At 38.9% G+C, this 72,089-nt stretch overlaps 1 protein-coding gene across 6 annotated transcripts; it reads left to right on the top strand.

Moving 5' to 3' along the window:
* Nucleotides 1-19,009: 19,009 nt before the first annotated feature.
* On the top strand, nucleotides 19,010-38,238 carry MACIR (macrophage immunometabolism regulator). 6 transcript variants are annotated; one of them, XM_032628452.1, is made up of 4 exons: nucleotides 19,010-19,234; nucleotides 26,434-26,523; nucleotides 32,493-32,542; nucleotides 35,759-38,238. In XM_032628452.1, the coding sequence occupies exon 4, from the start codon at nucleotides 35,782-35,784 to the stop codon at nucleotides 36,403-36,405; it is 624 nt and encodes a 207-aa protein (XP_032484343.1). In that variant the 5' UTR covers nucleotides 19,010-19,234; nucleotides 26,434-26,523; nucleotides 32,493-32,542; nucleotides 35,759-35,781; the 3' UTR covers nucleotides 36,406-38,238. The 6 variants fall into 6 exon arrangements, with proteins under 6 accessions (XP_032484343.1, XP_032484347.1, XP_032484348.1 ...); XM_032628453.1 differs by lacking the exon at nucleotides 19,010-19,234 and adding an exon at nucleotides 19,606-19,843; XM_032628454.1 differs by lacking the exon at nucleotides 19,010-19,234 and adding an exon at nucleotides 19,619-19,647.
* The last annotated feature ends 33,851 nt before the right edge of the window (nucleotides 38,239-72,089 follow it).

The following is a 72,089-nucleotide window of genomic DNA, read 5'->3' as shown; positions in this document are numbered from 1 at the left end:
TGATATCCTCTGTTATAAAGTGAGGCACATTAAAATTTTCAAGGGTTTAGATGAGCAAACAGTTGGAATCAGGCAGTGCCAAACTGGAAATTGTAAAAAGTTAATAAACAGAAACCTCAATTAAATAGAGCTGGGAGACCAGAAAGGGGAGCTCTCATGCCCTGTGATAGTAACAGAGCCCAACAGGAAGAAGAAAGCTCCTCTTCTTTCCTGACAAGGACACAGCCAATGAAAAGCCATGGACTCTATGTTTACTATAGCCCTCTCATCTTCCCTTTCCCCTCTATAGAAGAGTTCTTCCCTTGCCAGGTGGGGACTTGCATGTGGCTTGTCATGGTTGTAGACCCCAATTGCAGTTCTCTGCTGATCCCCAATGAACTCATCTTTGCTGGAGAAATATTTGGCAGTAAATTTGTTTCAGGTCAACAAAGTGGTGAGGAGCCTCTTCTAACAGGAGCCAGGGGAAAGGCTTTTATAGAGCAGACATGGAAGGAAGCAAAGCAAGGAAATTATTTTATTGGCTATAGCTTAAGTGGTTGCCTTATTTGGGAGAAACTAGTTGGTTGTTTGTGATTGGTTATTCTTAAATTTTGTTTTCTCCACACAAGTGCATTTACAGAATTGACTCTGGCTTAGGTTTCGGTTTGTAGACTACCAAGTCATTGGAGCCACCTGGTGTAATGGCGTCCTTATTTAATTAACACCACAAAGGAGCTGGACTGCCAGGTAGCTGCCCAGGGCATGAGGGAGGAATCATGTTGACCAGCTGGGGCCAGACATTGTCAGCATCACAGTGTGAAGGCCCCAGTAGTAGTGCCTTTGAGGAGCTCCACTAGGGAAAGAATCAGCCCTGGGGATCCACAAACACAGAAGAGCCCCAGAGGTTATGTCTGTGACAGCTAAGTAGAGCTTTTCCATCCCTTACTTCTTCCATCCTCATTCCAACTCTGAAGTGAGGGCGTGAGGAGTTGCCCCCACTAGGACAGGGAAGAAACACTACCTCAGAAGAAAGTTTAGTTGCACTGAACATTTTAATTATTAAAATGAGAACATTCTTGTGCCTAGAAGGGATTAGAGGATTCATGTTATTGTTAAAATTCTAAAAGTTATTATGGCACCTGCCTGAGGTTTCAGCCAGGTACAAGAAAATACTTAGCCCTCCAAGTAGAGTAAAAATAGATTTAACATATATGAAGGGCTTAATATGGTAAATATTTTCTATTTTCAACATTGTTCTTATGATCAGCCCTTGTAGCTTGTTGGACTCCCAGTTGTACAGCTCTTATACTAAAGATTAAAAGAAGGTTGCCAAGGATGCCAAAATAGCACACAGTGAAGAGTGGAGCAAGCAGAACTCACACTACTCCTTAGTTCCCTCAACATCCATCCACACCCAGAGGCTGGCTCTGCTCTTTAGGGTCCCAAAGGAGGGGGCAAGTCTGATTTATATTTTCCAATCTTCAGCACGTAGTCCTTGTGAGCTGTTGGGTAAGATGTGTAGTCATGAGCAAGGAAACAAAGGCAGGAGTGCTCATCCAGAACAGCTCCTGGTGTGAGTGGGCCCTCCCCAAGCATTTGTAGATTGAGTACTTGCATGACGGCCTGGGGCAGGATGAGGAGGATTGAATTACTTCTGGGATTTTGGGGATGAAGCAATTCTGGCCACAAAAGTAAAATGGTGTCATTTGAATGGTGCCTTCAGAAACATTTCTCTCCCACAAGATGGGTGTTTTCACACAGAGCATCCCTCCTTTCAGCAAAGGCAGCATTTTTCCGTGGTGTTCTGCCAACTCTGCCAGGGATACAGAGAGAAAGTAAAAGTTTCTATCAGGACAAATGTTTGGGAAATTCTGCACACATTGTCCTCACTACTAGGACATACATATTAGCATATTATAGAGTCTTCAAAATTGCATAGGTTAATTTTGCTAAACTTGGTGTGTTTACTGACCTTATAAGAAGCTCAGAACACTTTATCTCTCAGCACACTTGCTAACATCCCTCTGACCGGTGTTCTGTGTCACACCATTCTGGTTACATAGGACTAAGGCATCGTCTCCAGAAAGGCCCTGAGCAAAGGAACAACATGTAAATAAGTTAGCGTGGAGAGTCTCCCCAGCCTAGATTCTGGAAAGTAGAGAGCAGGGCTGCCAGGAAGCAGGATCCATCGGGAGTGGTAGTTTTTGATGAGATGATGGAGGATCAAGAAAGGATTGGAGATTACTGTATCTGGAAGATTAAGAGGTCAAAGGGAGCAGCAGCCCAATGGTGAAATGCAGTGTGTTTCACAATTCTATATGTGACAAGGTTCAGAAATATTATTTCATGTTGCTGTAGGGAACAAAAGGCTGGAAGAAGATCAAAGTGCCACAGCCTATAATTTAGTTACGGTAAATGTTATCTATTTAATTAAGACTCCTATAGCACACACTATGTACCAGGCACTGTTCAGAGCAGATTACAAATATTACTTCATTAAATTCTCAACATAACTGTAAGGTAGGTACTATTACTTTCATCCCCATTTCAAAGATGAGGGAACTAGGGCACAAAGATATTTAACTTGTTCAAGGGCCAGGACTGAAGTCCAGATCATGTCTCCATGATCCATGCTCTTAATCTGAGCTTTTGCGGCCTTTGTGAATACATGAAGTAGAACGGGATGCTGCTGGAGGTGATCCCAAGCCATTTAATAGTACAAACAACAACTGCAAATACTAAGGAAAAACTCCCTCTCTTCTAGGTTCTCTGAAATGGGAGAAAGTTCTCCACTTTAATCAAAACTGACTGACATTAATGTTTATTCCTATAACGTCTTGATATGACCTTTTATATACCCAAGATGAAACTAAAACTGATATGAGGGATAGCGTTCCAGGTAAAACAACTTAAGTGATAAAACTTGTTACCTCAGCAATGTTGCCCGAGGGGCAGTCTTACATTTTTCATGAAAAATGTTAGGCAGAAGGTCTTGATGTCATTTCATGCACCATTTAATCAGATTTAGCTCAAGAGACAGGGGGATTTGCAAAGCTATATTTTTCTTTTTAAAAAATACAACACATATTTTGGTATAAAAGTAATTCATGCTCACTACAGACAATTTTGGAAAAACATAAATTATAATTAAGAAAATAAAAATTATGCATAATTCTACCACCCCAAAACAATTACTTTGATGTGTTTCCTTCTATTCCTTTTTTTTCCTCTATTGAATATATGTGTGTGTGTTTAACACGAAGTCTGAATACATTTTACATCTTACACATTTTACTTAACATTATATTGTGGATATTTTCCCATGTCTCAAGAAAATCTTTGTATAACTGTAGTGTTGTTCTGTCTGTTATCTTGTTTTGTTTATTTTTGTTTTGGTGCCATGTTCTGTGTTCTTCGTCTTTTAATATAAGGAATATGGTTCTATGGCTTTTGTCTTCTACAGTGATTTCTATGGTTTTCACTTCTTGTTTGTACTTGCATTGAACAAATAGGACTCTAATTATGCAAGTCAAGATTGAAATTGCACTTTTTTTTTTTTTTTTTTTTTTTTTTTTTGCGGTACACAGGCCTCTCACCGCTGTGGCTTCGCCCGTTGCGGAGCACAGGCTCCGGACGCGCAGGCTCAGCGGCCATGGCTCACGGGCCCAGCCACTCCGCGGCATGTGGGATCTTCCCGTACCGGGGCACGAACCCGTGTCCCCTGCATCGGCAGGCGGACTCTCAACCACTGCGCCACCAGGGAAGCCCGAAATTGCACTTTTTTGACTCAGCCCACTTATATGGATGAGAAGTTTTCTGTGTTTCTATTTCTTCATACATCATTTTGGGTTTTAAAGTATTATTTAATATTTTACATATATACATATATATAAAGATGATTTGTTAACATTTGTAATAATTGTGACCATATTTATAATTTTTTTCTTTTTTACCTTTGTATTCAGACATAATTTCAGACTTTTAAAATACTGCAAAACAAAAAGTAGTATAAAGAACACTCCTTTAATCTCCACCAAGATTTGCAAAATATTTCAATATATTTAATATATACTTCACCAAAGAGATATATAGATATTAAATAAGCATGTAAAAATGTATAACATCATTAATCATTAGGGAATTGTAAATTAAACCCACAATGAGATACCACTACACCTTTGTTAGAATGAGTAAAATTAAAAATACTGATTATACTAAGTGTTGTCAAGGAAGCAAAACAACTGGAACCCTCATACACTGCTGGTGGAAATGTAAAATGGTATGACCACTTTGGGAAAAGAGTTTGACAACTTCCTTAAAAATTAAACATATGTCTATCATATGACCTGGTCATTTCACTCCTAGATATCCACTCAAGATAAATGAAAGCATATGCAACAAACACTTGAACATGAGTGTTCATAGCTTTATTTGTAAAGTCTATAAATAGGTGAATAGATAAACAAATTATGATATATCCATACCACAGAATACAATTCGGCATTAAAGTACAACCAACTGGGGATACATGCAGCTGTATGAATGAATCTCCACATGATTATGATAATTACGAGGGTAAGAAAGCAAGCCCCCCCCCCCAAAAGCATACTTTCATTTCATGTGCATAGCATTATAGGATATAAAAACAGATCTAATGACAAGAAGCAGATCACTGGTTGCCTGGATGGGGGGTCGGATGGTAGTGCAGAGAGGTGTGGGAGAAAAGGATGACAGAGGCACAAGGCAACTTTTGAAGTTGATGGATATCTTCATTATCCTGATTCTTGGGATGGCTTCACAAGTGTGTACACGTAGTAATACTTATCAAATTGTACTTTTTAAATAAGTGCAGTTTGTATATTAATTATACTTGAGTAAATCTGTAAAAATGTATAATAGCAGACCAAGTATTTGTTGTATATCAGGTACTGTTTTCTGGCTCTTTATAAAACATAAAAGATATAAAAGCATTTAGCACTATAGTAGGCACTTACAGTAAGCACTCAATATATGTTACTTGAAAATGAATCTGAGTTATGTAAATTTTTTCTATGAAAATGTTTGGCATAGAGTAAAAATGTTATCTCTAATTTCATATAGAATCAGTTTCCCTTTGATACATATTTAGACTAAACAAAAAACAAACATAAAGGCAAGAGTAAAAATTTTCTGGCCAGTGAAACCCAATGACAAAACAGCAAGAAGAGAGCCACGATCATCTGCCTTAGTCTCTAAAAATATATAGAGACACATATGCACATATGTATACATACATGTATGTATATATATTCACACAGACATATAACATACAGAGATGTAAAAATTTACATCCATCTAGGGATTAAATAGATTCTTTGGAAACTATTCATTGGTATCTGGATGTCAGAGATCACAAAGTCAATTTATTAATAAGATATCTAATGCACAGTTGGTGTTCAATAAAGATTTTTAAAAAATAAATCAATGAAAACAAATGAGCAATCTTGTTTCTCAAATTACTTTCATATTCATGTAGAAGACTTTTAGTGAAAATGTCTTCCAATATTTAAAAAGTAACTTTGTTTTGGTCCTATAGCCCTAAAAGTTGCTACTATTTATGAAAAACACCAGTCTTAAATAGCTCCTAGTTCAAGATGCTAAATAAAATAAATGCTATTTCCAAAATTTTTTGGCATTGAAGTTAGCATTATTTGTGCAACACTAATTGGAACAACTAAAAATGAAAATAGTCATTCAGTGGTTTAATATCAGGAAATAAAAAGTAATACTATATAGAAAGCCCAGAGATAAACCCATGCACATATGGTCACCTTATTTTTGATAAAGGAGGCAAGGATATACAATGGAGAGAAGACAGCCTCTTCAATAAGTGGTGCTGGGAAAACTGGACAGCTACATGTAAAAGAATGAAATTAGAGCACTCCCTAACACCATATACAAAAATAAACTCAAAATGGATTAAAGACCTAAATGTAAGGCCAGACACTCTAAAACTCTAAGAGGAAAACATAGGCAGAATACCCTATGACATAAATCACAGCAAGATCCTTTTTGACCCACCTCCTAGAGAAATGGAAATAAAAGCAAAAATAAACAAATGGGACCTAATGAAACTGAAAAGCTTTTGCACAGCAAAGGAAACAATACAATACGAAAAGACAACCCTCAGAATGGGAGAAAATATTTGCAAACGAAGCAACTGACAAAGGATTAATCTCCAAAATTTATAAGCAGCTCATGCAGCTCAATATCAAAAAACCAAACAACCCAATCCAAAAATGGGCAGAAGACCTAAATAGACATTTCTCCAAAGAAGATATACAGATTGCCAACAAACACATGAAAGAATGCTCAACATCATTAATCATTAGAGAAATGCAAATCAAAACTACAATGAGGTATCACCTCACACTGGTCAGAATGGCCATCATCAAAAAACTACAAACAATAAATGCTGCAGACGGTGTGGAGAAAAGGGAAGCCTCTTGCACTGTTGGTGGGAATATAAATTGATACAGCCACTATGGAGAACAGTATGGAGTTTCCTTAAAAAACTAAAAATAGAACTACCATACAACACAGCCACCCCACTACTGGGCATATACCCTGAGAAAACCATAATTCAAAAAGTGTCATGTACCACAATGTTCACTGCAGCACTATTTACAGTAGCCAGGACATGGAAGCAACCTAAGTATCCATCAACAGATGAATGGATAAAGAAGATGTGGCACATATATACAATGGAATATCACTCAGCCATAAAAAGAAACGAAATTGAGTTATTTGTAGTGAGGTGAATGGACCTAGAGTCTGTCATACAGAGTGAAGTAAGTCAGAAAGAGAAAATCAAATACCGTATGCTAACACATATATATGGAATCAAAAAAAGAAAATGGTTCTGAAGAACCTAGGGGCAGGACAGGAATAAAGATGCAGACATAGAGAATGGACCTGAGGACACCGGGAGGGGGAAGGGTAAGCTGGGACGAAGTGAGAGAGTGGCATGGACATATATACACTACCAAATGTAAAATTGACATCTAGTGGGAAGCAGTCACATAGCACAGGGAGATCAGCTCGGTGCTTTGTGACCACCTAGAGGGGTGGGATAGGGAGAGTGAGAGGGAGACACAAGAGGGAGGAGATATGGGGATATATGTATATGTATGGCTGATTCACTTTGTTATAAAGCAGAAATGAACACACCATTGTACAGCAATTATACTCCAATAAAGACATTTTTTAAAAAAAGTAATACTATCTTTTCTTACCTAGTTTTTCATAATTTGAATATCCTCATGCTGTTATTACTTACAAACTCTGGTTTATCAAAGGACAGAGCTCATTGTAGAGTTAATACTTTTTTAAAAACTATTAAAGTTAAGGTGTTAAGGTGAAAACAGTTGGAGAGGGAAGAAATATGAGAAAGAGGAGGTGGAAGGCTGAAGATTTCTACTATTCGGTGTGAAAGTTTACTAAACATGCATGCCAAATATGTAACTTCTAAAATCACTGTTTAGCCTTGAGCTGATGTTTCATTTAGTTCATTGATCATTCAAAAATTTATTAAAATTCTACAGTTAAGGAACTATGAGAGACACCATGATGCATGATTCTTAAATCTACAAGAAAGATAGCACATATAAGAGAGGTAGCCGAACCCTGGTAAACACATTTATAAGGGATGTAGAAGAAGTAAATCCAGTGGAAAAAGAGAGAATAAGATAAGAGGAGAATCTGAGCAGCATGTCATCTTGGAAATCGAGCTTATATTATTAATATAATTGACATGGCATTTAGGACATGTGAGAGACATTACTGGTGGTCACTTGTATCCCGTTCTGCTCTCCTTCCAGGAATGTAGAAAATATTTTCCAGTCCCCCTGTAGGCAGACATGGAAATTCGATTACATGTAGCCAATGAGCTTTGAGCAGCGGTGGCTGGTGTCCGTGCCAAGGCACGGGAAGAGCAGATAGAAGATGTCCTTTCGCTCTCTTTCTCTGCCAAGTGTTGGGGTGGTGAAATGTCCATCCCATTGGTGGTGATGACTTACAAACAGGTATGATGCTATCTTTTTTTTTTTTTTTTTTTTTTTTTTTTGCGGTACTCGGGTCTGTCACTTTTGTGGCCTCTCCCGTTGCGGAGCACAGGCTCCGGACGTGCAGGCTCAGCGGCCATGGCTCACGGGCCTAGCCGCTCCGCGGCATGTGGGATCCTCCCGGACCGGGGCACGAACCCGCGTTCCCTGCATCGGCAGGCGGAGTCTCAACCACTGCGCCATCAGGGAAGCCCTATGATGCTATCTTAAAGTGTTTTCTTACAAACAGGTATGATGCTATCTTAAAGTGTTTTCTCCATGTAAATTGGAAAAACAACATAATCACGTGGCTCAGATAGAAGAGATCAAACAAACACATAGCAACATTTTTTGGTGGTATGGGTTGATTTACCATGTCCAATCTCACATCCTTAATATATTTAATCATGGAACACAATTTACATACCTAAAAGTTCCACATTGCAATTATCAGCACGTTGCAGTAGGCATCTTACCACTGTGGGCTATACAAAATTTTAACAATTTCCATGAAGTACCTGGAGCACTAAAAAATGATTTTCTACAGAGTTTGAGTAAGGCAGGTTTTAATCACCTCTTCCAGTCAAGACATTATATTATTAAGTACCACAAAGTCACTCCCCCAAGATCAACTCCAGCCGAAATAGAAACATCAAGAGAGACATGAAACTCTCAGAAATTCCTGGGAAAATGGAGGGCTGTCGTGTGAGTGGATGATGGTCCTAGTCTAGGGCATTTTGCTCTGGATATCATTTTTCTCTACTTTGCCTTGGGGCTATCAATGGTGCCAGAATCCACTTAAATGCAACTGCCCTCAGGCATAAAATCTTGGCAGCACAAATTCTGATTAAGAGCATCAAAAACTTGCGATGATTGATAAGCCTTGGATAGTCATGTCTCTTCCCCGCCCCCTCACCCAAACTTCCAGGATGGGTGATACACACTAGGATGGTTTTCTGGTACCCAAGCTGCTCCACCTTCAGGCTCACACCTCCATTCTACCCCACAAACATCAGGTCTGAGACAGATTGAAGTCTGACTTTCAGCTTTCCCCCATATATATTGCTGGACAGAGCAATGAATACCCCAAGAGGAATATTAACTGACAAGTTAAAATAAGAGGATAGCTGGGGAGCACAGCTCTTTCAAAAGAAAACAGCAAGGGCTTCCCTGGTGGCGCAGTGGTTGAGAGTCCGCCTGCCGATGCAGGGGACATGGGTTCGTGCCCCGGTCCGGGAAGATCCCACATGCCGCAGAGCGGCTGGGCCCGTGAGCCATGGCCGCTGAGCCTGCGTGTCCGGGGCCTGTGCTCCGCAACGGGAGAGGCCACAACAGTGAGAGGCCCGCATGCCACAAAAAAAAAAAAAAAAAAAAAAAAAAAAAGAAAACAGCAAAGTAGATGGCAGAGTCCATCAAAAAAATACGTTTTATAACTGATGGGACAAAGACTCAAAATAAGCATTTAAAATATAGCAAAACAGATAAGGAAAGACATGAGCAATATGAAACATAAGGAAATGTAAAAAAAAAAAGAACAGTGGAAATATTATGTGTAAAAAATGCAGTAGTTGAAATACAGAACACAATAGATAAGGTAAAATGTAGAATTGATACAGCTGAGGAATTGATTAATAGATTGGAAAATTTGATTGAGGCACTCTCCCAGAAGGAAACAGGAAAAGATAATGATATAGAAAATAGAAAAGAAAAGTTAAGCAATATGAAGGTGATATATTGTTCATAAGAAATTGTTATTTTTCTAAGCTATCAATTTGCCTGTTAATTGAAACAAAATAGCCTTCTTTACCAAGGCTGATTATAAAGATAGTCCAACCTGGTTTGAGGACATGAATAATTAATATGAGAGTGAAACAACTTATTCAACAAGACCAGGGAAAATATATTTTTCCTTGGATAGATGCCATATTTTTTGATTATTTTAAAGTCATAAGCATATAACATTCTGAATGAACGTATCGTTATGCTGTGTGATAACTATGAAGAAGTATATATAGAATAATATTCTAATGGGAGAAAATTATAATAAAAGTAATCATATCCATTTAATAGTGTTTATCATCATTATCATATTGCAAAGTAACCTGGCTTAGATAGGTAGCAGTTCCTGTAAATGATTGTAAGCAACATTTTATAGCCAATCGAAATTTTTGTTCTCTTCTCATTTTTTGGTCCCCCAGCTAAAAATCAGTGTTTTAAGTAAGAATTATCATCATTGTCGTCATCATCTTCACCATCATCTTTATCATCACCACCCTCATGGGTGTTAGTATTCCCAGCCCTCTCCTTGTCCACAAACGTATAAAATGGCAAAGGCTTGTTTCTGATTGTGTAAGTATTGGGATTTCCTTGCCACCAACCTCCTTATACCATGCCTTAAAGCATAAGTGCCCAGTTTTTTGTTTGTTTTTTACCAAATCATTTTCAAAATGTTCCGTCCTTCCTTCTTTCCTTTCCTCAACATTTACTGAGCACCCACTATGTACCAGCACGGAATGATGTTGGTGATAAAAGAGAAAAAAAAAACCTATGGCCCCTGACTTTTACAAGACCTCAAGGATTGGTGAGCAACTGTTCCACGTTCAGCTGTCCTATGCTGAATGTCCTGGGAGCTAGGGGATTTGAGGAAGCAGAAATTCCGGGCCACAAAGATACTGATTATATGTCACAGGTATGTTCCCAGGATGTGGGAACAAAGAATGTTGCTAGTCCAGGATATGCAGCAATAGAAAAACAAGGGGAAAAATGTGACTACAGAGATATGATAAAGGTAAGCTAGGTTTTAGGGAAGAAAAGATGATCAGCAACTCCTCCAGGAATGTAGGAATGTACTCTCTCTCTCTCATTCTCTCACAGATATCACACACATACACAAACACACCCGAAGTTTGACTCAAGGACTAACCTTAAGCACATATACTGTGATTTTAAGAACCAACTCTTTCTGACTCTAATGATTTAGCACTGAGAAACAAAGGCCTTCATTTGCCTGGTAACTATGATCTGGTTAAAAATGTAGTGTCTCAGGTGGCTGTTACTGAGGAACATAGGAACCAAAGTGCAGATTTATGGTTTCTAGCTGATGAGTCACTAGGAATGGGTTTCAGTTTCAAAAATAATCAATAGGGCTTCCCTGGTGGCGCAGTGGTGGAGAGTCTGCCTGCCGATGCAGGGGACACGGGTTCGTGCCCCGGTCCAGGAAGATCCCACATACCGCGGAGAGGCTGGGCCCGTGAGCCATGGCTGCTGAGCCTGCACGTCCGGAGCCTGTGCTCCGCAACGGGAGAGGCCCCAACAGTGAGAGGCCCGCGTACCGCAAAAAAAAAAAAAAAAGTCAATAAAGTGATAGTACAAAAATCACAGCACCTCATAAGGAAGTCACAGTCATCCAACCGTTTGCTAATGGTACTTAACATGATAATACATTGATTAAACTCACTAAGTTGATGGAGGTGTATGTACCACTTCCTTAAAAGACCAGAAACTGTCATATGTAAAAGAGGTTAATACAGAGAGGATCTCTCTGGAAGACAGCCAGGGGTCTTTTTCAAGTAAGTAGTTAGATATTCAAAGAACAGAAAGTGTAGCTTGAAGAAATGGAATCTAGGCTTGGGAACAATTTAGGGCTCTTGTCTTCAGGGTTCCCCAGGACAGAGGTTCAAATGGGCCAACAAGGGGACCTTGATAATCTGCCCAAACCTATTATGGTATGTGCAGTTCTCACCCAAGTCCTAAATAAGTAGGCTTCTAATGTCAAATTGGTTTTCTCTACCAGGAAGAAATATTTCCCTTCAGAAGTGATTAGGTGGACTTTCTACTCCAAATTCATCTTGTATGACTTCGGGTAGTGAATTTTTCCAGGAAGTGGGTGAGTTGATCTTGATAGTTGGAAAATCACAAACAGTAGCATAGTCTGAGAGAAAAGAAACTGCACAATACTTTTAGAGCACCCGTTTATCCTTCAAAACTACATACCTCGCAACAACATTTCAAAGCCTTTGTCATGTACAACAGAGGAGAGTCCAGTCTTGGAATAAGACAATCTCTTTCACAAATAATAGAGTGACACTGGGATTAGTGAACATTGAGATCTATACGATCCTGTCTCTGGGAATTTTCTGTTCACGAATTCTGCTGAATACTGAGGCAGAATGATTACTTCAATATAAAAATCTCTTAGAGTTAAAAGAAGTCTAAGAAATGGTTAATCACCTGTGTGGCACACATTAACAACATTAATGTTTGTACTATTATTGAAATGGGTATATGAAAGTTCTGTGATTTGACTGTCCTTTTGACTAAATTATAGTTTGACCTAAGAATTTAACACACGCCAGTTATCAACCAGGGCGGAATACTTTGGGTAGTAAATGTTAAGAGTTATGTGTTATTGTGGAAACTTCTAAATGGCAACTGCAAACTTACGGTAAAAGGTGCATCTTAAAAATGTATTCTTTACCTTCAGCATTTCAGAAACACATCTAACACATGTGCCTATTGAAGCAATATGAAAATACAGAAATATCAAGGAAATATCACTTATATATTCATAAGTTTGATTTGATGTACACCAGCTTAATGTCTTATGGAACTGCTCTGTCGGTGCCATCCTCAAGTAAGGTGGATGCTCATGTAGATCAACATATTACCAGTGTTGCTCTACCGATTTAATAGGAATTAACCTGTTAAAATGGGCTCAGATTGATTTGTTGTCTTATTTGGTTAGATGGCTCCACATCTGACAATTCTCTGACATTGGAAGTTTACTTGTAATGAAAGAAAGCACCTAAGATAAGAAGGGGGAATGCAAATGTGGGAATCAGTTTGCTTTTATTAAGGCTGATTTTTTTTTGGCCGTGCCGTGCCACATGCAGGCTCTTCCTTCCTCCGACCAGGGACTGAACCCGAGCCCCCTGCAGTGGAAGGGCCAAGTCTTAACCACTGGACCACCAGGGAAGTCACAATGGTGATTTTCATGCTGTGAGTAGGGGTATTTTGTGTCTACCCAGTGTGATCTATGTGGAAATCTCCCATTTTATAGACTCTGCTTTCTCTTTATGAGATTTGCAAAGGAGAAGGTTCAATTTACATCCACCCCTGGGGCCTCAATTTGGCAACCACTCCTCCACACTACATCCTCTTCACTGCTCCCAGTTTCACTTTTGGCTACTGCTGTCTAGAGCTCCCTGCTCCATGCTAGGGTACTGGGCTGCACTACATGTTGCTGTGATGTGAAAATCCCACACCTTGTTTTATTACTGTATAGTCTAATTCCCCCAGAGCACCAGCAGTCAAGGCTGTATGGGTGAAACAGTTTTCCCTGAAGATTTGGGAGTAATTAAAGAAAATTAATTACAACAGAAATAATATTTTGAAAACCTTTTAATATTATATCCCAAATATGTCTGTTTCCCTAGTCCAAGAGAAGAAAAAAAGACAAATTCAGCCCCTCACAAAGGGCCATTTAAGGGCACACACCATGTCTGTCTTTTTTTTTTTTTACCTTGTAAGTAATCTTTTATTTTTAATTGCAATATTATTTATGGGTTTTTGCTCACTAGGAATTCTGTGTCGCTTTCAAAGAGATGGTATGAAACACACTACATCAGGAGAAAGACATGTGCTGATGAATTATGGTCCTGAATGTCATCATTCTGGTGATGTATATTAGAATAGGGATGGAGGAGTGAAGTTGAGGGATGAGTCTGTGTGCTGTGCATTCTTTTTTTTTTTTTTTGCGGTACGCGGGCCCCTCACTGTTGTGGCCTCTCCCGTTGCGGAGCACAGGCTCCGGACGCGCAGGCTCAGCGGCCATGGCTCACGGGCCCAGCCGCTCCGCGGCATGTGGGATCTTCCCGGACCGGGGCACGAATCCGTGTCCCCTGCATCGGCAGGCGGACTCTCAACCACTGCGCCACCAGGGAAGCCCTGCTGTGCATTCTTGAATGATCCCCAAGTAAACTGTGATACAATTAATATACATGTTTAGCATCATATAATCACAAAGTATTTGCCTGCAGAGGGAACCATTTTCTAGGTAACTAGGCATATACACCACCGACACCCTGGGTGACATCCATTTACCATGTCTGTCTTGCTCTCCTGCCTTCTTTTTCTTTACCTTCAAGGTGCACCCCTCTCCTTTTAGTAAAACTCTATTGCCACTCCTCACAGGGATTTGTTTTGCCCTAGTTTCCATCCCCCTCCTCCAAAGAGTATAATCCAGAAAATAAAATCATCTTCAATCATATATTTTCAATGACATATTTGATCTAGAACAATATCAAGAGAACTTCATCAGAAAGTCCTGGCAGAGCTCACCAGGCAAAGCAGAAATGTCTGCAGAGGCCAGGCATCGCAGAGCAGAGTGAAGAAGCCTGGGTTTGGAGTTGAGCCTCAAAGACCTAATAACTGCACAGTCATTAAATTGGAAAAAAGTATAATTGGTAGTCCAAAGATGTAGAAGTGGTTTTTCATTGGATAGCCTGAGTTAACAAATAAATTAAATGAAAAAAAGTTGAAGACTTCAGAGGAACACCTCTGAAAGGAAATTTGAGAATTAAATCTAGAATTAACGTAATACATTATAAGATCTCTGAAAGACTAAGATATAAATATCTAAACAACAATGAGGAGGTCTCTTTATGATGAATGAGAAATGGAGGAATTCTTTTTTTCCACTCAACAAATATTTACCAGGTGCTTAATCTGTACCAGGAACATTTAAGGGGCTAGGAAATATAGCAGTAAATAAAAGGAATAAAAATATCTACCTTCACAGAGCTTACATTTTAGAGGTGGAAACAGATGCTAAAGAAGATCAGTTAAATGAATGGGTTATGCCATAAATCCTTTCAAGGCAAGCAGAACAAGAAAGGTGGATATGCACTTGCTGGAGATGTCAGAGAACCATGGTTTTAAATATTGTGCTCAAGGAAACCATATGTTTATAGGTACCAGTGAAAAAATTTCTATGAAAGAGCCAGCAATGACTATAAATAGAAGCATGAGGATTTACAGAAAACAATATGTATCTGCCACATTATAACAGAAAAATGTGACATTACCTCGTCTCAGATATTCTAAAGATGTCCTTTCTCTATAAGATGAATATCATCATGGTGTTACTTAAAAAATGGCTTCATCAAGGTGAGATTAGGTGCCCCTTCCACAGACTTCCATAGCACCCAGTACTTCCTTGTTGTAGGAGCTTCTATTCCCCAATATTGTTCTTGGAGGAGAAGCTGAATATAACAGAGACACAGACCATGAAGCCTCTGATAGAGAGAAAAGACTTCTAAGGTCCTGCTAACTTTCAAGTTTCCACAAGGTTGGCTGTACTTTGTTTCCTGCCCTTGTTTTCTGAGATATGTGTCCATAAAATATTCCCACCCTTATTTTGGTGGACCTCTGTTTTTTGCATCTAAGCTTTTTGCTTTCAATAATTTTAGCTCTGAGTCACTACCATGTCTTAGGTACTGTATATAGGTGATATTAATACTCAGAGCAATCTGGAAAAATGGGTATTATTATGTTTGTTTTCTAGATGAGGAAGCAAATATGGTTTGGTAGGTTAAATAATTTGAACAAGGTCACGTAGCTAGAAATCCTGGACTGCATGATTTCAAAGTCCAGGCTATCTTGATTTTATCACATCGTATCTTGTAAAGTAATTCGATGACAAAGTAGGTATGGGTCAGTTGACCCATAAATGTGCAGATAGTTCACAGCAATAGTAACAAATAGGAAAAAAGATTTTTCCATAAACTCTTTTTATTCTGGAAAGGATTGAGTATACAGAAGTGAATCTTCTTAATTAAAAAAGATAAGGATTTTGGCTAAGTGTTCAGGAGTAACAAGAAATTGCAATACTGTAGTAGGTTAATGATTAGAAAGGTAAAAAAGCCACTTTATATAATTTCTGAATAGAAAGTAATAGTGTAATCAAGACTGTTAACGATTGGAAAGCATCAAGCTTTGATTGGTTGAGGAATTTAAAAACTGGTATTTAAAATTTTATTTTTTGACTAGGCATTAATTTTGCATGGTTGAAAATTCAAAATATACAAAGGAATATATAGTAAAAGGTTGACCTCTTACCTCTGTTCCCCAGCCATCAACTTTTCCTCCCTAGGAGCAACTAATATTGTTCTCTTCCTGGCTATGCTTCTAAATATGTTCTAGATATGTTCTAAATATGCAGATGTGTTGCTTTTAAACTCCTTCAGTTTTTAAGAACATGTTATTGTATGTTCACATGCTGTTATAGGAAGTAATACAGAGAGATCCATATACCCTTTACCCAGATTTCCCCATTGGTAATTTACAGTAGAATACTATATAGTATTCTATACTATACAACTATAGTTCAATATAGTATACTATATTCAATACTATGCTATAGTTCAATAGCACAACCAGGATACAGAGCATTTACATAACCAAGGCTTCCTTGGCAGTAGCTGTCTCTTCCTCTGTGGCTACAGCTTCCATCAGGGTGACCCCTGGGCTCCAGTAACCCTGCCTCTTCCCTTTGTTTCTCCAGTTAGGAGCTGCACTTGCTAATTTCTGGATTACCTTGTCAACCCCTGCTTAGCTTCTGAGTTCTTCCGTGGCCTGTGTTATCAATTCCTTGCATCAATTGTCTTTGTAAAAATTTGAAATGATCTCTATTTTCCCTGTTAGCCCCTGCCTGAAACAAGTGGATTTAAAGAAAAGTGGTGATGTGGATTTCTTGCACACCTGGCTTTGTAGTTTCTGTTTTATACCCACTATGTTGTTATCAAATCTACCTATCCTGTTCTCTCAAACTGACTATTTGCTAGGTGATGCTCTTTAAACCAATGTATAATCTTTCCCAGACAACCATCATTTTTTGTTTGTTTGTTTTTTTTGGCTGCGCCCTGCGCTTTGTGGGATCTTAGTTCCCCGACTAGGGATCGAATCCGTGGAGTCCTGACCACTGGACCGGTAGGGAATTCCAGACAGCCATCATTTTAAAGTGATTTTTCTGGGAAGGAGGCTTGAGGCAAAGATGTAACTTACAAAAGGGGCATTTGAGATGGAGTGTCTTGACTCCCCAGGTTCAGAAGGCCTTTCAGACCACAAGGTCTATCTATGGTACATTTGCACCTAATTCTTTATAAGCATGCCATTTTTCTTTGTAGACTGAAAGATCTTCACAGAACATGGAAGAGCTCTGTTCTGGGCTTCTGCATTACCCCCACCCCGATTCCGCTCTTCAGCCACGTCCTTGCAAGCCACAACTGATCTGAATTAAGACAGTACCCAGGCAGAGTCTTTAGGTGGCATAGACACATCAGGAGGGGCCACACATAAAGCTATTATCAGCCATTAACTACCTGGTGAATTGGTTTATTGGGTGTTTGTGACACTCAAGAACTGACTGAAGTTTTGATTGGGTGATGAGTCAGGGGTAGGATGGGAGAACAAAGCACCACCCAGGGAGGGAGGCAATTTGGACACAATGCCCCTCAAGAGAGCTAGCCTTGAGCCTCATAAATTTAAAGGCAAATCAGAACTTTACTGCTTTTGGCTAAAGAACATTGACAACCTTTCAGAGCAAAGGGCAAGTACAAGGCATTCTTCTGAAAAGGTTACAAGATTTCAGACAGAACAGAATGAAAGTAAGTTTCTGAATATAAAATATACCACGTTTTGGAGGTGGTTTTATGAGAACTGATCATCAGAACAATATACTACTGTGTCAAACAGATTATAGTCTGAAATAACTTTCAGTGTTCTCCTAAAGTACTGACGAAAAAAAAGCCCATTCATTTATTCATTTAACACATACTACATCGTGCCAGGTTCTATATTTGAGAAGTTACACATATCTGTTAGAAATAATTTATGTTTTCCTAAAATTGTTTTATAATCTTCCCATACGTATTTTAGGGCACATAAAGTAGTATAAAATGTCTTCTAGCTGAGGAGCCTCCAGACATCGCTGTATAGATTTTGGAACAAGTGTGAATCAATATTTGTTTACCTTTGTATTAATTTACACCAAGATTATGCCTTTTATGTTCAGATAAAGCATTTTCTTAAAAAAAAAAAGGAAGAACAACAAACTCTCTTGGATTGAGACTGGAACACAAATTATCATCATTTATAAACAATTCTGGGGTTCCTCTGGCTGCGTTCAAACCCACCTCAGCCACTAACTCCGTGTGTGTGACCTCGAGGAAATTACTTAAATTTTCTGCATCCTTAAAACGCGAATCATAATTGGTCACTCTCTTACAGAATTGTTGAGGAGTGTAAATTAGAAAATGCATGTAAAAAGGCCTGGCACACAGTGAGGGCTAAATAAATGTCCGTAATTATTCTTATCTCTGAGTTTGATAACCGGTTTGGCAGAGATGTACATAAATCGAGAATAGGAAAGAATGATCAAAGGAAAGAATTTCTTACAAGAATGGAAAAGATCAAGTCTGAGGATTCAAAAAGGGGCTAATCAAATCAGATTCTGAATTTTACCCTCCTCCCCACATTCACTAGATATTTAGCATTTTTCTAAGATTGACCCTATAATTTGTAATTTCATGGGCTTCTAGTCTTCTCTACTTCAGCTCAGTGCTGCGTCCTTAAAGCGGAGACTCACCAATGACAAACATCGCCACAACACATAACTGGGGCAACTTGAGTGTTGCCAGGCCTGGAGTGGGAGCACTTGAATTGTTGGGCGCGGGTTTGGACTGGGCAGGGGGGGGTTACGACTCCTCCTCCCCCTCCTCCCCCTCCCCCTCAACCACCGCAGCCGGCAGCTCCACTCCCCTCTCCCCAGCCCCCTTCTTCCAGCTCCCGAGCGCCTTTCTCTCTCGGGTCCGCCCTTCCTCGGGGTGTGTGAGCTGGGCGCAGGAGGCGGGCTCAGCGCTGACGGGCTGCGCCTCTGCAGCCAGAGGGAGGAGGGCGGGAAGGCGTGCGGCGGCGGCGGCGGAGGAGGAGAAGGAGGCGGGGACAACGCCAGGCCGTAGCTGGCGCCGAGCGCGGTGGGAGCGGAGAGGGTACCCGGCTGGCTCGGCTGGCGGCCTCAGCCCGGACCTCGACGCCGCAGCCCTGCGCCTCCCGAGCCCTTGTCTCAGTCTCCGCGACCCCAAGCACGGCGGAGGCGGCCGAGCTGTGGGCCACTGGTAGGTTGACGGGGACGGCGGTTCCTTCTGCAACCTTTTGTGCTGCAGAAAAGGTGGTGGTGGTGGTGGTGGTGGTGATGATGATGATGGGTGGGTGGGTGCGTGGGTTAGGGGGGTTGCCCCAGTCATCGATCCTCGGTGCCAGCCCCAGTCGTGGCGCCGCCCCTTCCTCCCTGCCTCGTCTCGGGGCCGGGCGCGCGGTGCCCGCGCGGTGCTGAGGAACCCTGACCGGGCAGGCCTCCGGGATGGACGGCGGGCGGCCTCAGCGGCCCTTGGCCTCGGCGGTCTGGTCCGCCGGCGCCCGAGCAGGGGGGTAGAGTCTGGTGGACTGGGTGGGGCCCTGGCGGGGTGCCGGGAGCCCGCAGTTTCTTGGTCCAGGGTGGGGTCGGAGACGCCGTGAGTGTGCAGCGCGTGTGAGTGAGGGTGCAGGGGCGTGCGCCCCCGTGTGCGCGCGGCGTGCGCTCGCCGGGGAGGTGCGGGACTCGACGACCCATTACGCGTCTCCCGCGGTGCGGCGGTGCGGAAGTCGGCGCGCGTTGGCGCGCACGCTGGATCATCCGCCGCCGTGGCCTCATCGCGGGGCAGCGGGCCTGGGGGCCCCATTAAGAAGTAGGTCCTTCCCGGGCCTGCTGCGCCTCTGGCTGCCTGCCCGGGCCGAGCGCCGGGTGCGACTGCCCGGGCCAGATAGCACCTCGGGGCAATCCGTGGCAGCCTTATCTCGCCTGCCCTCCTCGTCCGCGCAGCAGTCTGGGGGGCGAGGCCGTCCGGGAACCCGCAGCCAGCGCCCGCTGCGTGTCTGCCGGTTTGGCGGGGGCGGGCAGACCGGCCGTGGCCGGGGGCGCGCGTGTGGATTCGGGCCGGGTGCTGGCCAGAAGCGAAAGCGGCAGATGTCCTTGGGCATCGCCGCCCTCGCCCCACCTGTCGCGGGTGAACTTTGGGCCAGGTGGAAAGCGGAGGAAAGGGGTTTCCGGGCGGGCGGCAGTCAGACCTTGAGAAGGCGGCCCCATTGTGAAGCTGCCAAACTCTAGTGGTGGAATCTGCAAATCTCTGCCAGAAAGGAGATGGGAACACGAAGGGAATGATGGCCCTGTCCCTTTCTCCTTGTAAATGTTCCACATCCTTAGGGTGTCTCTGCTTCTCCAGCCACGCCAGTTTGCACTCGGGTTGGTTACTGATTTGTGTCGAGCCAAGATGCTGAGTGTGTATGTGTATGGCTGTGGCGCACAGGTTAACACTGGGACTGGGAACTTTTTAATCATTTGAGGAAAGAGGAAGAATGGAGGCAGTAGCATTTTATAGCGTGCTCGCTACTCCTAGCCAAAAGAACAGCTCTTGCACAACATTTCCGACGTTTCTAGACTCTTCATTTTACATTGTTTTTCTCAGATAAGCCACACTACAGTTCACTTATAAGTTGCTTTATTTATTTTTTTTAACCCTGCAGAGCAGATTAGACACTAAGGAGATAGAAATGACCTCTTCCCAAAGTTTATTTTCCCAGTCATTTCAAAATACAGTATTGGTTATTATTGTGAAGCTTTTGGTACTTTCTTAATTCAAGACCATGATTTACGCTTACACAATTATACTTAATGAATGTTTCACAGATTTCTCAGTGTTTTAATTATGTAACTGTGTATGCATTATAAACTTAATAAAATGACCAGCATGAAATACAAGGATTAATGATCCCGGAAACCTCTTGATTTGATAAGAACTGGTGTTTAGAATATGCTTCTGCCAACATTTTAGGTTATTTAATTGTAAATTAGACTGTTTAGTAGTATCTCTTCCAGGGTATAAGACAGAGGGTATTTATTGACCTTACATAATGGTCAGTGACTTTGTTTACTTTCTCTGTATAATTTTGTATACTTTGGAGAGCTAGTGGGCACATTAACCCTTAAAAGTATTTAGTGTGGTGGGAGTAATAAAACCTTATATACAGGATTAAATCTTTTTTTTTTTTTTTTTTTTTTTGCTGATTTATATCCTCTGGGGGAAAATCAGCTCGTTTCCTCCAGAGAGAGCTCTGATTTCGTCACCAGCGTATCAAAATAAGTTCTTGGTTTTAAGCTTTCATCTGGAACGTTAGCCGATTCCACTGTGTACACCTGTCCCATTTCAGTTATGTTTCCTAAAGGGCAAATTTCTTGTAAAGACTGCATGTAGACGTGCAGTTCCAGTTACTGTCAGTCATATTTGTAGTGAAACTGAATTTTTTTCTAAAAGTAGAAGGATGATTTCACATAATGATAAGCCACTGGTAATTTCTTTAATTTCTACTAGTAGAAGTAGAAAGAAAATGAATGCTGCCCTTTAAGGAATTTACTATTAAAAGAACTGATATTAGAAAGAGAAACACATTTTTTTCTTCTGAACCAATCATGGGTTGTCTTTCCAGGTTGGTGTGGTTAATGATTTGTTTGTAAGGTCAAGGATGGTTTCAGAAAAGTCACACCCTACTTAACTCTTCTTAAAAATTATTGATGATTTAGTTTTTATGAGTTGCAAGTGGAAAAGTAAGATGATTTTAAAGTAGCCTTTAATACGAGCACATAAGTATAGCTAAGCATTTTACTTTCATTGTGAATGTTGTACTTTGGCAGTTAAGCCATTTTATTTCTGCTCAGTGTTCTCTTACTTGAGAGATTTTTTTTGTTTTTTTGGGTTTTTTTTTTGCGGTACGCGGGCCTCTCACTGTTGTGGCCTCTCCCGTTGCAAGGCACAGGCTCCGGACGCGCAGGCTCAGCGGCCATGGCCCACGGGCCCAGCCACTCCGCGGCATGTGGGATCTTCCCAGACCGGGGCACGAACCCGTGTCCCCAGCCTCGGCAGGTGGACTCTCAAACACTGCGCCACCAGGGAAGCCCTTGAGAGGTGTTTTAGTCCTCTTTTTTTTTTATTATTATTAGAGTAATCTCTGAAACTGTTCGTAGCAAAATATTTTCACTAGTCTGAACGGAACTTTTAAAAATTGCTATTTTTTGCCAAGTCCTTTTCCACTATGTGTCTCTCCTCAAATAGCCACTCTGAGGAAACTACCTGCTTCCATTTTTTTTTTTTTTTTCCTTCCTGTTTTGGGAACTAGAATTAGAACCTGTAACTTCTCTACCAATTTTCTTTGCCTGAAGTTTATCTTTCTTTTTGTAATATAACCTTTAATGATTTGTGAGATTTATTTACCAAAATTCTTGAGGGCTATATGCTCACCTTCATAACCTTCATAACCTTATGATTTTTGGAAGTGATATTTTGTTAATATTTTTCATATTGCTATTTTGTTAATGGATCTATGATGAAGCCAGAGATTTGTGGCTTTTTTGTGTGTAGGGATTTTGTGTGGGCTTGAAAATTTCCATATGGAGCTTCTATATTTGGGGGAAAATCACTCCCGTTAGGTTCCCAATGCCATTCAAGTTTACTGTTATATGTGTTAGATTTATGTATTTCCATGTCTGTCTGTCTTCCCCTCTTGTCTGGTCTCAGGCTTCACTTTTTATATTTGTACCAGTACCTGTACAATGCTGGGACACAGTAAGACCCAAGAAATATTGTTGAATGAGTAAATGAATAATTGAATGGCTGAGTGGATACACCCAAAGAAGTACTACTCAGAACTGTAAAGAAAGCCACTATGCAAGCAGAAGGATCTTTCTTCCTTTCTTTTTAAATTCATTGCCTTTCCATTGTTATATATTACTTTTGAGAAGGATGATAATACAATTAGCAAACTGGGATGGGTTTGAGAGATAAAGGGGGTGCTGTAAATAATTATGCCAGGGCACTCACTGGCTATAAACTGAGACATATGGTCACTCAACTTTTGAAGGACATTCTTCTTTATTTTCCTGTGATGGTATCTATCACCTTGCCTGAGAAAATTTGACACACTTGCTAGTTAATGTTTGCAGACTTTTCTGTTTGTAGAAACTTCATTTGCAGTCAGATGTTGGGTGTCTTTTGCTTAGTCACCCATGGCTTCCCTGTCCAGAGGCCTATGGGTAGCTCTTGACCAGGCTTAATTTTTCCTATTTTCATTGCTTACAGGATTATGTCACAGAACTTTCTGCTTGTTTCAGCTGCTTATAGCTGGAAGCGTTATGTACTCTAGCCTTTGCTCTGTTTACTTCCCTGTTTTTTTTGCTTTTAATTAATTTTTATTGGAGTATAGTTGCTTTACATTGTTGTGTTAGTTTTACTTCCTTTTGTTTTTTATGCAGTATTTAGTCCATCTTGTAAGAATTTCACATGAGCTCTTTTCCCTTTGGCTGTTTTTGAGAGAAGATCCATTGATACTTTGCCAAAGCTTCATGTTCAAAACATTGGCCAAAATCAATTGCAAGTGCTAGAGATTTATAGATTTTAAAGTATCTTAAAAGTGTTATTTGGAGGGTATATATTTTGGGGACTTTTGAATTACAGTCTTTTAGTTCTTTCTAATGGGAGATGAGAATAAAATCCTTATTATAATTTTTACTACGTTCCTTTATAGGAAGTCTCTTAAAGAAGCTATATTCTTATACTAGTTTCTGACCTCGTTCCTTTTATTTTAAAATTTTTTCTCTTTTTCACCATCTTTATCATCATCATCCTCTTAGCACCTGTGCATGGATAACGTGCAATTACACACCAAACAGTAAGCTGAGTCAGAAATGAGTAAAAAATGGAACAGAGTTCCTACACCTTGGTTTCGCCCTGTGTTGCTCCTTTGGACTCTGTTTGTATTTCTGTTTTTGGCTTGGCACTGGCATAATAGGGATAATTAGTTACCACACTTTGTTTACTATGAAATTACAACCATTTCCTAGACTTCCACATCAGCTGTAGTGCAAGAGTTGGATAATTACTTTAAAGCTCCTCTGCTTTCAAATCCAGAATGAAGTTTTAGGTTGATTTTCCTTTTAGTATTGAAAAAATATTGGAAAAGATATTTTTCCAATGCATTTAAAAGCTTGTAAAGAAGGACATATCACCAGAAACATGGTGCAAATTATATGATAGTTTGAGATTTTAGACTGCTTTATAAAACTATTGTTTATTTAAATTTTTTTCTAATGTTCCTTTTTCTGGGTTTTCAGTCTAGATTTCTAAAAGTCTAAATGAAATCTATCTCACTTTGCCATAGATGTAGCCCTGAAAAATCAAGTGGAGATACGTTTCTGTATCTGGCATCCAACCATATAACCAGCAAATATTGGCTGATACATTTTTTCCTGGCTTAGAATTTTTGATTTAAAAAAATCTTATAAGGTCTGAGGAGAAAGGGTCTATGATTTAGAATGGTTTTGTATAAGACTCTCCTGTATGTGCCTTAGAATTTCGACATTTTTCACGCTGGAAATAACCCTAGAGTTAGTAATTAAAACTACCTTCCTCCAGCCGTTTCACAAATGGGGCAATAGAGCTTTTAAATAAAATAACCCTCCACACATTTAAGATAGGATCCCACTTACAAAAATTAATATACATTTTTCAGGAACATGATTATTGTGTAGAAAGCTACACACTTGGGCTTATCACTACACAGAGCCATGTGTGTGTAAAGTGATGTCAGTGGGCTTTGGAAACAGACAAATTGGGGTTTGGAGTTTTGCTCTGACTTTCAAATAGTATTACTTGATTAAATACTTTAAAACGGGGGTAATATTTTCCTGATGGGGCTATATAGTTGTTAAGATTAGATGATATAAATTGCATATAGGTTTTGGCTTGTAGAAGGTGCTAAAACTAAAAAAAAAAGGTTTTAAAAATTTCCCTTCCCCATTAAAAATCCATTTACTTGAATAAGAAATCAATTTGAACTTTATAACATTAGGATTGGGGAGATTCTTTGGGGGTAATTGTGTTAAATAAAAATTATTGTTAGGTAACAATTTTTGTTACACTGTAATTCATTTTATGTTAAAACCAGAGGCTTCATTGGTGGAACAGACTTAATTATCTAGGTTTCTTGGTTACCCAATTTGAAAATAGTTTGTGACAAAAAATGAAAGGAAAGGTGTCGAAACTAAATCTAAAGAAGTTTCAAAGGTCGATAATCATGGTGGTTTCTCAGAATGATAGTTCTGGGTGTGTTAGCTCCTTCCAGGGTCCCAAGTGGAGGAAGCACATACCTTTATTAATTCAGTAATAATCCATTTCCTTTGGATAAAACTTTTATGTGCTGGTTAGAAAAATAATGAATAACAAATCTTTTTGGGAATGAGTTGAACTGTTGCCACTTCAGGCTTTGTGCACTTACATAGGTAAAATGAATCTATTCAACTCATTTGAGCCACCATCTGCCCCCAACAAGTTAAGCACAACAGAAAACCCACCAACCAAAGAAACCTTTACAGGTGGAAGAAACTTTGAGTTTTCTTGGTCTTAAGAAATTAACCCAGTTAATTGGGGAGGTACAAGATAAAGATAGATTTTCTTATACATTTGTCCCCAAGTAAGAGGTGAAAGGCACAGAAGAGATGTTAGAAACCGTAAGCAATGTAATAACTATAAAGAAGTGTTTTTGAGTTGTTCTCTTTTAAAAAAATGTTTTTCCATGAGCCTTTCAATCATTTGCCTCAGAGCAGTCTTAGGGAGGATTGTTGCTATTTTATGGCTAAAAAGAGTAGACATCAAAAATTAATTGCATAATAATAACATCACACATTCGTAAAGGGGTTTGCAGCATGCAAAACACGTTCACCTACTTCTCATTTGATCCACATAACAACTTTATGAGGGAGGAAGGATGGAATTGTCCTCATTTTAAAAATTGCTACTTATGCCAGGTCAAGAGGCAGAGTTCTTAGCAAGGCAAGGTCTAGGACCTTTTCTTTTGACCCCAGTCTCAGCATTATATTTTCCATAGGATACTGCGAATCTTTTGAACACATGAATAGGATTTGGATGATGGAACCAACATTTAAACCCCTAAGTTTTCTTGGCTCTTCATTTAGCCCTGGTAGCTACTATTAGTCTCCAGGTAGAGGTTAAGCAACAGAACACAGAGAAACAAGCATGATAAAATGTTTGAGGTTGCATTTAGCTGAACAAACTCAAAATTACTTTAATTAATTAATATTGTATCCTATGTAACCTGTACCTGGTGTTAGTATCTCCTGCTTCATCATGCTTTGCAGTTAGAATTGACATAACTGCTTTATAAGTTGTGTTACTTGTTAAATTAAAGGTTTATTTTTATATTTCATGTTTAGTATCTGGAGTAGAGCAGAAAAATTATTATGCCTGTGTTCCCTTGGGACTCATTGGAAATTGTACAGTGACATCTTCTGGGATTTAGGCTGGTGAGTTATATTTTGCTTTTTCTGTTTGTTAACCAGTTGTATGAACATAATACTATAATGTGTTTTAAGTACTATATAAACCAGATGAATATGAAATGTCAGTATATTATTATAAATATATATAGTATAATTATGAAATTTTTAATAGTGAGAACTGAAATTATTATTACTGAATGCTAACATTATTATAATTGAAATGTTTGACTTTCTGAGTAGATTTTCCTTTTTTTATTCTTGTAAGATAAAGGAGGTCTTATGGAATAATATTTTGAAATATAGTGAAGAGGTAGTTGCTCTAATTTCAGGGAAATTTTAGTAAAAATGTTAATCTCCAAAGATTGGTGAAGTAATTTGCAGAAGGTTTGGTTGTGTATTATACATATATAATGGCAAACAGGTAACTGAAAGGAATATCATTTTCACTTAGTCGTTTCTCAGTTTACTGCAAGTGTGACGTTCCTTTTATCACACCATGAATTTAAACTGTTAAAAATAGGCAATGCTGTTGTTGTCTTTTTTCAGTGTGTCTGTGTACCTGGCTGACACAGTTGTCCATGTGGCTCCAAGTCTTTGAAGGGGAAAAAATTTAATAATGACCTTTTTAGCATTTAAAAAATTATATTAGTGTGAGTTCGTGCTTTGGTATGTTATTCTACTTGCTCAATATCTTTGTAGGTCCTGGCTTTGAACCACGTAGAGTGGTTATAATCTTTTGAAAAAGCCGTTTCATAGTAATCTCCAAATTAGCAGTCAGCAGTAGAATGATTCAAAAGAATGATGGGGGGAGAAACAAACAATGTTGTTTCATTTAATAGATATAACCTGTCAAATTTATGGAATGTAATTTAGGACACTGAAGAATGGAAGCATAACTAAAGTTTTCACTTTTGAGGAAAAGAGCAAGAAGTTTGAGAACTATAGGTACAAAGTACTTTCAGAGGCTATTAAATAAGGAATGATGTGGCTGGGTCATTAACTCATTCAATTGAAGTAAAGCACAAAACAAGGAACAATGAGTAGAAGCTACAGAAATGTGTGTGTATCTCTCTCTCCATACAGTATACATATATGTGTACATACGTACATATGCATAGTTATAGATGTACTTATATATGTAAATGAAAAGACATTCTAGCAGAGCTGCAAAAAGGGAAATGAGCCAACTTGAGAGGTGGTGAGTTACCTGTCATTGAAGGTGTTCAAACATAGACTGGACAACTGTTAGATTCCTTTGGATTCTGGGATTAAACAGTATAAGAAGGATTTTTTTTTTTTGGCCACTCTGCATGGTATGTGGGATCGTAGTTCCCTGACCAGGGATTGAACCTGTGCTCCCTGCACTGGAAGCATGGAGTCTTAACCACTGGACTGCCAAGGAAGTCCACAGAAGGATTTTAAAGAATTTTAAAATTGGGAGGACCATCAAAAACTTGGTGTGACAGGCTTATTTATTTTATTTTATTTTTTGGGGGGGTACGTGGGCCTCTCACTGTTGTGGCCTCTCCTGTTGCGGAGCACAGGCTCCGGACGCGCAGGCTCAGTGGCCATGGCCCACGGGCCCAGCCGCTCCACGGCATGTGGGATCTTCCCGGACCGGGGCACGAACCCGCGTCCCCTGCATCGGCAGGTGGACTCTCAACCACTGCGCCACCAGGGAAGCCCGACAGGCTTATTTTTAAAGTCAGGTTTATTGAAGTATAATTTATATACAGTAAAATTCACCCTTTTAAGGTGTATAGTTTGATGACTTTTGACAAATGTAGCCATTTGTGTAGTGTCAATGTATAGAATATTTTCATCCCCCCCACAAAATTCCCTTGTGCCCCTTTGTAGTATGCCCTCTCCTCCCAGCCTCAGCCCTTGGCAGCCATCGATTGATTTCTGTCCCAGCAGTTTTGCCTTTTCCAGAATGTCATATAAATGGAATCACAGAGTATATAACATTTTCTGTCTGCTTCTTTCACTTAGTGTAATCCTGGTTTGTTCCTTTTCATTGCTGAGTGGTATTCCATTTTATACATGAACCACAGTCTCTTTGTCCGTTACCCTGTTGGTGGATGTTCGGATTGTTTCCAGGTTTTTTTGTGGTTATGAATGAAACTGTCATAAACATTCATGTTTAGGTCTTTGTGTGAACATATATTTTCATGTTTCTTAGGTAAATACCTACAGGTAAGGTGGGTGGGTTGTTTAATAAGCATTAATTTAACTTTATAAGAAATTGCCCAACTGTGATCCAAAGTGGCTGTACCTGACAGAGGCTCCTAAGAAGCTAAAATAACTGTAACTATACCAAAGTATGTGCAGATGGAGAAGCCCAATTCTCACTCAGTGCATAAATTTATTTATATTTTATATCCAGTTTTAACAAGTTTGGTTAGCAGATGTTTTTTAAGCACAGCAGTGGATTAGAAACAGTAAATTAGAAGGCCTTAGGGATAGGTTGCTAGCAGTTGGAAGCAGCCAAAAACGATATTCACTAATGTGACTATAATTACTGATTAAGGAAAAGAAGGCAGGAACTTACAGGAGTGAAATTCTTCTATCTGTTAAGTTCTATGTCTATAAGACAAGTTCCCAAACATGTCTGCATATTAGAAGCACTTGCGGTATGTTTTAAACATGTCAGAGCCCAGGCTACGCCCCAGATGATTTAAATCACAGATCTGGAATAGAGCACAGACATCAGTATTTATTGAAGGTCCTTGGATGTGTCAGTGTGTAGACAGCTTTGGGAACCATGTGCTAGAGGCATAGCATGATGACATTGAAGGAGAACTGGACTTGAAACCAGGAGACCTGGAACTGCACACCTGGCCCTGGGTAGGCCCTTGCCTTCACGGCTTACATGTCCTCTTCTCTGTAATCGGAGGTTCCGGGAAAGTGAACTCCTAGATGACTCTGGCACTAAAACTAGATAGATCTAGATATCACTGGACTGATAATGGTCATGCTTAGGAAGGACTCCATTTCCCAAGGAATGACTCTGTTCTGAATGGTTCGTTTCAGGTACCTCTTGAAAAAGATTTTGTTCACATGATATTTTTGTTCTGTATATTTAGACAGTTACATTACATCTGTTTTGTCTTAAATTTTGTTGCTATGTGTTGCTAAAAACAGTTCAAGCATACTGGAGCAGTTTTTTGATTACTGAGGGTGACTTTTTTTGATAAGCCTGATTAAAAAAAAAACACTCCCAGAATGCAGTACTTCTCAAAATAATTCTTTGTATAGTAGTTGTGAAACTTATCAGCTATTTTCAGAGCTGGTCTAAGGAGCTGAGGCATCTAGGTTATATTTTCAAAATGTTGCTCCTGGTGCCAAATGTATAGGAAGTTTGGCCTCTTGGAGGGTGTTCAGAGCTGAGTAGATTCCATGGTCACATTCTTTTGAATGTGCTGGTCTTGATGCATCAGGTTCCCCTACATGTGTGTTGTGGTTTGGACTTTTTGCTTTAGTTTCAGCTAAACTTCACAATTGCATGCTGTACCCAGTGTTTTTAAAATGTACACTGTGTACATTTTCCTGGTAAATATTGAAGTGTTTCCTTGTTTAGCGTTGTCTAGTTTTGAGTCCTCATATATTTCAAAGAAACAGAGTGGTGCCTGTGAACATTGCCAGGTCTTCCGTATGCTGTATAAATATACTTGAGTGCCACTGTTGCTGATTGGATTGTGAGGGAATTTGATATTGAAGACCCTTAGGTGTCATTTAAAAAAATTACAGTTGTTTCTGGTACTTGTTTATGAAACTCAGTTATAAAAGCAGTGTTCAACTGCAAGTTGACTTTTTTATGCTTGTTGCATTTTCTGTTCTAGACTCTATTCCACAGAATATTGCTGCTTCTGGTATCATATTTTCTGTTTCCAGTTTTTATTTTTGCTTTAAACTGCATATGAAAGGGATTAATGGAAACAGTAAGGGTCTCTGTTGTTGGTCTCCAATTTGTAGTGCTCTGTGGTGCAGAAGTTAGCAGTGGGCCTGATTTCTCGGTTCACATTTATTCTTAAGGATGCAGTGGGTGTGGTGCCTGTTGCACATATACCTGCAATATTTACAGAGAGTGCTTTGTAATTGTTTATCTTGGCAGTATGTTTTTTTGATACAAGTTTTAATTTAGAATATAAAACAAAATGCTTAGTCATGAATATTGTTAAAAATAACAAACCCATAAGCAGAGTTTTCATGGTAAAATACAAAGAATATACTGCTAACACAGGCTACATCCAATGTAGTCACGATAGCCGAGTTCCCTGATGAATGCCTTTAATAAGAAATTTTGCAGTGAAAATCATTGGACATTCATATATGCTGACTTTGAGACCTTTCAGTCTTTATTGTCTTTCACGTCACCCCCATTTTTTTAGAGAGTACTTCCCCCTCTTCAGATGGGACAGTACCTACACTACTGCTGCCCATTAAAAAGATAAGTAAACGTTGATTGTGTCACTGCTCTCAGGATCTTGCTCCAATATTTAAATCCACTCAGGAAATTTTCGGCAATTTAATAGCAGAAAAAGTTTTGTTTTCGGTCACATTGAGGAGTGGAAGGTTATGCTGCTTAGTCAGCACTCTACCCAGCTAAAAATAAAATATTTACTTGCCAATCAGCTAGCCTCCACATAGCTTTCTTAGTGCCACCCAGTAGATGTTCTTTAGAAAGGCAAAATATAAGTAAAAAGGATCATTTTTTAAAATCTGTGCAATTTGCTGAGTCCTGTTTGCACCATTCATATTCCTACTTGAGTGTCAAGATCTGAAGATGTTCTTGTATATAGGACAGTATGCTACAGAGGCCATGAAAGCACCTCAAAGAACTGTTAGTTTTGAGAATATGCAATCGTTTGGAGCAGGAGTACTGATGTTTTATAACTAAAAACTGCAGTTTTTCCAGCCCTTAGAATTACTCATCAGAGGTTCAGCAGGTAGCAGCTGTTATGTATGTAATATCTAAAATGAGCTTTTTCATGTTCCAGTACAGCAGGACTCTCATTCAGAAGTGTTACATAGAGTATTGATCCTTAGTTCCTAGGTTAAAAATTTTTGTTAGAGGATATTAGAAATGCTTATATTTTTAACTTTCTGGTTAAGTAGTGTTTTCTACAGGGAGTGTGTTGTTTACATTAGTAAAGTGTAGTAGGTTTCTTACATATGGTAAGTTTTCTTAAAGTATGGTAGGCTGCTTGGTTGACATTTCCAGAGTTCTTAAACTACATTTTCTGCTGAACAATCTAGGTTAAATCATTGTCTATCAGGTTAGATGTCTGAAGAGCCTGTTGGATAGTTTTGCCCAAGCCAGGTGATATTTTTTATGGTGTTTTGGCTGCTGGAAACTTAACCAGTCATAGTTACTCATCTAACAGAAGTGTCTTTTTCTTGTCACACCAAATCTTGACCTTTATACATTGTCTCACTCACTTTCTTCACTTTTCTAATTTTCTAGGTACTTATTTTTAAGCTGGTATATAATTTCTTTTTCTCTCAAACCTTTGTATCCTGCCATTCATTATCCTCAACCCCTAGAGATTCTAAGTATTCCTCTTGGTCTGCCTTGATGGAGCAGGATTGACTTAGTGAGGGAGCAAACTTCTGATGATTGCCTGTGCCCACGCTTCTTTACTGTGACTTTGCACAGTTAGCTCGCTTAGCAATTTTTATACTAAGGGGCAAATAAGATGACTTCCAGCTTCGCCTCTTTTTGAATTATCGCCCAATTCAGAATGGGTGAAGTGTGAATTCATGAATTTTAGGAAGTTTATAATATACCAGGGAATGCAGTAAGGTGACTGGTGGAAATCCATGGACTGTCATGGACTGCCAGATTTGGAAGAAACCTAGACTGGTTTGTCACTTAATGTGGACTGATGGCTTGAGTGTCACCACCTAGGTAACTCCCCTTGGGTGGTCCCCATCTCCTCCACAGCCCTGATTATTTAGGTTTCACTGACCCTCCTCTCCTTCTCTTTCAGAATGAAGTATCAGAGAAACAGTTCCCGCCTGTAGCTGCCTGTCAGGTTAGGTATGTTGGAGGCCTTGGATCTGTCCTCTTGTGCTCTTTCTGGACTGCAGAATTAGTGGGAAAGGAAGGATTAATTTGTCATTTGGCTTAGAGTAAACATTTGTTTGTTCAGCATAAAATCTGATGAGGTTTCCTATGGCCCTCTAAAGTTTATTAGATGAGAAATCTTCAGGTTTTTGCATGCATATCAAAGTATGCATGGTAGTCACCTCCTATTCCCATCCTCTCAACAGAGAAATAAATTATACAATTAAATATAAATTTATTTTTACATTAATAAAATAGAATAAAACCTATTAATTTAAAGCTAGAAGTGTTGAGGGATGAAGGTATTTTGGTTAAATTAAAATTGGAAATAGTCTAAGATTTAGAGTAAAAAGTAAGTAATAAGCAAAACTATATGGATCCCTTTGACATTTACTTTATCTCAGGAATCATTCTTTTTTTTTTTTTTTGCGGTACGTGGGCCTCTCACTGTTGTGGCCTCTCCCGTTGCGGAGCACAAGCTTCGGGCGTGCAGGCTCAGCGGCCATGGCTCACGGGCCCAGCTGCTCCGCGGCATGTGGGATCCTCCTGGACCGGGGCACGAACCCGCATCCCCTGCATTGGCAGGCGGACTCTCAACCACTGCGCCACCAGGGAAGCCCTCAGGAATCATTCTTGATATTAGTTTTCCGTTGTACTAGAGATGTGTGGACCATAGTGAGGACAGGATGGCATCTGGTAACTTCTTCATAGTCTTGGTTTATTTATTTTCTAATGAAGGAAAAGAAAATACAGCATGCAAATGAAGGAATAAGGTTGGGACTTTTTTTTTTAGCTTTCTGATTGCTTACATTTTGAATGAATACCCAAATTTTAGAAAATGATTCAATTAGGAAAAGATTATTTGTTTTACAAAGGGACTTGTGAGAGTTATTTAATATAATAGCCTAATTCAGTAAATATTTAATCTTAAAATCACATTATTTTTTGACATGTTATTAGTTGACATCGTTTTCATTAGTGATCTGAGACATTTAAAGCTGTGCTACCTACTTCTAATTGAAGATCAAGTAGAGGTAAAGTTTATCAGAAGTGACATTGTCACTCAGTTTCCCTTGGATTTTATTTTCCAAAATTCCATCTGCAAGTTCCTAGGAACCTGGCCATTGTCTGTGGTACTTCTGGTTGCTGGGGTTTTCCAAATATGTAATGTGATCATTGTGATGAATAATATTAGTATTCGTTGTGAATTGTTCTGCCATTTACCAAACTATTCAAAAGTGCACTGTCTTAGGTGTTGCAGAATAAAATAACTGTTAAATCTGTGGTATATTTTAGGATTAAATAGTCAAATAACATTTGATTTTTATATATGTTTAATATTAAAAATGGCCTGATTTACTGGATTTAGGATTAACTTTTAAACTACAAAATGGTTTTCTTTAAATAATTGATTGGAGATATGGAATAAAGAACATTTACAAGGTTTGTGGGAACCTTCCCTTAAGACTCCTCCATACCTTAAATTTTTTTTTAGCTCTAAATTGGATTCTTTGGAGAAATTGATCAGCTTTTATCTTTTATTGTATGCCCCTTAAACACAGTTGAAGAGTTAATTTTTTTTTAATTTTTAAAGTTTTTTTTTTTTACATCTTTATTGGAGTTTAATTGCTTTACAATGGTGTGTCAGTTTCTGCTTTATAACAAAGTGAATCAGTTCTACAAATACATATGTTCCCATATCTCTTCCCTCTTGCTTCTCCCTCCCTCCCACCCTCCCTATCCCACCCCTCCAGGTGGTCAAAAAGCACTGAGCTAATCTCCCTGTGCTATGCGGCAGCTTCCCACTAGCTATCTACCTTACGTTTGGTATTGTATATATGTCCATGCCTCTCTCTCGCTTTGTCACAGCTTACCCTTCCCGCTCCCCATATCCTCAAGTCCATTCTCTAGTAGGTCTGTGTCTTTATTCCTGTCTTACCCCTAGGTTCTTCATGACATTTTCTTTTTCTTAAATTCCGTATATATGTGTTAGCATATGGTATTTGTCTTTGTCTTTCTGACTTACTTCACTCTGTATGACAGACTCTAGGTCTATCCACCTCATTACAAATAGCTCAATTTCGTTTCTTTTTATGGCTGAGTAATATTCCATTGTATATATGTGCCACATCTTCTTTATCCATTCATCCGACGATGGACACTTGGGTTGTTTCCATCTCCTGGCTATTGTAAATAGAGCTGCAATGAACATTTTGGTACATGATTCTTTTTGAATTATGGTTTTCTCAGGGTATATGCCCAGTAGTGGGATTGCTGGGTCATATGGTAGTTCTATTTGTAGTTTTCTAAGGAACCTCCATACTGTTCTCCACAGTGGCTGTATCAATTTACATTCCCACCAACAGTGCAAGAGGGTTCCCTTTTCTCCACACCCTCTCCAGCATTTATTGTTTCTAGATTTTTTGATGATGGCCATTCTGACCGGTGTGACATGATATCTCATTGTAGTTTTGATTTGCATTTCTCTAATGATTAATGAAGTTGAGCATTCTTTCATGTGTTTGTTGGCAGTCTCTATATCTTCTTTGAAAAAATGTCTATTTAGGTCTTCTGCCCATTTTTGGATTGGGTTGTTTGTTTTTTCATTATTGAGCTGCATGAGCTGCTTATAAATTTTGGAGATTAATCCTTTGTCAGTTGCTTCATTTGCAAATATTTTCTCCCATTCTGAGTGTTGTCTTTTGGTCTTGTTTATGGTTTCCTTTGCTGTGCTGAAGAGTTAATTTTAAAGTTAATTTTTATGTTGGAAATATTTTGTGGATTCTTGTGAAATTGTGGATGATTATTTTTATTTGCTTCATTATGTTGAGCTCTGTATTGGATTTGCTTAATAATCGCACCAAGGAATAAACTTTGTGTGATTGAAAGGAGCGCTGCATTTAGAGAAGTATTGCTGTTGTTTTCTGTTAACGCTTCTCCATATGAACCTTTCAGTAGTCCTTCAGACTTTAATTTAACCTGCCTTTGAGTTCTTGAAGGCAGAGAAGTAGTAGTCATTTCATGCTTGCTGTGGAACATTTAATAGGCATAGATAAAAATCTGTCAGATGTACATTGGTTGTTTTTCCGGCCGGTGTTACTTCTTGCTCCCTGAGCCTTCTCAAACCACCCAGCTTGGCCCGAGGCTCTGATCGTTACACTCTTCTAATCTGAGTCTGTCTGCTTTTAGGAGTGTGCAGACTGGTGCCTAAAATGGAAGTAGATGTTAATGGAGAGTCCAGAAGTACCCTGACCACCCTGCCCTTGCCCGTGGCCGAGGTGAGCTCCCCGGGAAAGGCAGAGGTGGAGAAGCCCCGCTGTTCCAGCACTCCGTGCTCGCCGATGCGCCGGACTGTGTCAGGCTACCAGATCCTCCACATGGACTCTAACTATTTGGTTGGCTTCACGACTGGTGAGGAACTCCTGAAGTTAGCCCAGAAGTGCACAGGAGGTGAAGAGAGTAAGGGAGAAGCTGTGCCTTCCTTGCGCTCCAAACAGCTGGATGCAGGACTTGCCCGTTCCTCTCGTTTGTATAAAACCAGAAGTAGGTACTACCAGCCGTACGAGATTCCAGCTGTCAATGGCAGGAGGCGAAGGCGGATGCCCAGCTCAGGAGACAAGTGCACTAAATCTTTACCTTATGAACCTTATAAGGCCCTCCATGGGCCTCTGCCTCTCTGTCTTCTTAAAGGTAAGAGGGCTCACTCCAAATCTCTGGACTACCTCAATCTAGATAAAATGAACATCAAGGAGCCAGCTGACACAGAAGTGCTACAGTACCAGCTTCAACACCTGACCCTCAGAGGGGACCGTGTGTTTGCTAGGAATAATACATGAGTGACTTGCAGAGGATGTAAACCAGTTTAGGTCAGCCTACACTTGGCTAGAAAATTCCACTGTTGTACTCTGTACAGGACTCTTTACATTATAGATGGTTAAATCAGCTAAGTGTTCCTGGAACATAAAAATTGGATCAAATTTTGAATACAGGAATGAAATCACAGGTACTTGAGGTGAAATCATTCTAGAGCACGCAACTGCAAGGAAAACAGAATGTTGACCATTAGTTTGTATCGCTTCTTAGCTGGGAAAAAAAGGCTTTGGTACAGTAATATCATCTTTAAAATTCTGATACTCAAATTGGAAATGTTATCTGCTTGGTTGTTGCTGACTTGGTATGATTCATTAGAAATTTATATCTTAAGTACTCAAGTACTTCTTTAATCTCTGTACTTTACTATAAAATATATGTAATGATTTGTTTTATGAAATTTAGAACTTGAAGATTGCTAAATTGGACCACGTTTTATTTTTAAATATTGAGTTTAAATATTTTATAACTGGTTTTGCACTGAAAAAAATTAACATTTCAAATTGACAAGAGAATAATCTTTCTTCACTTGCTTCAATAATATTATTGAGCAGTGAATTTTTTATTTCCGCATGGAAAGTTATTGATCTCTATGGCTGTAAAATATTTCTTTATAGCGTTATTAAAGTGTGTCTTAATAAAATTAAATTTGGGATACAAAGTATTTATTTTACAATGGGTGGGGGGAAACTTTACAGGAAAGTTTCCAATATGAAGTTTTCATAAGTTGAAAAAGTTTCCTTAGTGCTTATTTTCTAATTTAAAATTCATCTGGAACTTTAAAATGGAAAGGATTCTTTAAATTGTGGATTATAGGCATAATACTGATTGCATCTGAATGTTCTGTAAGTGGATGGAACTCTAATAGAGGAACTCATGATTTCTACTCTCAAATGCTTAAACTAAGTATGAAGTGATACCATTCAGCATGGCATCGGGTCATTTCAGTTTTAGTTCTGTGCAGCACAGGCACTCATTGAAATTCCACTTTCTAGGATTAGTGCAGGAGCCTAAAGTGCTTCTACAGTTTTAATGGGTTAATCCTGGATTACTTAACAATTTATGTCAATTGCACTGGTTTAATTTGTTGCTAAAGAAATAATGCCCTGGCTTTAGTAACAAATACAGCTCAACTATTCTTGAACATATTTTGGAAAAAAAAAAAATGTATGTAATGTACCTTTTGTAAAAGTTTCTATTTCTTTTTTTCTTTTCTGACTCTTGAAGGTGCAATTTATTACTGAATTGGCATTTCTGGCAGCATAGACCTCCTTATTTTAAATTTTATTTTGGGGGCTGTGAGTTTCTAAGGTGTTAGCAATCTTGCTTATAAAATAAGAACACCTTTTAATTAAATGAGTGGGTCATTCCTGGTGCAGTTGTGACTTTTCTTTGGCCAGAATGAATGACAAACTATTTAGAGCAGAATAAGTATTAGAAAACCCTAGGAACTCTTAATCAACGTTGATTATACTTCCACTGAGGCAAATCACTTGAAAGAGCCTCAGGGAAGTTGGCCCATATCTTACTGAGTTGATCAGGTTTCTTGGTGGGCTGGAAATTTTCAGCTATTTTACATTTTAAAGTAAATTGCACCTTTGTAACATATTGTATTGACGAACGATCACTAAGATTAACTGTATCTATACAGTCATTAGTTTGACAAGAAATAGAATCCTGTCGGATGCCAAAGAGTTGGGATTTTTACGTTTAATGATTAAACACCATTATTTATTGATGACTTACCCTGTGGAACTGTATTATTTCTAACTATGAAATAAAAGGGTGATATAAACACACATTGTTGTGTTGTGCTTGAACGAGGTCCATCATCAACAGGCCAGTTACTGTTCAAGGATTCACCGAAGCAGTTATTTTTAGATTCCATTTTTGTTAAAGAAAATAAAATAATAATTTTGCATTTGGTGCTCGTTCACATTTCAGGGTGAAGGATGTATTCATGGCAATGGTATGTGTTGAGTCACACAACTGTGTGACTGTGAGATCTGTCTCTGCCCATGCGCCTACATAATTTCTTAAGCTAAATAAAAATATGTAGCTACTCCATTTTGTTTTTAAAGACAGGTGTGAAACTCTGCAGCAAAAGTGGGGGGGGGGGGGTTAAAAGTTTGAGATATATTTTCTATTATGTGATTAGTAAACATATATAATTTAAAGTTTGGTTTCCTAGAAAGAAAGTTTCTAAACTCAGTGGTTTTCAGAATGTGTTGGCAGAGCCCCTTCACTAGCTCAGTCTTGCTTTCCCTACACTTGGTGCTTATGTTCCAGTAGTAGGTAGTGGTATCCTATCAAGAAAAAAGGTTAGGGAGGATCTCTAAGCTGGGGGGAAAAAAAAATCACATTTTCTTTAGCCTTTTAATATGGTTTCTATTTTTAAATTCTTTGTCCCTCCATTTTCATTCAATTTGATATTCTGTACTAAACAGGGCGTACATTTGGCCGTCATATACCTGCTGATATTATCTTAAAATACATTGCAGTATCATATAACTTTAATTCTTTTTTTTTTTTTTTTGTGGCAAAAATCGGCTCAGCTGATGCATTAAAGTAGCAGTAGAGTTCAGTCCTTGCCTCAGTCTCAGGTGAGCTTCTTTTGCTTCTCGACTTTTGCTGCATTCGTACTTCTGGTTCCAGGGCTCCCGGCGTCGGCAGTCAGGGAAGAAAAGACTCTATGGGGATGGATTAAAATGTAAACCTGTTCAGATCCCCATGTCTTCCTGCCTCTGGCTCAGCTAGGCTACTGTTGAGACCCATTGAGTCCTCTCCATTGCCCCTTGTGCCCTTTAATGCCCAAGTGTGGCTTGCTGTGTCTTTTCCTTCCCTGAGATGTTTATTTAAATGATTTCAATATTTGAGGTGTGGGAGCTTTTAGAAGATTCTAAGTGAACTTTTAAAGGCAAATTGGCCTTTCACTGAAGAAAATATTACTTGAGATCTTGGGGAAAGCAACCTATGTTTACTAATTTTCTCATTCTTACATACTTTTGTCTTGGAAGGGCTTTTATTCCATTATAGCCGTTAAAATTTTTTTAAGGAACTTTGAAATGACTGTGGCCTAAGTGGTTTATTCTCAGTCATGGAAGGGAGGAGAGAAGTCTGTCAAGCATAAATGGCGTAAATGCTCTAGAAGAGTTGGAGTGGAGAGAGAGCAAGGATGTACGTCACTGTAATGCAGAGAGGACAGCAAGTATTAAGTAGAATTGCCTTTTTACACAATGGAATTGGATTAGGGTAATGGAAATTGATGAGGAAGATTGCCTTGGAAATATAATAAATATGATTATAAAGCTAGAAGTGGAAGTTGTCAGCCCTTAAGGATGCACCTTCTACTTTGTAGTGTGCTTTAGAATTATGAAATGGTTCTTGTGATACATTACATTAGAAAAGAATTCAGGATTTTTCTGGCTGATGAGAACACTACTAGAAAGAAATCAAAATAAGAATGGGTTTGATATGTTATTTTGAGTTTGCTGGGCTCACAGGTCACTTCTTTAGTTGGGGGGAAAATGTTGAATTTGTATTCTTGCCACGGTAAAATGACTTTGTGTAGGTTTTGTTAAATTATTTCAGAGGAAAGATCTGAAACCAGATCTCCTAAATGTTGTCACCCCGATCTTGGGGTTGTCTTTGATGTACAGATTTATCGGAGAACACAGGATGAGAAAAGGGAACTCTTTAAACAGAAGAACGCAACATCTACTGGAATGAAAGAGTTGCTGCACAGACAGTGGAATCCTTAAGTGATCCTGGCTGGGGTTGCTTCTGGAATAAAGAGCTTCGATGCTTTTGCTTTTGTGAAAAAGTTTAGCGGCACTTTAAAAGTTGCTACCGAATGCTCTCGAGAAAGGGTTCTTACTGTGTGCTGGTGCAAAGAGGGAGGGGAACACGGGGTCCATGATGTTGACCTTTAAGTCTAATTCACCAGGAAGAGTATTCTTCACCAAACTTTTACGTAAAAGGCTTATACGTGGAAATATATATTTGGAAGACCTTGAACCCTCTGTGCCTGGTCTAATGCTTCAGTTAGGGAAAGGAACTTAGGCAGTAAGAAGTACTTGAACTTAATGAAATTCAGATTTTGGCTCAGGGTTTAGAGTTGAGGTGGCAAATACTGAGCATGCATACCACCATGCTCCTTACCTATGCATGTGGCAGACATCACTAATCCATTATTAGTATCAGTGTACATTCTCTCTCTGAGTCCATATGTGACCTTATTATCTTTCTTAACCCAGCACTTTAGGCAGCTGCTAGTGAATTGATCAACATTACAGTGAAGATAAGACCTGTTTGCCCACCACACCCTCTGCAATGGGTTATAGTGTGAATTTAAAAATGGTCTGAACGTTTTTGAGGAGGCCATTCTGGGCCCAGTCTTCTAACCAGAGAACAGAGGAGAATTCAGAAGGTGCCTACTGAGAATATGCAGGCATTCTGGGGACAAAAGAGATTAAGATGGATTTCACCTTCAAGGACATGCCTGTTATTGGGAGAGGTAGGGCAAGGTAGCATAAGATGTATGCCAAGTGAGTGTTTTGTAGAATAAATATTAATTTAAGAGAGGAGCTTAAATCCTACGGGACTGAAATCTGAGAACTTATTCATTTTTCTGTCAGTAGCTTGGCCTATATACTGAATGTGCTCACTTAACATTGCTGTCTGTGTAGAAAGTGAAAAAAAGTGACTTGATGGGGAAGTTTGGGGAGATGAAAAATATGGGGAAGGCAAAATCTTAAAATAATTGAATCTGAGAAGGGTCAAGGCATGCCAGTAACGTTCAGTGGTTACCTCCACCTTTCTTCTAGGTGGCCCGCTAAGATGGACTGACACACTTTCTAGAAGAGAAGAGTTAAGGTGGTGGGGTAGTTAAAGAACTGAAATATTGGAGTTGGGGACAGGGCAGGTGAGACCTATGAGAGCATAAATGGATATTTTAGTGATTTGTTTTCTCTTGCATTGCCCTTTATCCTGGGGTTGTGGGGGGGGCGGTGACTGAGAGGTTTGCTTTAATTATTTAGGGTCTGAAGTACATTTAAAAATGTGTATTCTTGATGTAGTTTGTATAAGAAATGAAACTACTATATGGTAAGTGTTTTGCTCAAGAAGTTTCCTAATACAGATTGTTTTTGAAATGACCACCTAGAACCCTGCATTTGTTGGTAGATTTCTGTATTTTACTTTGTAATGTTTATAAAGTTTGAGTTTTGTTATTCTTATGTTTCACATATATGTTTAGTGACATGCTCATCTAATGAGAAATTGATGCAGTTATGGGGGAAATGTTTAAGGGATTAGGTATTTATAGGAGTGAATACTGTTTTCTGGCAGGCCACATAAGGTAAATCCACTCATAGTTCAGAAAGATATTCTCTAAACGTGACAGACTGACTCTCTTTTTTTAAGGGCAAGAGCACACATTACATTTGGTATAACATTGCCTAACTACTTTTGTGTTCACCAGAAATTCATTTCTTAAACGCTTGCTAGATCAAGCCTTCAAAGTAAATAGGTGGGATTGTGTATTTTTCCTCCAGATTTTCTTTAAAATTTTCCTTTTTTTTTTTTTTTTTTTGAGGAACCTTTTGACTAGAATAGAGATACCAGAGAATAAACAATTGAAAACATGACTTTCCCCACTGGGCCGGGTTACTCTGTTTAGAAATTATAGGAAATGCTGCCGATGATAATGGTTCCTAATTTGTGAATAGAAAAGTTGTAAGAGCTATCTCATTTGTGTTAGGCTAGACTTGTGGTGTGACTAGTAATGGGAGAGGGTTCCTTTGTATATTGACAGCCAGGTATAGTGATCTTATAAGGCTATAAAGAGAATGTTCAAAGAACTATGATGGATTTTATATAAGGTGTATAAAAGCAAACAAATCCTTGTTTGAAATAGAACCATTGAGATGAATCTATTATAACTTATCTGTAGGAATTAGTGCTCCTTCAGATTCATGATTCAACCTTTATTTCTTCATCCACCAAATATTTGTTGTCATGTATTATGTGCCAGGCACAGTAATAAGTGATGGGAATACAAGGTGAGTAAACACAGAAGCCATAGTCAAGAACAAATAGTTGCATTTTAAAATGAATGGTTCTAATTAAATACAGATTTAAGATTTTTTTGAGCACACAGATGAGAAAGTTCCTAATTCTAGCTTACGTGTGGGGAAAGCTTCACTAGGGAAACCATGCTTGGGTGTGGAGAGTGAAGAGAAATCTGCCAGGTGGGTAGGAAAGGTGAGGACTTCCCAGGCAGAAGAGAATGCCTGAATGGACAGCAGTCATATATCTTTTTAAAAATCTCCAGCAAAGGAAATCATGCTGAATCACAACTGTAGTTTAACCCATGTTTTCTGGTGAAGAACTTAGCAGTGAAATTTCAAATCATGGTTCTTAAACTGGCAAACAACATTTTACAGTTAGCATTTCTCCTAATTCAACCGATTTTTTACTGTGAAGTAGCTTCTCCAGGCTCATGGACCCTCTCATCTTTTTTTGACTTTGGCAGCCCGGAGGCTTCATAGATATTAGCTGCATCTGTGCCTGGACGAGGAATAAGCATTTTGGTACCAAGTAGCCAGTTTCAGGCCCTGTTTGGGAACATAGCTGGAAACTCTGTGTCCTGAGTGGAAGTCCAAGATGCTCCTACTGCACAATCAGCCTGGTAAGAAGAGTGGGTAGGGAATCTAGCTGGCTTTCTCTCTCCTGCTCTGATTCTTCAGTGCAAAACAGAATGAATGCCCTGCTCTGCAAGCTCCAGAACTTATCCTTAATAAATTCTCTTTTAAGGGAATTCCCTGTCAGCCCAGTGGTTAGGACTCTGCACTTTCATTGTTGAGGGTGCAGGTTCAATCCCTGATCAAGGAACTAAGATCCCACAAGCTGCGTGGCCAAAAATAAATAAATAAAAACAAATTTTAAAAAATTGTCTTTTAAGATTAAAGGATGTTGTTTTGGGAAACAATACTCACAGCTCTAAGGTTTTGGGCAACTGCATCAGTAGAAACGTACCTGCTGTAACCACTCCCAGAAATCTCTCCTGCAGGTGTCTTTCTAGGACTTAAAAGTACTGTTTGCTGAAGGAGAGGGGAAGAGAAGCAGGTGGAAATGTCTGGGAGTGGTTATTTTTTTTAACCTAAAGAATTTTTAATAGTTAACAGCTTATTTCTCAGTTCCCCTCTCTTTGCTTTAAGGAGCCAGCTGTAAACAAAGAAAATACTAAACAGTTAAAATGCTTGGCCCTTCACATAATGTCCTGTAATTGGTGATCATCTTGATTTTGTGGTTTTAAAGATACCCACCCTGGCTCTACCACTTATTTGCAGGATGTGGTTGATCATGAACCTTAATTTCATTTTTTTAAATAAAATTGGAAGAATAATTTTTACTTTATAGTTCTTGTGAGAATTAGATATAATACATGTAATATAAAATGCCTGTCACATAGTAGTTGCTGAGAAAAGGGCAGCCATCGGCAGTAATAAAAAGTCTTTGAAACCCTGATTTGCCATATCTTCATTCACCCCACAACTGCTTTAAAAAGGTTCTGTATAGTGATATAAAAGCACTACATTTAAATTCAAGGTTTTTGGATAAAATATTGCAAAATCTCAAACGTGTGTGTGAGTGTAAGTTATGGGTGAATATATGTTGCCCCTCACATGTAATTAATAAAGTAAATTTGTGTTTTCTGAACTGTGAACATCCCAAGCAGTGCAAACATGATCCACCTGGGTGAGGGAAGAAAATATTAGACTGCTTTTAAAATATTTTTAATTTTATCCTTAAAACCTTTTTATTTGTTGTATACCTTATGTATGTGGTTTGCCAGTATAATAGTAAATGCATGAAATAGATGAATAAGTATACATTATATTGGAAATATCAACTCAGTTTTTTTTTAACTTTTTTTTTTAACTCATGACCATGAGTTTGAAAATCGCTGAATAGCCACATCCATTATATCCTGAAAATTCTTCTTGTTGAGGTCAAAATATTTTCTTAGAATTTTATCTTATTAAATGTTTGAACATAGCCTTGAGATTTAGGAAGATTAAAAAATAAGGACCATTTAAAAATATTTGTGGACAGTTTTATTTTGATTCTTATTCTACATTTTTTTGCTAGTAATTTTCTATACAGTGCAGTAAGTTCCTCAATTTCTTGGATTTGCTTTCTAGTTCCTAATTTGAGGTCTTGATACAATTTGGGAAAGAAAAGATAGTAGAAGAGAACCCACCTGTCTTGATAGGTTTCTGAAGTTTGTGAACCTTTTCTTGTGCACATGTTATATTTTTGGTTAGGGACTTCTGAACCATGTGGTGAAATATTCGCTGAACATCCTACTTTCAGAATCCATTATTAGTGCCTCGAGTGAGATCGTGTTCTTGGTGATGGCTGTTTAGTCATGTCTTTTAAGAGCATGATACTGCTTTGCCCTGCAGAACTTGCGACTTCTCATCCCACAGTTCTTTCAGGCAGCCATCTCTGATAATTTGAAGAGCTTCCTTTAAAGAAGATTGGCAGAATTCCTAATCTCATTCTTTGGCGTGTGACACCCTTACAGAATATGTCTCCCCAGTGGTCGATTTCTCTTCTGCTGACAGCTAAATTATTCATATGATTAGTGTCCTATCTTATCCTGAAAAAAAAAAAAAGGGTAGAGTCAGAGACTGTATTCTGATACACTTTGTTGTCAGGAACTTTGGCAACAATGACAGAAAGTGTCTGGAAGGTGACTTCTTCCTCCCACTCGTCTCCCTCTCCAACTCCTTGCCCTCTTTCCCCTGTTGCTACTGCAACTTCTAAGAGCCAGAGTTGACCCCCACCCTCTCTACGCCCAGGCTGCTCCAGCTCAAGGCACGGAGTTAGGTGTGGTCCATAGCACTTCCTCCAGGTAACCTACACTATTCTCTCCATCTTTACCACCGTCCTGCTGTCATCAAACTATACAGTGTAACGTACCCCAGAAACAACTACAGTCGTCACCTCCTCAGCCACGGTTTCCCTTCCCACATTTTCAGTTACCCGAGGTCAACTGAGGTCCGAAAATACTATTTTTATTATTATTTTTATTGGAGTAAAATTGCTTTACGATGTTGTGTTAGTTTCTGCTGTACAATGAAGTGAATCAGCTATACGTATACATATATCCCCATATCCCCTCCCTCTTGCGTCTCCCTCCCACCCTCCCTATCCCACCCATCTAGGTCATCACAGAGCACTGAGCTGAGCTCCCTGTGCTATACAGCAGGTTCCCACTAGCTATCTGTTTTACACATGGTAGTGTATTTATCTCAAACCTAGTCTCCCAAGTTCATCCCACCCTCCCCTCCCCACCGTGTCCTCATGTCCATTCTTTATGTCTATGCCTCTGTTCCTGCTTTACAAATAGGTTCATCTGTACCATTTTTCTAGATTCCACATATATGCGTTAATATATGATATTTGTTTTTCTCTTTCTGGCTTACTTCACTCTGTATGACAGACTCTAGGTCCATCCACATGTCTACCAATGACCCAATGTCGTTCCTTTATATGGCCAAGTAATATTCCACTGTTTATATGTGCTACATCTTCTTTATCCATTCATCTGTCGATGGACATTTAGGTTGCTTCCATGTCCTGGCTATTGTAAATAGTGCTGCAATGAACATTGGGGTACATGTGTCCTTTTGAATTATGGTTTTCTTAGGGTATATGCCCAGTAGTGGGATTGCTGGGTCATATGGTAGTTCTATTTTTAGTTTTTTAAGGAACCTCCATACTGTTCTCCATAGTGGCTGTAACGATTTACATTCCCACCAACAGTGCAAGAGGGTTCCCTTTTCTCCACACCCTCTCCAGCATTTATTGTTTGTAGACTTTTTGATGATGGCCATGTTTACTGGTGTGAGGTTATATGAGATCCAAAAATATTAAATGGAAAATTCCAGAAATAATTCATATGTTTAAGATTGCACAGCTATTCTGAGTAGCGTGATGAAATCTCATGCTGTCTAGATCTGACGTACCCGTTAGTCGCTCAGCCGCCATCTTGGTTACTGGCTCGACTGTGGACGTATCACTGTGTTCAGGTAATTTATTTTACTTCATAATGGTCCCAAAGTGGAAAAGTAGCAGTGCTGGCAATTCAGATATACCAAAGAGAGGCCATAAAGTGCTTCCTTTAAGTGAAGAGGTGAAAGTTCTCAATAAAGAAAAAAAATCATATGCTCAGGTTGCTAAGGTCTACGGCAAGAATGAATCTTCTATCCGTGAAATTGCAAGAAGGAGAAAGAAACTTGCTGGTTTTGCTGTCACACCTCACACTGCAAAAGTTATGGTCACAGTTGCGTGATAAGTGCTTAGTTAAGATGGAAAGGCATTAAATTTGTACAATAAGATATTTTGAGAGGGAGACCCCATTCACATAACTTTTGTTACGTATATTGTTATAATTGTTCTGTTTTATTATTAGTTGTTATTGGTAATCTCTTTTTATGCCTAGTTTGTAAATTAAACTTTATCATAGGTATGTATGTGTAGGAAAAAATATAGTACATATAGGGTCCAGTACTATCGAAGTTTTCAGGCATCCACTGGTGATCTTGAAACGTATGCTGCAGATAAGTGGGACTACTGTATTTGCTACAGTTAACTTTGCTACAGTTAGCTACAGCCCAGTTAACTTCCTGTAAAGCATACATGTTACTTTTACTTAATAAGAAAGGAGATCCATTTTCATTGTTTCTTTACTCTCCTTATAATGAAGAAAATATTTGCGTGTACCATAACCTGCATATTTACATCTCTCCATTAGACTTGTTTGGCTGTCATCCCAATGCCTGTTCCTGTTTCTAGTGTGTATTTCTGTTTTTAGGGTTGTTTTAGTTTGCCTACGGTAAGCTGAGAAACCAGAGGGGAAATTTTCAGTTATTTCTGCTGGAGTTTTCCTGAGTTGCTAACAATGCCCTTATTTGTCATCTAGCCACTGTGCAAACTGACTTTGACGAGGACTGTTGAGACTTCAGCTTGTCTTAATTTTTCGTATAGAAGTATATTAGCCATCTTTGGATGTTTTTTCCAAAAATCTCTTATGGCTGGTGCAGCTTACTTTTTCATACTTTCTGACGTAAAAGCAAATTTGTCTTTTTTACGCACAACTGTAGAATTGTTCATTCTGTGGCAAAGACTCAAAATGATATCAAGTTTTACCTTTGAGGCTTGGTGATATATCTGAAAAATGGACAAACTGGCAAAAAATTTTAAAATAAAATTTTATTTGGCTGCAAATGGAAAAGGCAAAATAGCCTGTTTAGCTTAAATCTGCATTCACTATTCCTCTGTAGCTGCTAGTTTTAATAAAAAACAGCTGAAGCAATGGAAAATTGGGGTGGAGGAGGGCTCTGTTGAGTGTGTGATTAGACCTTTTAGAAATTACAGAGATTCTCAAAACATTTTGTACCTAAAGGCTTTTAGTATTCCATTCATACAAATTTAGACACACAATCAGAGTTTATAACAACCCTCTGTGCAGTTGGTTCTTCCATCAAAACTTTGTGCTAACACGCCTCTTTATGTGGGCTGTTTAATGAATAACTTCCCATTCACAGTCTGCATTCAGTGTACCTGGGAAGTCTTGTTGCCCCTTCTCAATATTTGCCTCATACTTGCCATGCCTCATACTCATTCTATCAGTGTTTTGTTTTGAAGTCAGTCACTGTTACAGGGTTAGTATATTTATTTCCTCTGACCATTTCCTAGATTGAGTGTTTAGGTTTATGTAAGTTATATATTGAGAATCTACTGTGTGCACACAATGCCTTGACTTTGAACCAAATTAGGTAGTAGGTGGCTCTTAAGGATAACAGTTAATGTTCAGAATATGAATTTTCTTTTAGTTAAATATTCCATTCTCTTTTCTTTGTGTACATATAACCAACGGTATCATGGAGTTGGGTTGTCATGATAGTTTTATCATCAGTTTGACAACTTGATAATAGTCATATACTATTATTGATGTACTAGTCAAGAAACTTTGAAATTATTTTTCTAAAAAGAGATAAAGAATCTTTGCAAGTAAATAATTTCACTCAATGTTTGAAGAAGTATGTGAATATAAGGCCTCAGGATGTTCAAGTTGGCCTATATGTGAGGGTTTCCGAATAATTGCTCTAGATTTGTTCAAACCCTTATGACATTGATAGTGTCAGAAATGAAAGGAGCAATGCAAACAGTATGGAAACTGAGAAAAAAATCTAAGTTGGTTCAGTTACACTCACCTCCCCCCTGTTTTTTAATTATCACCTGGTTTATATTTAAAAATAACTTTTCAATTGCAGACTTCCAAGTTTATCCCAATGTTCTCAGTGCCCTGGGCTATATGTGGATGCACAGTGTATGTTAACAGTACTTTGTAACTATCCTGGGAGTTTTAAAATGTCTTGTTATTTCTGTGAAGTCACAAAAAACGTGACTGCTGAAATATGCAAGAATTAGAGCAAGGTGATAGAATCTGGAACGCCTTATAAAAGCCTGACCTTACACTTCAATTTATTTAACTCTCACACAAGCTTTTCTTCTCTAAAGTTTGATTGAGCTGTAGTTGGTTTTTGTTGATTAGGATAATTATGCTGGAATGACTTTAAAATCTCTTTGCATGCACTGTTTAGCTTGGGCACTTCTTGTAATCGGTTGGAGAGGGATCAGAGTGTCCTACCCAGAATTCCCAGGGTAGGGCGGTCCAAGGAAACCTCCCGGGAAAGAGCAAGGTGTATTTGGGGAAGCAGTTATCTTTGTTCTGCATGCAGTTCATCTATACAATGCTGTTAAGGTTGGTCATCTCATTGAAAGCTGTACAACTGTAAGGAGCCAGGTCAATCTGAAACCAAACAGCAGAATATGCAATGGAAAGAACGTGGGCCTTGAAATCAGACAGAACTGGGATTTGTATTCTGGGCTTGAACCCTGGCTCTCACACTTGAAGCTCTATGACCTTGAGCTATCTTTGGGACTCAGTTTTTAAAAATTTATTGTGCAGGATGTAAGCCAGGTAATCACTTAGCACAGTGTATGGTGCAATAGTTACTAATTTTTTTTCCAACTTATGATAAAAAAACAGACATCTATTCGGCTTTGGAATGTAATTAAGGATGTTTGCATCATTCATTTTTATTGACTTTTATTGATTTTCTTTTTTTTATAATTAAAGTAATGCCATGGCATGTCACAGACCATGAAAACTCAGTTTAAGAACAGTTTGGGGTGGCTTCCCTGGTGGCGCAGTGGTTAAGAACCCGCCTGCCAATGCAGGGGACCCGGGTTCCAGCCCTTGTCCGGGAATATATCTCACATGCCTCTGAGCAGCTAAGCCCATGCACCACAACTACTGAGTTTGCGCTGTAGAGCCCACGAGCCACCACTACTGAAGCCTGCGCACCTAGAGCCCATGCTTTGCAACAAGAGAAGCCACCGCAATGAGAAGTCCTCGCACCACAACAAAGAGTAGCCCCCAATCGCCACAACTAGAGAAAGCCCGTGCGCAGCAACGAAGACCCAACACAGCCAAAAATAAATAAATAAAATAAATTTAAAAAGAACAGTTTGGTGCATTTTCTTCTGTTATGAAGAAGTTATCCTATCAAGATGTCTTTTATATTTGATATTGTGCAATAGAAGTGCTATGGCTGATGTCAAATCTGAATCAAATTCCCAGGAAGAGTGTCAAGCAGTTGTGCATTTGCTCGTAGCTGATTGCTGAAATGATTTTTTATCATTTGTATGCTTCATTTTAATGGTGAAGGCAATTCTTAAAAATAATCAAACCTGTTTATTAAGATGAAACAGTCTCTAGCCCACTAATTTAAATTTCTTTAAGAACAAACAAAAAAACCCTGCCCTTCCATGACTAAACCACAAAGCATCTTTTATACAGATTGCAAAATTAATGGAATTACATAATTTATAGATAAACTTTTTTTTTTTTTGCGGTACGCAGGCCTGTCACTGTTGTGGCCTCTCCCGTCGTGGAGCATAGGCCCCGGACGCGCAGGCTCAGCGGCCATGGCTCATGGGCCCAGCCACTCCGCGGCATGTGGGATCTTCCCGGACCGGGGAACGAACCCATGTCCCCTGCATCAGCAGGCAGACTCTCAACCACTGCGCCACCAGGGAAGCCCTAGATAAACTTTTAAAAGGCATTTCTAAATTGCTTCCAAGCTTAGACTTATGGGTTAGTTATGATGGGTTACACTTCTTAAATATTTTCTTAATGTTTTCTGATATGTAGTGATAATTAAATGCATGTTCTCTTGGAATCAGTTATCATAGTGTGGCTAAACAGATTAAATTGAAAATTTATTTAGAGGCTAAGTGTTGAGGTAGAAATAAATGTAGGCTTATCTTGGTTTCAAACAACATTACTTTTAAGTAAGGTGTAATAAAGCTTTAGTCCTGAGTCCTTTTTTTGGTTATTAAATCGGCTTCATTTTTAGTATAATTCTAGGGTAAGACTTTTTAACCTTTTCTCTCTTAGTCCTAAATCATTAAGTGAATGTTGTATAGGATCCTAAGAGATTGCAGTGTTTTGTAATTATATAAATCTATGAATTCACTTTTGGAAATATGAAAACAATTGCAAATTTAAAACTGGAGATCGTGGTAACTAGCTTTCCTAAGTTACTTCTTATTGACTCTTGTTGGGGTCGGGGATGTGTTTTCTGTGTGATTCCCTGAACAAGTTTTACTTAGAAACTTGATGTCACAGCAGATTTTTGAGTTTGCGCCCTGAAATTGCTTATTTTGAGAGTAGCAATTTTCTCCAGGGAATGTTTACTTGGGACTTTTTTCTTTTTTCCCTTGGTGGTACAAGGCAGGAACTTTCTAGACCAAAACAGAATTATTCTAATAAATATAACCTCATTTACAAACTTTAAAAAAATGTCCTGTTAGGTCTAGTTTGTCACAAGGAAAATAATTTTTCCTTTAACATACAAATGAGAGAGCAAAGTTAAATGTAGTAGATAATCTTAATGCAGTGAACATGCTGAGGGCCTATAAGTATGGCTGTTTTCCAATTTGAGTTCCCTAAATGGGAGCAGTAGGTGTAGAAGCCTGTGGTCAGCTGGAATGAATGAGAAAAAAACAGCAGTGACCTTTGCATCAGGGGAAAGACATCATTCTGCTTCTGGCTTTTCACAGCTTACGTTTGTGTTTTTAATGTATGACTGAACTTGAAAGTTCATCTCTAATCTTGATCCACAGGGAAATGGCAGAAATCCTAACCAGCCAAATGATGCAAATTTAAATTTCCTGTGGAGGAAAGGTCAGTAACATTGTGTTCGCTGGGGACAGTCTCAGCACAGCAAGCAATCCTTCTGATTAAAATTCCTGTTGAGAGCTAGTGATTTGTCTGATTGAAAAACTAAATAGGTCCTTAATCACCTAGATAAGATGACATCACCGGGGCATCATAAACTGTTCAGCAGATGAATAACCCCTCTCAAATATCAACTTCATTTTAAAACTGAAAAACAAAAACATGAGGCTACATTTAACAGCAACTATTTATAGTTCTGTGATGTAAGGCCTCCAGTTTCTTTTAATTCCCATTGTTCTCTAAAAATAAAGACCCATTTAACCGAGGAGGAATGACAAGTGATCTTGTGATGGATTTGAGTTATTGTTCAATGTGTAAGACTAGGGAGAGTACCGCGATAGCGTGTCAGCACTGCTGGAAACCTCTGGTGTGCTGTGGCGCCCGCTGCCTTGCCCGCTATAGATACCTGTTTGTACACTGGTACTGTCGGGAAAATGACACTCTTGTGGTTGGTTTCTGCTTTTCCAATGGAAACATAGCCCTTTTTTAAGATGAGCACACAACCTGCATATCTAGTTGGTAACAAGTGACCGACCTAATGAATTAGGTCAGTATGGAGAAGATTCAGTTCCCCTCCCCCATCCTTAAAGTTCCTGTTTAAAATTTTTTTAATTAATTAATTATTTAAATTTATTTATTTATTTTTTATTTTTGGCTGCGTTGGGTCTTTGTTGCTGCGCACAGGCTTCCTCTAGTTGCGGCAAGTCAGCAGGGGGCTACTTTTCATTGTGGTGCGTGGGCTTCTCATTGCAATGACTTCTCGTTGCAGAGAGGCATGTGGACTTCAGTAGTTGTGGCACACAGGCTCAGTATTTGTGGCTCATGGGCTCTAGAGTGCAGACTCAGGAGTTGTGGTGCATGGGCTTAGTTGCGCCGTGTCATGTGGGATCTTAGTTCCCCAACCAGGGATCGAACCCACGCCCCCTGCATTGGCAGGTGGATTCTTAACCACTGCACCACCAGGGAAGTCCCAAAGTTCCTGTTTTTTAAGTATAGGAGTTTTGTATCTGAATTACCTACATCTAACTAGCACCTTCCTATGAAGTTTCAAGGTAGCCATTATCCTGAATTTAAAATAACCTTGGATGCGCCATTTTACCTAGAGGCCAACAAAAGATGTTACATCCTTGTTAATGTTTCCAATATAGGTTTTTTGACAGTCACTACTTATAGTTTACTTCTTTCTTTTCTTTTCTCTTTTCTTTTTTATTGGAGTATAGTTGATTTATAATATTGTGTTAGTTTCAGGTATGTAGCATAGTTATTCATTGTTTTTTGCAGAATATATTCCATTATAGGTTATTACAAGATATTGGGTATAATTCCCTGTGCTATCCAGTAAATCCTTGTTACTTATCTATTTATGTATCTATATACAAAACAAAAACAGACTCACAGACATAGAAAACAAACTTATATGGTTACCAAAGGGGAGAGGGAATAGGGGAGGGACAAATCAGGGATATGGGAATAAGAGATATGCACTGCTTTATTTCTTTAAATAAAGAATTTCTCAATTTTTGTGTGTACTGTGGTGTCTGTTGTTTTTCCTTCTTATAAAACAGAAGAAAGTAATAAAAAAAAGTTAAGAAAAGACACACATGCAGATTAGATGCATTTCCAGACTCAGTTTGAAATCACATAAGGTGGTCATGTCTTCCCTTGCTCCGAGGTATACAAGGAGCTCCTGAGGACAGCTAGACACTGTGTCTGCTTTCAGAAAGGCCCTGGGAGTCCTTGTTTGAGGCTTCTCATCTTGTCAGTGCTGAAGGGCTGAAGGCTGAAGGAGAATGCAGGGATTTCCTCACAATTGGAATACCCTGACATTTTGTCTTTAATCTCTTTTTCAATGTGAACTCTGTCAGATGATCTGAGAAGACACTCAATTACAGTCTGAATTGCTATCCAGTGTCTAAAACTGCTCAAGAAAAGGGCTTTCTTTTTAGGAATAAGATAGTATATGTGTGTTCTGAGCTTTTAGCTTTTCATATGAAATTATAATAAATTGTGCATGAAGCTGAAACACTGAGGATGATGCCGTCTTATTAAGTTGAATTTACTGGGTGATTAATTCTGATGACTCTGAAATATCGCTCATTCTAAAGTAGGCACACTGGTGCCAGGAAAGTCCTTGATGTGTTTGGCATGGAACTGTGACATTTAGCTATTAGAAACTGGAGTGAAATATCTTGAGTAGAGCTGAAGTGGTGAGGGCTAAGTACTCGAATGGTCTCACTTCTAATGCATTTGGGTAGTTCTCCATGTGCCTAATAATAAATTGACAATTTTGTAGATTTCCTAAGTGGTAAATATACAGTCTTTATTCAAATGGATTTAGAAGGCTTACTGGTCAGATAATTAAGTTTGGGATATATTTTTAAATATCTAAATTGCACATTTCAGTTATTAGAATACAACCATATATTGTGTGTGAAAATGAACTTAAAATCAGAAAGATAACTGAAATGTATGACAAAGGGAGAAACCATTAATGCTTAGTAGGTTTTAAAAAACAAAATAATTTCAAATATTTTTTTATTTTGAAGTGGACACATATTGTAGAAAGCAATGAACAAATGAAGACAAATTCACAGACTGAAAGCTTGATAAAAGTTTCTCTGGACAAATAAAATGATAATAAAAATGGAAAAAGAAAACCCCTTTAAACATGTTTGCCAAGCCCAATGGGCAGTTTTGCAGTACTAAGTACTGATAAGGCTGGTGAACCCTGAGAAGGTGCATAGGGCTTTTTCTCATCATTCATATAAAATTAGCTACAGATGATTTTGTCTTGAGTGATAATCACAGCCTCAGTTTTAACCCCAAGTTCCATAATATCCACTTTCAAAGGCCTTGATATTGTGAAATCATTTCAATTTAGTACTAGATGTTTTTTCATTAGTGAGTCTTCACATTTGAGAGAGAGATGAAAAAAATCAAAACTGCTTTATCTGCTTGGTGGTCATAAGCACTTTGCATCATGATTTGCTTTGCTGACACTAGGGAGGGTTGTGTGTGGGTTACAGACCATGGCACACAGTCTCTCCCTCATATGCTACTCAGACTACATAGGGGTCACACAAGGACAGCAGGGATGTGCAAGAGTGGATTCTTTTCAAGAAGGCTCCAGATGGCATTTTACTTATTTATTTAGGGTTGATTTGGAGATACATCCAGTTTTGATATATCAGACATAGATATAAATAAGCAAAACATAATGATCTGGACCTGTCTTTAGTAATTTGTAAGTTATCCTATTTTTCTATCATGCTTTATAATTTTCTACAATTTATTCTGGAAGAGTCTAGAAAAATCACATCTCTTATACATAACATAAAAAATACCCAACATTATTAATCGAATATGTTATTAGGCTGAATTTACCACGCACATAGGGGAACTAAAAATTTAAATGTTTAATAGTAAGCTTAAAAATATTTACCAAGGTCAGTATTTTTTTTTTTTTTTTTTTTTTTTGCTGTATGCCGGCCTCTCACTGTTGTGGCCTCTCCCATTGTGGAGCACAGGCTCCGGACGCGCAGGCTCAGCGGCCATGGCTCACGGGCCCAGCCGCTCTGCGGCATGTGGGATCTTCCCGGACCGGGGCACGAACCCGCGTCCCCTGCATCGGCAGGCAGAGTCTCAACCACTGCGCCACCAGGGAAGCCCCAAGGTCAGTATTTTAAAAGCACTGACTCTTAGTCTCCCAAGGCAATAGAAATAAAAGCAAAAGTAAACAACTGGGACCTAATCAAACTTACAAGCTTTTGCACAGCAAAAGAAACCATAAACAAAATGAAAAGACAACCTATGGACTGGGAGAAAATATTTGCAAATTATGCTACAGACAAGGGATTAATTTCCAAAATATACAGCTCATACAACTCAATAACAATAACAAAAAAAAAACAGTTAAAAATGGGTAGAAGACCTAAATAGACATTTCTCCAAAGAAGACATACAGATGGCCAAGAAGCCCATGAAAAGATGCTCAACATCACTAATTATTAGAGAAACGCAAGTCAAAACTACCATGAGGTATCACCTAACACCGGTCAGAATGACCATCATCAAAAAATCTACAAACAGGGCTTCCCTGGTGGCGCAGTGGTTGAGAGTCCGCCTGCTGATGCAGTGGACACGGGTTCGTGCCCCAGTCTGGGAAGATCCCACATGCCGCGGAGTAGCTGGGCCCATGAGCCATGGCCGCTGAGCCTGCGCATCCGGAGCCTGTGCTCCGCAACGGGAGAGGCCACAACAGTGAGAGGCCCGCGTACCGCAAAAAAAAAAAAATAATAAAATAAAAATCTACAAACAGTTAATGCTGGAGAGGGTGTGGAGAGAAGGGAACCCTCTTAAACTGTTGGTGGGAATGTAAATTGTTACAGCCACTATGGAGAACAGTATGGAGGTTCCTTAAAAAACTAAAAATAGAACTACCATATGACCCAGCAATCCCAGTACTGGGCATATACCCTGAGAAAACCATAATTCAAAAATAGTCATGCACCGCAGTGTTCACTGCAGCTCTATTTACAATAGCCAGGACATGGAAGCAACCTAAGTGTCCATCGACAGATGAATGGATAAAGAAGATGTGGCACATACATACAATGGAATATTACTCAGCCATAAAAAGAAACGAAATTGAGTTATTTGTAGTGAGGTGGATGGACCTAGAGTCTGTCATACAGAGTGAAGTAAGTCAGAAAGAGAAAAACAAATACCGTATGCTAACACATATATATGGAATCTAAAAAAACAAACACAAAAATGGTCATGAAGAATCTACGGGCAGGACAGGAATAAAGATGCAGACGTAGAGAATGGACTTGAGGAAACGAGGAGGAGGAAGGGTAAGCTGGGACGAAGTGAGAGAGTGGCATGGACATATATACACTACCAAATGTAAAATACATAGTGGGAAGCAGCTGCATAGCACAGGGAGATCAACTTGGTGCTTTGTGACCACCTAGAGGGGTGGGATAGGGAGGCTGGGAGGGAGATGCAAGAGGGAGGAGATATGGGGATATATGTATAGGTATAGCTGATTCACTTTGTTTTACAGCAGAAACTAACCCACCATCATAAAGCAATCATACTCCAATAAAGATGTTAAAAATAAATAATAAAGTTTCCCTCAAAAACAACAAAAAATGTCTACAAATAAGTGCTGGAGAGGGCGTGAAGAAAAAGGAACCCTTCCACACTGTTGGTGGGAATGTAAATTGTGCAGCCACTATGGAAAAAAGTATGGACATTCCTTAGAAAACTAAAAATAGAGTTACCATATTATCCAGCAATCCCACTCCTGGGCATATATCTGGAGAAAACACTAATTTGAAAGCATACATGCACACCGATGATCATAACAACATTATTTACGAAAGCCAGTATATGGAAGCAACCTAAATGTCCACTGACAGATGAATGGATAAAGAAGATGTGGTGTATATATATATAAATATATATACAATGGAATACTACTCAGCTGTAAAAAAGAATTAATTAATGCTATTTGCAGTAACGTGGATGGACCTAGAGATTATCATACCAAGTGAAGTAAGTCGGAAAGAGAAAGACAAATACCATATGATAATACTTATATGTGGAATCTAAAATATGATACAAATGAACATTTTTACAAAACAGAAACAGCCTCACAGACATGGAAAAGAGACTTATGGCTACCAAAGGGGAAAGGGGGTTGGGGAGGGATAAATTAGGAGTTTGGGATTAGCAGATCCAAACTATTAAATACTATATATAAAATAAACAACAAGGTCCTACTGTATAGCACAGGGAACTATATTCAATATCCTCTAGTAAACCATAATGGAAAAGAATATGAAAAAGAATATGTATATATATCTGAATCACTTCACTGTACACCAGAAACTAACACAACATTGTAAATCAACTATAGTTCAATTAAAAAATAAAAAATAAATAAATAAAAGCACTGACCCTTTATATCAGGGATACCCTCCCTTTTAGGTATCAGGGATATCTAAAACTGCAAAACCGCTTCCAACTGTCCCAGTACACTTTCTTTGCTTTATTTTTTTCTCTCAGTTTTTTTGTATATCTAACATATTAAATATCTAACTTATTCTGTTTATTTTCTATTTCTATCAGAATGTAAACTCCATGAAGGTAGGGATTCGTCTGTTTTGCTCAGTGCTATATCTCCATTGCCTAGAACAGAGCCTGGTGCACCACATAAACATTTGTTGAATAAATAAATTAATTAAATTTAAAAGATACAATATTCATTCATCAGACATTTATTAAGCAGACACTGTGTGATTCTGCCTCATATAAGTAAGTACCTATCTTGGTTTGTGAGTGTATCCATTTACCCAACACTTTATTAAATGTGCAATTCCAAGCACCCTCTTGGAATCATGTACCTGGCCAAATTAGACCATGCTTTCTGTCACTTGACAATTTTGAGAGGCTGTTACGGTGTTGGCACATGCCTGAACTTAAAAGCTGGATCCACCACTTAACTAACTATGTCATTTTGAGCATGTTGTTTAGCCTTTTTTGTACCTCAGAGTGTGCATCTGAAAAGTTGGGCTGTGGTGAGGATGAAATGAGATAATACAAGTAAAGTGCCTAGAATAGTGCCTGGCACATAGTATGTGCTTGTTGGTGTTTGTGTTGGTGTGTGATCTACCTAGATCAAAACAATTTCTATACCTAGCTTGTTTTTTGCATTTGTATGTATTCAGAAATAATGTCTAATATTTTTCTCACACTGGAAGCAAGTGGCAGATTGAATAGAAAATATATTCAATGCACTAGCACGTTTTTTCAGATGTTCGACATTTGTTTGGTTTTTAAAATTAAGTACTGTGTCATTCACACTCTCCAATATTTTTGCCTCATTGGGGTAGGAAAAATAATGATGATTAAACATTATCTAATTATCTTAGCCCAGTGTTGCTTTCACTCTCTGAGTGAGCCAGGGATTATGTACACTATGTTTCAGAAACATAAAGCATAGAAGGATAACTGAAAACTAAAGGATAGAAGTTTGTGAATTCAAGAAAAATTCAGGGGCACAGTTTTCAAGTGCATCATCCCCTGGGGATAGGTAGTCTGGCATGGTGCTACTGGGGGATAGAAAGTAGGACAAGAAACCAGAGGCTCTGAGGACTCCAAGTTGTGATGGAATCTCCATTGTACTCTGGCTTTCTGGTAATGGGATCTTGAACCAGTCCCCTGACTTTTTAGAGAAGAAGAAAAGTGTGATGAGTGAGTGCTGTGTAGACAGAGACCTCAGTTTGAATCCCACTGATCTCAGAGAGACAGCAGTGAGTGGTCCTGAAGAGAGATCCTAGTTCCCTGCCCAGGAATTGAACCTGGGTAGCCTGGATAAAAAGCAGGAATCCTAGTCACTAGACCACCAGGGGCTGGAGGCTAGAAGCAAAGTGGCCCTGGCTCTTTCCCCCATTTGAAAGCAAGAATGTTTCAAGGAGGCAAAAACTGTAAAAACAGGTACAAAGATTATTATTAAAGACTCAGCACAATGTATGGGAGAGCACACAGAGAAACAGTTTAAGACTGAAGCTAGGCAGAGATACACACCCGGAGAGGAGCGTGGGCGTCCTGAATGAGGAGCGCAGGAAAGAGGTGATTTAAGTCACTTACATAGGACAGTCCTTCCGGGTCTTTGTTTACTTTGGCCAATTGTTTGTTTCTTTTTTCCCACATGTGACCTGTTCTAGGATCCTCTCCAACACGCGTGTGCAAATTTTTGCTAAGATGGATCCCACTGCAGAGGCCTGTGGGGGCATGTCCACACTTATTATGGGGTGGCGCCCCCTCCCTTTTTGACCCCCAGGGAGCCTTTCTGCGCATGGGCAGACAGGCAGGTTTTCCTTGACCTCAGGAGTGGTCATCTTATCTCTTTGCTTGAGCAGAGCTCAGCTTCTGCCACTAGCTGTGTCTTGGAGTGTCTGGGTGAGGACACAGCTTCAGTTTTACTCCACTTGACAGACACCAGCTGTCCAGCCCAGGGGCCCATCTATCTCCTACCTCAACACTGCTAATTAATTACTTGAGGATTTGGGGCCAACTTGCTGAGTCTCTCTTGTCTTAATTTTCTCATCTGTATATTGGCCATAAAAGAATCTCTCTCACAGCACTGGTGAGACAAGACATAAATTAAGTCACTCTGTACTGTGCTTGGTACATGAAAAACGCACAGTACATTGTTGTCGCTATAATGATGGGTAATACCAGCATCTACCTTAAAAGATTTAGGGGCTAAATGAGATATCAGAAGCACCGAGCACATAGTACATGTTTTTAAAATGTTCTTACCTACTTCCTTTTTTGGCTTTCCTCAAAATGGGTGTAATTCTCATCCTTCCCTGGAGAGTAATTCCACCTTCTGCTCCCTTTTCTCCTCTCCAGCAGCTTCTCCTCACACAGCCTCCGTTGAGTGATGCTCGCACAGTGCATCTGCCCACGTGTCTTGCTTCATGTTCACGAAATGCGAAATTCAGAGGAGGATGGCAAAATGGGCCATTTAGCGAATGCTAATCTTTTTGAGCTTTTCCACTGAAAATATACCCATCTACATCCCTCTCTTCTTCTCAAAGATGATCATATCTCCTCAGTACTTAAATCACAGAATCCTAATGCTAAATAGAATGGCAGAAAACTGGGCCTGAGGGCCAGTGTAGTCCAGAGATATTTTGCTTCACTGTCCAGGGTTGGCTTATGTGGTGTTTTTAAAATTTTGAATTAGTCAATAATATTTTTAAAAGTCAGACATTTCAAATTAAAACAAAGACATACAGACTCACATATATTTCTGGCTACTCTGGCAAAGTGGGATGATCTGACAACCCTAAGCCCAGATTCTCCTAGGAGACAATGGTCTGGAGTAGAACAGCAGCTGCCCTTTACTTTAAGTGTCCTATGGTTAGACCGAGTCCCCCACCACTGTCTTCCTTTATTCCTTTATTTATCTACATAGCTTCTGCTCACATAATAGTCCAGTTATCTCCATGCACAGATATGGGACCTGAAGCCAATCTAGGCTTAGGGCTACTTACAGATTGAAAAGTGAGTTAGTAACTGAATGAAGATGAGAATTCTAGCTTTTGGATTCTTGGATCCCTGTTCTTCTTAATCATCTTAGTTAAATTCATGGAAGATCATTACTCAGCTGAGGACAGGTTTTTAATTTTTTTATGACTACTTTTCAAACATCTTGACCCATTCTCTCCCTTGGTTAGAATATGACCAAGTCTCAATGAATTCACTTCAGTCCCATTTCCTTCATTCTGTCTTACAGCTCCCAGCCATTACCCCCTGCACTTGTTTCCAAGTTGTAAGGCACTGGCCTTGCTTGTAGATAATGTTCAGTGAATGTTAGGTGACTCTACTTGATACCATTCATCCAGAGATGGCAAACTCAGATGCTCATCGGAGCCAGGCACTTAACTGTGTGTAACAGACTGGGGTGTCCTGGAGACAATCAACCCTGAAGAAAGAGCACAGCCATTCCTCAGCTCTAGTTGTCAGTTGCCATGAGGGATTCCTGATGCTGTCGTATCTTCTGATGCTTTTATTTTTAAGGAGAAGCCCCAAATCTTTATATGAGATCTTCTTGCTTTAAATTTGGCTGTTAATTCACATTTCTAAATAAAACTGTTTTGTCTGAAGAGAACAAAACCTCAACAATCTGTGACCCCTGCCGAGGAGAACTCCAAGTGAAAAAATGAACAGCTGACCAATACAACTCCTCCTGCTAGAGGGGCAGAAAGAGCACAAGCTTTGGTTTTAGGCAAACTTGGATTTGAATCTCAGTTCTCCTATTACTCATATGTGATAGTGCCCAAATTACTTCATCTCTGAGTTTCAAAACCCTCATCTGAAGCATGCCTTTAATAATACCTTAGGGTGTTGATGTGAGGACCAAAGTGAGAATGTAGGTACAACGCTTGGCACAGAATAGGTACTGCGAAGATCTCAACTCCATTTTTTTCTCTATTGCTACCCTCTTGGTTTTTGTAGGATGGTGCATTTGAATTTACATCTATGTACTTGTTTCTTTGTTTCTATCCCAGAGTACCGTGAAAGTGGTGAGTTGAAAACTGCTCCTACTATTTTGGCTCCATCATATCCAGGACTGAAAATGATTCTTTAGAAAGAGATAAGCTGTATTAACAGTTACTTGGTACAACTAAAAGACATTTCAAACAAGCTGTTGTTAATGGTGTTAAAACAGGTATCAGCAATTAAATACATTCAAATATGGTATTACAAGCAAACAATTCACTGAGAGAAAATAAATATGCTATGTTCCCAAGTAATATTTCAGTTAAAACAGCACATACATATCAGAACAACCCAGAAATGCTGACAAATTTAGATGTTCCACTTTATTTTTAGACATAGTTCAATACTCATGGCAAAAAGACTTACAGCTTTTTTTTTTTTCTGGAAAAATTAAGATATTCCCTATTGGATTTTTATGAACTTTGAGAGAATTCTAAATGCCTTTTTGAGTAATGAACGCTCTAAATGGAGGAATGACAAAAGAGGTGCCCACCTCCTGTGTTGCTGTCACCTCTGGCAGCTGTGGGTAAGGCTGGGGGAGGAAGTGAAATGAAGTAACTATAAACAGAATTATGGGATTAAAGCCTTTACCTATCAACTCTGTTATCATCCAATTAGAAATTCTTTGATTGTAACAATCCTTTGGCTAATGACAAAGAAAAGAATGGAGTCAGAGGTCACCAAACCAAACTTACCCCATACTGAGATGGTGCCATTGGTATTGAATCTTCTCCCTATACATTTCCCTGTTCTTACTTCCCTCTCTCTCTCTCTCTCTCTCTTTCTCTCTTATCTGATGATATAGAACGGCTTTCCTTCTCTTTGCCCTTAGATTTGCCCTTAACAAAGGAGGGGTGATTCTAGATACATCTTTTTTTTTTTTTTTTTTTTTTTAAATGCATGGCAAGTTTTAAGTTCCCTAGGTATTTCTAAATTTAGGGGAAATGTTCCCATGGAAAAGATAAAATATATTTGATAAAAATCTTTTTATATATTTTCCTATAATTTCTCTCATAGCTTAGAAGTGGTCTAAGAGTTTTGTGATGTACCCGTTGCTAGGGAAACTTGCTTTTTAGTGAGCAGCAATTTTCCAAAGCAGATGCATTTCCTCTCTTACTAATGAGTGTGTAAATGGTACCTCTATTGCTTTTTGCCTCCATATTTTGGAAACAACTTGAACTGTTTGCTTAGGACAGCAGACATCTGCTTTATAAAATTGAAGCAGATAGACTCCTAGAATGTCTTATTTATATGCAACTTGTGCTGCATATTTCCTAAGCATATTTGCTGTTTTGCACTTTCTTGTTAGAAGACATTTTACACCTGTTAATAGCAGACATAATTGCTTGGATTAAAAAAATGTCCTCTCTAAAAGGTTTAACTATGTTTGGTCACATTGTGTATTTAATTCCCACCAATCTAACGGTAGAGAGGGGAACTTTTCCTGGTTTGGGCTGGGAAGCAGGCTGGAAGTCGTGCTGCATAATAGCAAACCGAATATTGTTATGCAAAGTTGAGTGGGAGCAAGGCTATTTCAGAGGCAATAACGTTTCCTTCCAGTTCACTGATCCACTAATTTCTATTCACTTTAAACTGCTCTTGTATTTTTCAGAGAAAAAAGCTATTTTCTACCATTTGCGCTGTTCTAATCTTTTTGGCTTTGAACAGAATCTGCCTGGATAACAAGGAGGAATGGTCACTCTGCTGCTTTTATGGACAGCTGGTAATGGGTCCAAACACATGCAAATAAGGAGTATAGATATTTCCATAAAAGGTGGAGCCACATGCCCTCTAATTATGCGCTCTGATTTTAGATGGGGGAGAAAGATAGATTTAAGGAATTAAAAAAGGAAAAGGCCAGAAGAAGAGGGCAGCAGCTTGAATAATTTAAAGGATTATCTGAGCAAAAGACAATGTACTTGCATTTTTTTTTAGTAGCTCCCTCCCTGAAAGAGTCCTTGAAAAGTTTCTAAATTTGGTGGCTTTTTATAGTACCGCTGAAATGAAAGAGTATTATTCTGCTGATTTGTTTAAGTTTGTAAGAATTTCTCTTCTGATATGCTTATACAAGATTATACATGACTTTTTCTTTTTGTTAAATCATTAACTAATTTTTTTCTTGGAGGTTTTGTACCTCTTGACAATCTTCCTTAAAGGGGTTAAAGCTGTATTAACATTGGGCACATTATGTGAATAGCTTTAGATTTCCGTTAATTCAACTTGAAGTTTTTTTTTTTTGAGTAAATAATACACCTCTTAACATAGCTTAAAGCTGAATTGGCTTTCTGGTTGTGGCATGTGTAAGGGAGAATGGAAAGGAATTTGTTATTTTTCTAATATATCTTTACAAGAATTATCAAGAGGATTCTAATGTACACAGAACGAGAGGCAAATTTTCCAAGTTATCTTTTTTTAATAGTCCTTTTTTAATGAAAATGCAAAAACCCAAGGATGCCTTATTTAGATACCATCTGAAATGTGCCCTCCAAAATGTGATTTGAATTCACATCAGAGAAAGCTCTTAACAGGCCAACTTTTGACAGCTAACTTCTTCTTTGTACCAAGTGTATAGCAATTATGGAAGCAGATCAATTTTATGCCAGAATACTGTGTTGTAATTTGGGTCAGTGCCACAGAGTACAAAGAGCACCAACTGAGGGATCATAGGACCCCAGCTATGCCAACAAGCAGCTGTGTGACCTCAGGCAAAGCCCTTCACTCAACAGAGAGACTGTTTCCTCATCTATTAGATGCAGATAGCAATGCTTTCCTTACTTCTCTCAAGGAATTACAGGAGGGTTCTAATAAGGTAACAAATTTAGTAGCATCCCCATCTTTTCTATTTAGAATTATTTATTAGAATATTATATATTTAGCCTACTTATATGTTTATCTCCCCCACTACATTGTACATTCTTCTAATGCCATTTTTTTTTTTTTTTTTTTTTTGCATTATGAGGGCCTCTCACTGTTGTGGCCTCTCCCGTTGTGGAGCACAGGCTCCGGACGCGCAGGCTCAGTGGCCACGGCTCACAGGCCCAGCAGCTCTGCGGCATGTGGGATCTTCCCGGACCGGGGCACAAACCCGTGTCCCCTGCATCGGCAGGCAGACTCTCAACCACTGCGCCACCAGGGAAGCCCCCTAATGCCTAATTTTCCTTTATATCTCAGTTACTGTAGGATCACATTACATGTTTATGGAATGAACTATTGCTTTTAAAAAGTAAAGCACCACATAAATACAGGTGTTGGGTGTGATTTTGCATTAGTATTGACAACAAGAGTCAGTTTAAAGATGAAAATCCCTCTGTGAGGTAGTCATTTAACTCCGAGGGCATTGTGTCCTGAATTGATGGGATCCACCTTTTTCTCTGAGTTCAGTGCTATGACCAAGGCCATCATCTACTAAGCCCTGGCTTCCTCAGGAACAAATTCCATAAAACAACTGGTCTCTTTAGTTTATATTTCCTGTCTCATATTGAATGAAGTGCATTCCATGTTGGAATTACATGTTACAAGGAATACAGATAATCCAAATAAAAAATGATTATCAAGCTGTAGACCTTCTAAATAAGGTCCCCAAATACATCCACAAAATCACTGTATTTACAGGACACTTTGCACAAACATGGACCCCAACAAGTTACTTCGAATTGTAATAGAGGCTTCCTCTGTGGATTTGATGAGGTTATTGCCCCATTTGCCATTCCTGTATTGAGAATATGAATTACCTGCTTCTAGGGAGTTGTGAGAATTTTTTCCCTGAAGTTAGATATCAGAATATAGTTTCTATTCTTTACAAGCTTTTTTTATTTTTATTTTTCCTTTAAAACTAAACTCTAGACTTTATTTGGATTTTACCAGTTTTCCCATTGATGTCGTCTTTCTGTGTCAGGATTCAGTACAGGGAACCACATTGTATTTCATCATCCTCTCTCCCTAGTCTCTCCTGGTCTTGGACTGTTTCTCAATCTTTACTTTTTCCCCCCACAAGACCTTGACAGTCTTGAGGAATACTGGACAGATATCCTATAGAATATCTCAAATGTAGATTTGTCTGGTTTTCTTTTTTCATGGCTATACTACGGTTACAGGTTTCTGGAAAGAATATCTTAGAGGCAAAATGCCCTTTTTGTTATATCGTATCAGGGGAACACGATATTCACATGCCACTGCTGGGGGTGTTAATCTTCATCGCGTGGTCAAGGTCATGATATCTGCCAGGCTCATCCACTGTAAAGGTACTATTTTTCCTTTGCCTGGTCTATTCTTCAGAAAGGAGTCTCGAAGTCCAGGCAACACTCAAGGGGATGAGGTGGGAATTAAATTTCACTTCTTGAAGTGGGTGTGTATCTGCATGTACTACTTGGAATTCTGTAAGGAAGATTTGTCTTTTCTACCTATTTATTTATTCAATAATTTATTTATATCAGTGTGAATTCATGTATATTTATGTTATACAATGGGTTATAATCCAATACTGCTTTATTTTGTTGCTCAAAATGTTCCAACTTTCACAGTTGGGAACTCTTTCAGGTGGCTTTTTGTGTCCTTTTGACATAACATCAACTTTTGTTGTTGTGTGTGTGTTTTTTTTGTTTGTTTGCTTTTTGTTTTTTTAGCGCTTTCTTATTTTCTGGGAACACAAGATGCTCTTTCTCAGATTCAGCTAATAGGCACTTTTAAAATTTTTTATCAAGACAGTTTTTTAAGAGCAGTTTTAGGTTCACAGCAAAAATGAAGGGAAGGTAGATTTCCCATGTATTCCCTGCTCCAACAGATGCATAGCCTCCCTCATTAACATTTCCCCATCAGAGTGGTACATTTGTTACAAATGATGAGCATACATTGGCAATCATAATCACCCAAAGCCCTTAGTTTACATTAGGGTTCATTCTTGGTGGTGTACATTCTACAGGTTTGGACAAATGTATAGGTACATATATCTATCATTATGGATTCAGAGTATTTTCACTGTCTTAAAAATCCTCTGTGCCCTGCCTATTCATTCCTCCCCCCTTAAACCCTGGCAACCACTGATCTTTTTACTGTCTTCCTAGTCTTGGCTTTTCCAGAATGTCAAATAGTTGGATTCATACAGTATGTAATGTAGCCTTTTCAGATTGACTTCTTTCACTTGGTAATGTGCATTTAAAGTTTTTTCATGGCTTTTCATGGCTTGATAGCTCATTTCTTTTTAGTGTTGAATAATATTCCATTATACAGATATACCACAGTTTATTTACACATTCTACTACTGAAGAATATCTTTGTTGCTTCCAAGTTTTGGAAATCATGAATAAAGCTGCTATAAACATCTTTTTGTGTGGACATAAGTTTTCAACTCCTTTGGGTTAAATACTAAGGACCAGGATTGCTGGATCATATGGAGTTTTGTAAGAAACTGCCAAACTACCTTTCAAAGTGGCTGCATCATTTTTCATTTCCATCAGGAATGAGAGTTCCTCTTGCTCTACATCCTCACCAGCATTTGGTTTGTCAGTGTTCTGGATTTGGACCATTCTAATAGGTGTGTAGTGGGATCTTATTGTTTTAATTTGCCTTTCCTTGATGACATTTGCTATGGAGCATCTTTTCATATGCTTATTTGCCATCTGTTTACCTTCTTTGTTGAGGTATCTGTTTATGTCTTTGGCCCATTTTTTAATTGGGTTGTTCTTTTTCTTGTTGAGTTTTGAGAGTTCTTATCTATTTTGGATAACAGTCCTTTATCAGATGTATGTTTTGCAAATATTTCCTCCCAGTCTGTGGCTTGACTTATTCTCTTGACATTGCTTTTTGTAGAACATAAGTTTTTAATTTTAATAAAGCCCAGCTTATTGATTATTTCCTTCATGAATTGTTCCTTTGGTGTTGTATCTAAAAAGTTATTGCTATACCCAAATTCATCTAGGTTTTCTCCTACGTTATTTTCTAGGAGTTTTATAGTTTTGAGTTTTACGAAATGTGATTAATTTTGAGTTAATTTTTGTGAAGGGCTGATAGCCACTCTTAAGAGAGCTATATTTTTACTTATGTTAAAAAGTCTTTTATAACCAGTATGAACATGTAATAGCATACAATGACATTCCTGAGTATCACGGATCCTAGCAATCATGGTGTCAGTTTATTATTTTTTAGCTAATTATTTTTTTAGTTGGAATAGGTACTTAATTGATATTATGGGCTGAATTGTGTCCTCCCCCAAGTTCATATGTTGAAATCCTAACTCCCAGTACCTAGAAGTGACTGTGATAGGACTTTTAAAGAAGTAATTAAGGTTAAGTGACAGCATTAGAGTGGGCCCTTTTTTAGTCAGCTTGGGCTGCTTATTTCTGGGAAGTGCAAAATCAAGGTGCCAGTAGATCTGGCTCCTGGTGAGAGCTCTCTTCCTGGCCTACAGACCGCCATCTTCTCAGTATATCCTCACATGGTCATAAGAGAAAGAAAGAGCTTTGGTCTCTTCTTCTTCTTCTTATAAGGACATGAATCCCATCCTGAGCCGGGCTCTGGCCCTGGGAATCTGACCTATCTCAACCTGAACATCAACCTGAAAAGACTCAGCCTTTTTTTTTTTAAATTGGGATATAGTTGCTTTACAATGTTGTGTTAGTTTCTGCTGTCAGCTTTTATTGTACAAGCTTCTCTTAAATTTTACTTAAACAAGAGGTTCTACCTAGAAATAATTTGAAAACCATTGTTTGACAACATGATTTTTATGTTAGGCAACATGATACATTTTCATCCTTTATATGGATACTTTCCACATACAACTGATTCCATTCCTAGGAGTGAAATAGTTGGGTTAAAGGGTATATTAGTTATAATGCTGCATAATAAATCAGCCCAAAACTTAGAGACATAAAATGAAAATAACCCTTTATTATTAGATCAGGGATTCAGGAGTGGCTAGGCAGGGTCTTTTCTGAGGCTGCAGTCAGATGTTGGCTGGGCTGCAGTCATCTAACAGCTTGACCAAGGCTGGAGAATCCACTGCATGGTGGCTCATGCACATGGCTGGTAAACTGGTGCTTGCTGTGGGTGGGAAGGCTTTGTTCTCCTCCAGTGAGCCTCTCCACAGCGCTGCCTGAGTGTCCTCATATGTGGCAGCTGACTTCCACAGAACAGAACATTCCAGAAAGCAAGACAGACGTTGGAATGCCTTTCATGACCTCATAAAGAAAATCACATACTGTTAGTTCTGCCATTTTCTATTGGTCACTGTGGTAAGCAGAACAATGGCCCCTCAAAGATGTCCTAAAACAATGGAACTTGTGAATATATTATCTTTTATCACCAAAGGGAATTTGAAAATATTACTAAGTTAGGATTTTGAGACAGGTAGATTATCCTGGATTATCCAGGTGGGTCCAATGTAACCACAAGGGTCCCGATAAGTAAAACAGGGAGTCAGGAGAATTATAGGCAGAGGAGGAGATGTGACTACAGAAGCAGATGTTGGAGTGATAATGATTGCTATCTGGAAGGAGGCCACAAGCCAAGAAATGCAGGCAGCCTGTAGAAGATGAAAAAAGCAAGGAAACAGATTCTCCTTTAGAGCCTCCATAGACGTGCACCCCTGTCAGCACCTTGATATTAGCCCATTGTGACCCATTTTGAACTTCTGATCCCCAGAAGTCTAAGATAATAACTTTGTGTTGTTTTAAGCCACTCAATTTGTAATAATTTATTACAGCAGCCATAGGATGCTAACGCAGGCTCATACCCACTTCCTGGAGGCAGGGAACTACACCAAGGGTTGAATACAGGCAGCAAGGACTATTTGGAGCCATTTAGATGCCACAAAGGGTATGCCTACTTTTAAGGCTTTGATATCTATATTGTCAAACTGCCCCCTAAAAATCTTTACAACTAGAAATTTGGATAACTACAGACTCAGCGAGATCAAGGAAGGTGTCTTTCAAATGACCAATATTTTCAGCTCATGTATCTTCTTGTGGAGGAGAATATAAAAGGGAAGTGGGTTCTTTAATTGTCTAGGTGTCTTTCCTTCTGACACAGTGGGAGACCAGGTAGCAAATAGGAGGCCTATAGCCAGGGACCTATCTCTGTGCTTCTTGAGGTCATTTTTTTCCCACCACACTTTATTCTGACCCCCTTCAATAAAAGTAAATTCCAGATGCAATTCCATAAATGTATTTTCACCTAACAGAATTTAAGAATCATTTCAGACTTTAAAGCCAAGAGAATCCTAAATATAGCTGAATTTTTTTGTTTCCTGTAAGTGTTCTGAGATTTGTCTCTCAACCAGGTGAACATTTTCATACTGTTCCAAATAGAGGTGTTTGAAATAAAGACACATGTGTTTAAGAGGAAACAAGTGATTTCCATGGCAGCTAAGGCGAGCTTATTCTTTGCAGAAGGCAAAGTCTCCGCTGGGGAAAATTTTAAAATGCATACCTCTGACTCCCTGTTGATCATGTCTAATATCTGAATGTATTTTCATGATGCTGACCTTACAATCTTGGGCCACAGCGAGCGAGGAAAAACTTATTTTTCCTACAGAGTATGTACTGCCTATCAGAGAAATGCTGAGCAGGGGTCTTTCTCATTTTGGAAGGTTTTTTTTTTTTTTTCCTGGAAGATATAAAATGCTTTAAAAATTAATTAAACCAAAAAAAATAGATATGCCAGTAAGCAGATGCTATTCCAGCAAGGAAGTCCAGATCCCTCATGTGCTTTCCCAGGTTTTCCCCACTAAACTCACAGAATCTCTCAAAGGGGATTTAAAGACCACTTAGTTCCCCTTATCTTATAAATGAGGGATCTGAGACCTAGAGGCTTGATCTGCCGTGAGGACTCAGGTTATGTGAGTACTAGACACAGTACTAGACTGAAAAAGGATATACTATATCGTTCAAACGGCTTTGGGGTTTCTCTTTGCTTTTTATATTTTCCCTCTTCCCTTGTAATCTGACAGGAACTCTAAGCTGAGTTACAGGAAAACGTAACTGAAGCTCGTTTAAGCCAACAGTGTGTTTATTGAGTAATGCAACTTTAAAAATCCACAGGTAGGTTTGACTCCCATGAGGTCTGACTCAGGTACTTAAGTGCTTTCTCCAGGACCTGATTTTTCCCTCCATCTCTTGTTCTATTTCCTCTGCATCAGACCCATTTTCAAATACACTCTGTCTTTGCAGTGACATTAGCCTCTCATTCTCCAGGTTCAGATCCAGTAGGAGAAAGTACTTGCCTCTCTCCTGGCTTCCCAGCAAGTTCCCAGCATTGCATTGTTTTTGATTGGGTCCTGTGCTCATCACTAAACCAATTTTGTCGACCAGGAGGTTGCATTGTTTTGTTTTGTCAGACCTGATCCATGTGCCATACCCCTGGAGCTGGGGGTGGTAGCCAGTACTTTTTGAATCATAGGAACTGAGAGTTGGGGAAAAGTTGGGGTACTGTTACCAAAAGAAGGGGAATAGATGCTGGCTGGCCCCCAAGTTGCAAGTGATTTTCTGTATTCCCTTTTAAAATTTCTTCTTTACATTTAATTTATCAAGCACCTACCACGTACCAGGTATATAGTTGGGACAAAATTGACAATATCTCTGACATACGAAGTTTTTAATCCTAGGGAGGGATTGGGTGTGTGTAGAAACAATCATCAAAATAAGTGATCCCACAAATAGGTTAAGTAAAAAAAAACTAACAGAGGTTAGTGCTTATATATTAGAGGTATGTGCTAGAATATTTACAGATAAAATATTTACAGATAAAATGACATGATGTCTGGCATATTTTCTTCAAAGTTGTCTGGGTTTGTGGGGGAGGTGGGGGTTGTAGATGAAATGAAATTGAGTAGATAATTGATGAAGCTCATTGATGGGTGTGTGTGGATCTCTACTTCTGGGTATGTTTGAAATGTTCTGTAATAAAAAGTTTAAGAAAGCAGTCCTACAGACACACATGCTATTAAATAAGTTCCATGAAGGAGAAAAAATATATATATATGTATATGTATGTATGTATGTATGTATATATAGTACAGGAGGACCCAACCAAGTGTCAGTGGTCAGGAAAGCATTTCCAAGGAAGTGAAATGTTTGTTACAATCTGAAGTATGACTAGTTAGTATTGAGATATTAGGTGGACAGTACATAATACCCCCTCCTGCTTGAGTTTGAAAACAAATGAGAGAAAGACAAAGGAGTCAGACAGATG

Source organism: Phocoena sinus, chromosome 3 (genome assembly GCF_008692025.1).
Source record: "Phocoena sinus isolate mPhoSin1 chromosome 3, mPhoSin1.pri, whole genome shotgun sequence".
Lineage (NCBI taxonomy): Eukaryota > Metazoa > Chordata > Mammalia > Artiodactyla > Phocoenidae > Phocoena > Phocoena sinus.
This window is presented reverse-complemented; position numbering and strand designations above follow the sequence as displayed.

What these genes read in the sequence shown, in the direction of transcription:
- MACIR (XM_032628452.1), top strand. Translation starts at nt 35,782, where the DNA reads ATGGAAGTAGATGTTAATGGAGAGTCCAGAAGTACCCTGACCACCCTG.